The sequence below is a fragment of the Vipera berus genome (assembly GCF_964194415.1).
Source record: "Vipera berus genome assembly, chromosome: 8".
Lineage (NCBI taxonomy): Eukaryota > Metazoa > Chordata > Lepidosauria > Squamata > Viperidae > Vipera > Vipera berus.
In genome coordinates this window covers 22,424,723-22,496,811 of record NC_138211.1, presented here as the reverse complement: position 1 = coordinate 22,496,811, position 72,089 = coordinate 22,424,723, and the positions used below count along the sequence as shown (strand labels likewise).

The window sequence follows — 72,089 nt, the reverse complement described above, 5'->3', positions numbered from 1 at the left end:
GCTGGCTGGCTGGCTTCCTTCAACAGTATGAACTTTCTCTAAGTAGATCAACTACACTGTTGCAGTTTGCCCAAAAGCGGCCACAGAACAAGTGGGGCAGGTTCCCCCCCTCATCTGCCCATCTTCTTCTCTTTCACTCCAGAGCCAGACTTTGTAGCTCTGCCCACAGCCACCAAAGCAGCAGGTGGAGCACCAAGGCTCGGGGAGGGAGGGTGCTGAAGTGGGTGGGCATCCTGCCGTCAGCACCCAATCCGGCTGCCCCTTCCCGGTGGAGCTGGAGAGCTTGCCACACCACCGCCAGATGCCCTCGCTTCCCCCAGGAATTGCATTTCTTTCCTTACCTGACTCACAGTCCTGTGCCGTTTCTCCTTCACGATCCTCCACCGCAGCATGCAGGGAAACAAGTTTGGGTAGGTGGTGGGGGAAGGTCAATCAATTCCAACTTCTCATGGAAAAAAACCCTCGCAAACTTGGAATTGATTGATTGACCTTTTTTTCCCCCACTGCTTCACCACCCTCCCTCCCCGAGCCTCCAGCGCTCCACGAGTCACTTTGGTCAGTCTAGCCGCCTCCACCTTGGCACCCTTCCTGCCCAACACGACTGCCCCAGGGCTGCAGGGGCTGGCTTGGCACAGGAAGGGCAGGCGCCCCGCCCGCCCACACCCATTCCGTACCTGGTCTGCCACCACACTCGCCGCCGCGTTGCTTCTCCACCCCATGCACAGGCCCTGCCCCACTCCCTTGTGCTGGCAGCCTCCTGTACCAGCGAAAAGTAAGCCCTCCCTGAAAGTAAATCCTAGTGCTTACTTTGGAGCCCAAAAGAAAATAAGACTGGGTCTTACTTTCGGGGAAACACAGCTTATTTGTAGCAGAACTGCAGGATATCAGATACTAACTAAAAAAAAATCAAGTTTGTATGTGCAAAGCTTTTGGTTCATTTTAGCTAGCAGTGTCAGAGAAGAAAAAGGATTCTCATAAGAAGCAGGAGAGATAAACAGAAATAAACTGGGTTCCACCATTGGCTATCTTGAAATTATGTTGTCCTGTGACACACTATTGCAGACTGCCCTCTCACTGAGGGCTTCTGACTGCTTCAGCTCCACTGAGAATTAGCTGAGACTTCCTGTTTAGAGGGCCAAATTTCCATGGGGATAGCCTCAGTAGCAAGTAGTGGATTCCATGCATTAAAATTTAAATTGGAAGCCATTAAATTGGTTATGTGCCTTAAGTTGATGCCAACTCTTAGTGACCACTTAGCTAGATTTTCTCCAAGCAGCAACCTCTTGGTCTTCCAGCGAGGTGCCCATTGCTTACTTTGAGTCCGTCCACCTTAACTGTTGATCGCCCTCTTTTTTCTTTCACCTTTTCACGCCTTGAAAATTGTTGGGCAGAAGCTTTTGAACAAAGCTGAGTTGAGGGAGAGGACAGTCAGTTGAGAAAGTCGAGAGGAAAAACAAGTCTAGCAGCAGGCTTCTCATGGTTAGCAGGGCTCCAAAAGTGGAGCTTGGTATATTGAAATTATAAATGGAAATAACATTGGATAAGTGTATATTGCTAAGTACATTGATTTGTGCTTTAAATTGTAAGCCGCCCTGAGTCTTCGGAGAAGGGCGGGATATAAATGGGATTAAATAAATAAATATTATGAGGGTGTCTCAGGAGATGAATGAGTAATGGCCTTGCTTCTTTCTATGTATGTCTTACAGACTTCCTGGATGACTTGTGCATCTTGCTGGTGGAGTGGCAGCCATTTTCCCTTTGACGGAGCGAAGATAAGAATAAAACTGGATAAATATATTATTAGGGCTGATCAGGAGATGAAGGAGTAATGGTCTTGCTTCTTTCTATGCGTGTTTTACAAAGTAGTTGTGCACTCAGCTGGCTGAGTTGCAGTGATTTGAAGATGGACCGAGCCAAACAGCCAACACATTGTCCAAGGTGAGAGTTTTCTGTCCATAATAACATAATAATAGCAATGTCACCACAAGGCACCCCCTCCCCCCGAAGGCACTGAAAAAGTATGTCAGTCCAAAATCTCCCCCTTTACCAAAAGGCCCGGGATGAGTGTAATGACGGGGCAATGCTCAAGGCTGTCCTGTCTTGTGTTCGGATTCAGCAGTGGACCCTAAAGTATTTGAAGGGAGAGGCAAAAGGAAAATTATTTTTACTGAAGAGCTTCCAGCCAAAAAGTACAAAAGAAGCTGGATGCAAATCGCCTCATTTGCAAGAGGAAATGCAGAACACAGAATATGAGAAAAGTCAGATGGGTCTTTAGGAAGAGGAGGAGTGACTTAAGGAGAATCAACTCTTTTCATTGAGTTTCCTTATTGGTTTTAAATATGCTCTTTTTGCAGCTGTATCAGCTCTGCAGCTGGGAAGTAGTGGGAGGGAATAAGACAGCTGTACCATGGCTATCTATTAAACATGTTGGGACTGATCCAGAGATGAATGAATAATGATCTTGCTTCTTCATATGTATGTCTTACAGTTGACATTCATTCCTGTTGCCGTCCGCTGGCCCAGTGGCACCCATTCGCAAAGTGACCAGCCGACCTTTTTGGCAAGGGGAGTATTTCCAGGCCATAATAACCACTAGCAGATCACTAGCAGGTGATCTCAAGGAAGGTTGAAAAGGGAGCCTATTTAAATCCCTTCATCAGAGATATGCGACCTGAGTTCTCACCAAATGCTAAAGCTTTAACACAAAAGAGGGGTAAAGTGTTTTATACTTATCTAGTTATTTGTTTATTATGAGGGCATCGTGGGAGATGAAGGACTAATGGCCTTGCTTCTTTCTGTGTTGTAAATGAATTGTACCTCCTGCTGGCTGAGTGGCAGTTATTTTCCCTTCAAGACACCGAAGGTAAGAATTAACACTGGATAATAATAATATTAGGGCTGTGTCCAGAGATAAATGGCTAATGGCCTTTCTTCTTTCTATTGTTTCTTACAGAGGACATAAGCAAATTGTCTACTCAGCTGTCAGGATGTCACCCCTTTAATAATGGATGTAGCTCATCTTTTTTTGAAGGTGAGTGTTTTCCAGCAAAAAACCCATCAATATATTATGAATGACTGCTGGCCTTGTTTCTTTTGTCTTTCAGCTGAATGAACTGTGCCACTGGTTGGCTGAGTGACGGCCATTTTATCTTGGATGGTGCCAAACACCATCTGTCTAAGGTAAGTTCCAGACATTTTGTTTCATGATCAGCCTTTAATATGCCACTTCTCAAGCTGTACCACGTATCTGGGTAGCTGGGGAGGGAGGGTGTGTGTGTCAGGAAATAAGAAAGCCATGCCATGGCTGTTTATTAAACATGTTAGGGGTAATCCAGAGATGATTGAATAATGATCTTGCTTCTTCATATGTATGTTTTACAGATGACACGAATTCCTTATGCCATCTGCTGGTCCAGTGGCACCCATTTGAAAACTGACCAGCCAACCTTTTTGGCAAGGGGAGTGTTTCCAGGCCATAATAACTAGAAAGTGGTGGGTGAAGATGCTGCCTGCTAGGGTGGTTCCTGATGCTTCATGAGAGAACCTGGAGATCCGGGAGCCCATTTTCAGTCTGGAGAAAATCCTGGATCCTGTGTAGCTTTCAAGGTACCCAAGTTCCATGAGTCTGCAGAGGAACAGGTCTCAGGACTGCAAGAAATATCCTGTTGAAGCCAAATGGACACTAAATACAAGCATCGGAAGACCACTATTATTTATTTACCAATTAGATAGATTTGATGTTATCGAAATGGCTAATTTATATTATTTTGTACAAGTAAAAAGTTAAGGTTTGAAGTTTATTTATTTATTTATTTTATTTTATTTTAATCCCATTTATATCCCGCCCTTCTCCGAAGACTCAGGGCGGCTTACAAGCTTAGCAGTTGATATTCTATTGCACCAAAGGAAGTCAGACGTTAGTGCCTTTTTTTCTTTTTTTCTCCCTTACATCATTTCTCTACTCCCTTTTCCCTTCCCCATCTTTTCTGCTATTTACTTTGTATTTTGATTGTATTGTATATCATAAACTAATAAAACTTTGTAAACCCAAAAAGAAGAGACTAGACAGTCACTTCTTTGAAATGGTATAGACCAGGGCCTCTTACCTGAGCAGGGGGTTGGACTAGAAGACCTCGAAGGTCCCTTCCAGCTCTATTCTGAATTTGAATTTGACTTTAATATCCAGAATTTAAATGGGCTACACACATACAGGTGTTTAAGAAAATCCCAGTTGCCACATGCTGATGCTAATGGATTTGATAAAGAAATGCATCTATTTGCATTTTTTTATGAATTATAATTTCATACACAGACCTTAGTATAAGTGTCCTGTTGTAGATAAGTTAAAAGTTCTTATTAATTCTTATTATATTCTTAGAAATTGGAGTGACAGTGCTTTCATCTTTGCTGTTTTTTATCCATTTCTGCTCTGAATGGAATATCAGTTCTTAAAAGTACTGAACTGATAAATGATTTTGTTTATAAGTGTTCCAGTTCAGTATTACTTATAAGAAAATGGTGGTGTGTTTTTGTTCCTGTTTCTATCAATCTTATATGATGTTTACATCATATAAATTCTCAATATATTCCTTCTTTTTCTTTTCAGTCATAGAATAACATCTTTAAAAAATAAAAAGGAGTTATATATATATATATATTTAGGGGGAAAAATTATTACTGATAATAAACCACCATGTCCTATATTATACTCCTTCCCTCCCTCCCTTCCTTCCTTTTTTCCACTCTGTTATAGCTGCTTTCAGCCATTAGAGGAGGCCAAAGATTAAGAAACAATGGAAATAAATAGCAGTTTCTTTTAAGTTTGTTTCCTAAAATGGACTGGATGAGGAATCTCATTGATTCTCTTCTCTTGCCACAAAAATAGCAGAGCAATGAAGCAGAATAACATCTTTAAAAAATAAAAAGGAGTTATATATATATATATATATATATTTAGGGGGAAAAATTATTACTGATAATAAACCACCATGTCCTATATTATACTCCTTCCCTCCCTCCCTTCCTTCCTTTTTTCCACTCTGTTATAGCTGCTTTCAGCCATTAGAGGAGGCCAAAGATTAAGAAACAATGGAAATAAATAGCAGTTTCTTTTAAGTTTGGTTCCTAAAATGGACTGGATGAGGAATCTCATTGATTCTCTTCTCTTGCCACAAAAATAGCAGAGCAATGAAGCAGAAACACAACTAACCTTTCCCAACGTTTCATCAAAACACAGTGAGGAATCCTTGAGGAACAACTCTTTTAAAAAAAATATTGGCAAATGGGGCTGTTTGCAACTGGGCTAGCTTGATGATTGCAACAGCTCTTTGTGGTGGAGATTATTGGCAGATTTCAAAGTTTTGTCAACTCATCAAAAGCTGATCAAAAAATGAGGTAGGTAGTGATGAGAAAAAAGACTCAAACAACAATCAGGAGATGCAGGAAACATACCCACGGACAGGCATAAGGGACTTAAATGCTTATATACAAATGCTCAAAGCATGGGGAACAAACAGGGCAAACTAGAAACAATGGTACACAAGGGAGGGTATGACATAGTTGGCATTACAGAAACCTGATGGGATGAAACCCATGACGAATGGACTGATGGATGGATACAAATTGTTCAAAAGAAATAGATCTACAAAAAGAGGAGGAGGAGTTGCACTATACGTAAGAGAACACTACATATCTACAGAAATGCATGTGATCAAAGACAAAAACCTTCCAGAATGTATATGGGTCAATATAAAAGGGGGGAAAAGTAACATTGCCATAGGTGTATATTAGAGGCCACTCAAGCAATCAAAGGAAATAGATGAACTCTTTGCCAACCAGTTAACAAACATATGTAGGAAGCACACCACAGTAGTAATGGGAGATTTCAACTACCCAGATATTAACTGGGAGACAAACTGCAGTGAGCGGGAGATCAAACAGATGCTTAACCAACCTAGTCGACAACTTTATCATCCAAAAGGTAGAGGAGGGAACTAGAAGTAAAGCTATACTGGATCTAATTCTTACTAATAAAGAAGAAGTGATAGAGGGGATCAATATAATGCAAACACAAGCAGTAGAAAATAATCCAACCAGTTTCTTAAACTTTAAAAGAGCCAACTTTAACAAACTCTGAGAGAATCTAGGAAAGATTCCATGGACGAAAATCCTAAAGGGGAAAACAACTCAAGAAGCATGGGAAACTCTGAAAAATGTGATCATAAAAGCCCAGTCCAGCACAATACCGCTGAAAAAGAAAAACAAGAAATTCAAGAAGAAACCAGCAAACTGAAAGACAAAATGGATAAGTACAAAAAATGGAAAGAGGCACACATAACTAAGGCTGATTATCAGCAGACAGCCAGAACATGCAAAGAAGAAGTCAGGAAAGCAAAAGCTCAGAATGAACGAAGATTTGCAACAGAAATCAAGGACAATAAAAAAAAGTTTCTTTCAACATATTAATAAGAAAATAGTCAAGGAAAGAGAAGATGGCAAGGAAATTACAAGCAACAGGGAGAAAGAAGAGCTGCTTAACTCATTCTTTGCATCAGTCTTCACACAAAAAAGAAATTATAACCCACATTCCAAAAAAGCTATTGCAAAAGACAAACTAGAAACTAATATTAAAATAAGCAAGAAAATGGTAAGAGAACACCTATCCTACCTTGACAAATATAAATCACCAGGACCCGACAGATTATATCTTAGAGTTCTGAAGGAGCTGGCAGATGCTATCTCAGAACCCATTACACCATATCTTTCATAAATCCTGGAGCACCAGGGAAGTACCCGAGGATTGGAAAAGGGCTGATGTGGTTTCCATTTTCAAGAAAGGAAATAAAAACAGACCTAGGAAACTACAGACCAATCAGTCTAACATAAATACCTGGGAAGATCCTGGAAAAGATAATAATAAAAACAGATCTGCGAACAACTAGAAGCAAACAAAGTTATAACTAGCAGCCAGCACTGGTTTGTTAAAAACAGATCATGCCAAACCAATCTTATTTCATTCTTTGACTAAATTAATAGGCCAGTAAAATGGTGTGGACATAGTATACTTAGATTTCAGTAAGGCATTTAATAAAGTGGACCACAACCTTCTTGGTAAGCTAAAAAAATGTGGAATAGACAATATCATCACCAGATGGGTCTGTAGCTGGCTGACAAACCATACTCAACAAGTTGTCCTTAATGATATTACATCCACATGGAGAGAAGAAAGCAGTGGAGTACCACAAGGCTCTTTCTTAGGCCCAGTACTCTTTTAATATTTTTACTAATGACTTAGATGAAGGAATAGAAGGGGAACTCATCAAATTTGCAGATGACATCAAACTGGCAGGAATAACCAGCATTCCAGGATCCAAAAAGATCTTGAACAATGGGCCCTATCCAACAAAATGAATTTTAATGTGAGGAAAAACAAAGTTTTACATTTAGGCAGGAAAAATGAAAGGTACGGATTTGGTGAGACCTGGCTTAAAAACAGCAACTATGAGAGGGACCTTGGAGTCCTAGTGGATGATCACTTGACTATGAGCCAGCAGTGTGCAGCAGCAGCCAAAAAATCTAATACAGTCCTGGGTTGTATAAACAGAGACATAGAATCAAGATCGCACAACGTATTAATACCACTTTGTAAAACCCTATTAAGACCACACCTGGAATACTGCAACCAATTTTAGTAACCATACTACAAAAAAGATGTTGAGAATTTGGAAAAATTTCAGAGAAGAGCAACTAAAATGATCAAAGGCCTGGAGAATAAAACATATGAAGAATGGCTGCAGGACTTGGGTTTGGCTAGTCTAAAGAAAAGAAGAAACAGGGGTGACATGATAGCAGTGTTCCAGTTTTTTTTTTAATTAATTCCATTTATATCCCGCCCTTCTCCGAAGACTCAGGGCGGCTTACAAGCTTAGCAGTAGCCTTCATTCTATGTATATGCCTGCTTATTAGGGCTTTCACACACACACACCCCCAAGCGGCATTATTACAAAGTCAGCTTAATTGCCCCCAACAATCTGGGTCCTCATTTTACCTACCTCGGAAGGATGGAAGGCTGAGTCAACCTTGAGCCTGGTGGGACTCGAACCTGCACTAATTGCAGGCAGCTGGTGTTACTTAAGGAGGCATTAGCCCACTGCTCCACCAACTGGTTTGAGGGGCTGCCACAAAGAAGAGGGGGTCATGTTATTCTGCAAAGCACCTGAGGGCAGGACAAGAAACAATGGTTGGAAACTGACCAAAGAGATAAGCAACTTGGAATTAAGGAGAAACTTCCTGACAGTGAGGACAATCAACCAGTGGAACAGAAGTTGCCTCCAGAAATCATGGTTGCTCCATCACTGGAGGTTTTTAAGAAGAGGCTGGACAGTCACTTGTCTGAGATGGTATAGATTCTCCTACTTGAGCAGGGGGGGTGAAGACCTCCAAGGTTTGTTCCAACTCTTTTCTATTCTAATTTTAGCACCTCTCTTTTTTCTGTCTACCTTTAAAGAAAAGATTCTGCACCAGATGTTGGATGTTTCTGTGCAAGAGTGCAGGAATATGGAATGTGCTGATATAGAAGTGACTGTGAGGACACATCCCCCCCCCCGATTCTTAAATATTGGCCTCCAGAGACTATGGCAGAGGGCCAGTAGCGGTTAAGGCACTGGGCTAGAAACCAGGAGATTGTCAGGCTTGTCCCAACTTGGATGTTTAGGAAAGAAAGACCCTTGACTCCATTTCTTTGAAGTGAAAGGTTCTTTTACCAAAGTCAAGTGGTTACACCGTAAGCAAAGCTGGATCTGAATATTCCTGTGCAATTTCCCCCTTTCTCTGGCCCTCCGCCCTTGACCAATCCATCAGTCTCCAATAGCATTCGCCTTTGATCTTTTTGGAACAGCTTTCAGGTTTGGTGCCTCTTTGGTGTAGTTTTGCATTCCATTCTCAGGCTCCCTCCTTGATTGGCCGGTTTATTCCAGATCAAGACCTCTGGTTCCTGTCATCCTGTTTGTAATGTATTGGGCTTTGTTCTACTGAGTGTATCATGTGGGTTTGAATGCTGGATGGTTGCTTAAGCAGGGAAGCTGGCTAATGGCTCCCAGCTCCTCAGACAACCCGTCTCCAGCGCCGCCATTGGCTGCCTCTAGGGCGGCAATAGGTTGCTTTAAACCTATTGGTCGCCACCTAGAGGCCAGGGTATAAATAGCTGCATTCGCAGCCCTGTTCCCCAGTTCGGTTCCTGCAAGCCAATAAAGAATGTTCCTGACTGAACTCGCCTCGTTTCTTCGCTCAAGCAATGAACCCAGTACACAACATTGTTGTTCCCCCCCCCGCTTTTGCTGTCTGTTCCCATTCCTTACTTCCCCAATTTCCTCCCCCTGAAGATGGCAGGCCTGACGTTGATGGTGAGTTCTAGTCTCGCCTTTGGCATGAAGCCAGTTGGGTGACCTTGGATCTTCCCTCTCTCTCAGCCCTAAGAAGCCGGCGATGGCAAACTACTTCCAAAATCTTACCAACTGCAGGGACTTGTCCAGGCAGTTGCCAGGAGTCAAAAACTGACTTGAAGGCACCTACACACACACACACACACACACACACACACATAGAAAAACTCAGGAGCTTCAGATGTATCCAAGTGGGCGATATCACCAAGACAGACAATCACTTGCATACAAGTCTTCTGATGCATAAGAACTTAACCGGCAAATTTCTGCTGGCTTTCAGAAAGGTTGGTGTCTCACCCACATTTCTTGTTTAGCTGCAGCAACATCTGGTTTCCGTTCCTAGGATGTGGTTGATGCATATTGCATAAGCGGAAGCTGAGATCGGAATCATGCAACCAGAGTATTCCCTGGGATAACCCACGGATGTTAAAGCTGGACTTTGAAGAAGCCCAAGAGGGAGAGTATTGACACCTTTGAACAGACTCCTGAGAAGATATCAGCATGGGGGACAGTCGAGAAAACAAACGGATGGATCATTGAATAAATCAACCCAGAGTTCTCCATCGAGGCCCAGATGGTCAGGCTCACATTATCCTACTTTGGATGCCTTGTGTGAAGACCCAGCTCTCTGGAGAAGGCTCTGATGCTGGGAAAGATGGAAGGAAAGAGAAGAAGAGGATGATGAGCAGCAAGGTAAATTAACTCAATTTCAGTGGCAATGAATGGAAGACCTAAAGGACCAGATGAGGGACAGATGTCTTCGAGAAGATCTATGTGATGATTGAGAGTCATGTGCTTCTTGATGAGAGATCATTAATTGCTTCAGCGACCAAAGAACATCCAACCTGGAGCCCTAATTTAGAAACAACAACATTCTAATTAAGATGTATTTTTAGGGTTACACTTCCAACAATGTGAGCATATGTTTTGGGTAAAATTGCCTGCCTGTTTTGATTTCACTCTTTAACGTATGACATTTAATTCTTTCAATATATGGAAATAGGGTTAAGAACAAAAGATTTTTTAGAAGAGTGTGAGCTTTTTATTGAGTGCTTGAGGTGAATAATTTATTTGATTTAGCCACTAATTTTTTAGGAGGAAAACTGTCAGGGCCCACTTCAAAAACTCATCCTAAGAAAGCAAAACTTGTGAAAGCAGTTTCTTCCAAAAGGAACTTTTATTAGGAGAAGCTGATAGCAGGCATAATAGACAGGATCTGAGGGTTTCCAGCTCAGATCAATAGGTTAAAAGTGTTCCAAGCAAACCCCACGCCAAAGTTCATCCAGTTAGTTTGAATGGGCCAATCCCCAGGTGTTAAGTCCATTGTGGGAAAGAGCAGATAAGGCCAGACTGTCTCAGAATTGCAGCGATGTTTTGTCGGCTCTTCACACCTTCCCTTACTGCCGACCATAGAGGAGTGGACTTTAAAGGTTTCCGACCTGGCAGAGATGGCGAAGATTTCGGCCTATTTGAAAGATCATTCGCAAGAACGCTATATTATGGAATGGAGAAAATGGATTGATTTTATCCAGAACAAGTATAGGGTTAAGAAGTTTTATGTAGCATTTGAATAAGTCTTCTTTCGTTGTTTTTTTCTTTTGTTATCTTAGTTTTTTTTTATACATACTCAATATTATTATTATTTGTTTCATCTTATATAAGCCAGAGAGTGATGGATTTTAGAGTTTATAATTGTTAGCATATGTTTGTTTATGATTGCTTTTTATATATATACCTTGTATTTAGCTCTGGGAAGTCGGGGGGGGGGAGGGGGGGAGGGGGGGAGGTAGGGAGGGGGGAGGAGGGAGGGGGAAGGGGGGATTCTTAAAGGAAAACTGTATTTTAAAACTCTTCAATAAAAAAATAAAATAAAAAAAGCAGAGATAAACCAGTTGCCAGAGGCGCATTCCTTTCTTCTCTCTCCCCCCACCTCCCGCTTCTAGCTGACATCAAGGGGAAAGATAGTTCACAGAGGAAGTATGCAGAAACAGCGTAACAGTGTAACAGTGTAGCGATAGAGGAAAACAAAGCAATAGCCTGCAGTGCTCCAGGAGCATGGGAGAACCCAGAAGTATAGAAAGAGTAGAGTTACAATTAAAGGTAGAAAAGAGTCCCCTTAGAATATGGGTTCTGACATAAACACCATTATAGGTTCTGACAGATGTCCAGAAAAATGCTGTTATTAATTTATTCATGGAAATCCGTAAGTTATTCTATTTTTCGTTTCCAATCCTAAACCAGTTTTACACTGAGTACAAGAGGAGTAGTGCCACCTTGAATCAGCTATTGTTAGTTAAACCTAGTCTGGAAACTCTTAAAACTGACTTTTTTAGTCTTAGCTCCAAGGGCTGCTGGCCCAGGGTCCCACGTGGCTCCTAAGTCTTCCTGGGGAGTAAAAACGGACAGAACCATAAAATTCCATTCCATCTTGAAGTAGGAAAGGTGAAAGCTGTAGAGTGAATAAGTAGGCCTACAGATGTTAAAAAATAGGGAAGAGGAAGGGAGGGAGGGAGGAAGGAAGGAAGGACAGAAGAAAAGAAGAAAGGAAGGACAGAATGAAGGATGGAGGGAAGGAAGGAAGGAAGGAAGGAAGGAAGGAAGGAAGGAAGGAAGGAAGGAAGGAAGGATGGATGCATCTGTTTGGCAGTTTTCTTTAGACATGCCATTCCCTATTTCCTCCATGTCCTCTTTGTACAGTTTGGGGAGAGAAATGAATTGTAGTGCACAACCAGAGAGTATCAATTTGGCATTTGGCGAGACGTATGGAAGCCCCGGAGACTGGCACCCCAACCCTTTTTCCTCCATGGCCCCAGCACTGCTGGGGGTGAGATGAGAGATGCGAGCCGGCTCAACTCATCTCTACCACCACAGGCCGAAACCAACATCTGGATGCCTCTCCTTTCTCCGTCTGACCAGCCTCTTTTCTTTTCCAACCCAGTCAGCTGCTGCTGTCTTCAGAAAAACCCACCACAAGTGGGAACCAACCCCCCCCCAAGAATAAAGCGCAGCAGAGGGGCAGAGAAACAAATTGGGGATAACCCCTTGAAGGGCTCCTGGAGGAAAAACTCGGCTTCACGCTTTTCTCCCTTCCACCCAGTGCAGTGGCCCCACCCTGCCCCATCCCACGAGCTGGAAAGCAGCATGAAGGGCCTTGTCATCAGGAGGCATCAAACCTGTCCGGCTGGTTTTTGTGTCTTCCACCCCCCCCCCCACTCCCCACACACACACACACCTTCCCCACACTTCTTTGGAAGTGGAAGTGGTTCGGCAGGAGGTAGACTTGCTTAGCTGAAGGTGGAGAAGCACCCATCAGAAGTGGTCCTAAGTGCTCTTCTTCTGGCTGTCTTCTCCTGGGCCAGCTAGACTTGGGACCTGGAAGAAGATCTACAGGGCTAGAAAAGGTGGCTCCTCTGGTTGGCCGGAAGGAAGAAAAGGCCTTGCGGTCCCCAGGGTCCTCTCTTGCTAGAGTATCTGGGGACAAGGCCCACGTGTGAAACAAAGCTAGTCTTGGATCCTGCTGGAGTCTGGAATGGGACATGTGGTCCTTGTCCTCCTGGCCTTTGCCTTTGCCCACCGAGATTCGGTCCACTCCCAGCAGTGCTCTGCAGGAGGAAACCCTCTCTTGACCCTCCAGTTTGCCAATGTGGGTGCTGATCAGCACATTCCTGCTCAACACCAAGCTCCAGGACCTCTGGATCCCCTCTATCACCTTGTCCACAATTACCTGGATGTGGTCCAACAGAACCCTTTCCCCACAGGTAAGTCACTCTTCTTCGTGTTGACAAGTCTGGTGCGAGTGCTCTGAATTGGGGGGAAAATGAACATGGTTGTGTGCTCTCAGGAGCAGTTTAACGAGCAGAATTGGGTCAGTGAAGCATTTCATGGCAGGAGATAAGCATTTGCCACCTGCTAGAAATTGGGGATTGCAGATCTAAAAGGCACAAGATCACTGTTCCTTCGCTGCTGGGGAGGTGACAGGGGCCGGAGTGCAGAGAAGAGCGACCAAAGTGATCAGGGCTCTGCAGACCAAATCTTACGATGAGTGCTTAAGGGAACTAGGTATGCCCAGCCTATGGAAGAGAAGGACTAGGGGGGACTCGATGGCTGTCTTCCAGTACTTGAGGGGCTGCCACAGAGAAGAGGGGGTTGACTTATTCTCCAGAGCACCTGAGGGCAGGAGAAGAAGCAGTGGGTGGAAGCTCATTAAAGACAGCTCCCACCTGGAAGTAAGGAGAGATTTCCTGGCAGTGAGGACAATTAATCATTGGAACGGCTTCCTTCCAGAAATTGTGGGTGCTTCACCACTGGAGGTTTTCACGAAGAGATTGGACAGCAATTTGACTGGAATGGTAAAGGGTCTCCTGCCTTAGGTGGGGGTTGTTGGACTAGAAGACCTCCAAAGTCCCTTCCATGATTCTAATAATGTATCCGCAAAGCTTTTGAGAAGCAATTTCTGTGGGCACCTTTTTGATTAATTCCAGTTCATTAACCAATTCCTCCCATGCCTTGGAGAAGAGCATTCTAGACCTATCTCTTCTCCAACTGGTTTTTACATTGCATTATCTTGCTAACTTATAATTTACCAACTAAGCCACATATTCCTGAGTTCATCTGTTGTGCTGAGCTAAAATCTTATACATCACATTAAGACTTGGTGCAATGTGTGAATTCAACCTGAGAATTCTTTATCGGGGTTGTTTCCAAGATTTCCCTCCAAACCCCCAAACTGATATTTGTATTCCCTCAAAATACAAGCATACTGTAGACTTTCATTAGGGGATTCCCCCCCCCCCTAGGATTCAGTGGGAAGGCTTTAACTCATTTAAATGTAGTTAAACTGCCTTCGATCCTACTTCCTAGTGCTTATTAACCAACTTTCACTCCTTGGTTTTGAGACAGGACAGAGTTATGTGTGCAATTATATTCAAGTATATATTACAAATTAATATTGCAAGTACAGTATTTAATGATATATATTTTTTGTCATATGTAAGCTAGCCGTTTCTAATGATAGACTTGGCAAGATAGAAACATGTTATTTAATGAAACATTTTAGAATATTTAAAAATAACATTATGTTCCCAAACAATTTGGGAAATATGTTATACTTGCACATCTAAAAGTTTTGCAACATTTTGTTATGAGGACAGAGCATAAGTTGTTAAATAATTCAGTTTGATATTTTTTTTTGAAGAATTGCGGGAAAGAAAAGTTGTACCTGTATTGTACATTAATATCCATATTATACAAAAACAAATTAGCTAATTACTGTATTTCATTCTCTTTCAATATACCCAACAATATGGGACTGAGGGACCTTGAAAATGGATAGCTCGGAAGCACCACCATAATAAATGATCTAAGGTATTCATTTAACAGGGGTTTTCACTGGCTTTTCAGGATAAAATAAAACCTAGCCAAAGATGCTTTTAAATGCAAATAATTGGCATATGAAAGCAATGAAGTGGGCATGGGTAATCTTTAGAAACTAGAAGGTGTGCCAATCACTGCAATGATGCCACATTGAGGGGTCAAGATTTCTGGGCTCTTCCTAAAGCAATGCTGGTCTCTTACCCCAAGTTTCCAGGGGTGCTGCTATGGTACCCCCACTCTGCCTCATAACTTCTGGAAGGCTTTCTGCAGCCGGAGGAGACCCCAGAAGTGAACTGACCCTGGGATGAGCTGAAGGCAGTCCTTGCTCTCCCTCCACGAGGCAAACAGCATTGCCTCCACAGAGGAAACACCCCTGGAGGTGAAGGAGAGCAACCTATGAGTAAGGTCTCAGTTGGAGGGACCTCTGAGCTCCTCAAAGACGGTAATCTGAGGAGCTGGGCAAGCCGCTCAGGTTGCCCAGCTGTGATAAGTATCTTAGGTAATTAACTGGCAATAATTGCCTTCTGTCACTCCGTCTGATCCTGCTCATTTCCTTATTGCAGCCTTACTTAAGAGTAGAACTTGCACAAGGGCTCCCTGGAGGCTGGGGAGAAGCCCAGCAGCTTACCCCAAACTCCATTGCCTCTTCCACTCACAGTTACAAGAGAAGAGGGTCCTCTCTTTGCTTTTAAAATAGTCTTGTCCCAAAAGAGGGAGCTATCAAGTTTGCTCTTGGGGACTCCTTGGAGATCGCCCTCGCCTTCCTACCACCAAGCTAATCCTTGCCTCCCCTCTCAAACAGGAAACGGAGGAGGAAACATTCACACCGAGATTCTGTGTCAAGTGTGCTTTAATGAAGGGATGGGGAACTGCTGGGGTGGTGGTGGGGGGGTTGGATGCTATTTTTTGGGGGGGTGGGAGGGCAGGACTGCAAGGGACAGGAGAGTAAGGCAAAAGGGATGGGTTTGTATCCTAGATATGGACTGTGTTGTGTACTGGGCTTCTTGCAAGCAGGAGGCGAGACGAGAGAGTTCAAACAGGAACATTGCTTTATTGGATAACAGGAACTGAACTGAAAACCAAGGCTTCTACGCAGCTACTTATACAGCTGGCCACTAGGTGGCAGCCAATAGGTTTGAAGGAACCTATTCCCGCCCCAGAGCCAACCAATGGTCGTCCTGGAGACTGCATGTCTGGGCCACCTGTGACCGTTACACAGACTCCCTGACTAAGCAATCTCAAGCAGCATTCAAAGACACATGGAAACAGTTCAAGTAAAGAGGCCCAATACATTACAGACTGGACCCACTCACACTGGAGTAGAAAATATGAAGATGGCAGCTGCACCTATGCAACCAAATCCCTGACCCTTCATTGTTGCAAATGCCATTGCTACAGAGCAGTAGTTCTCAATCTCAGCATCTTTAAGATGCATAGGCTTCAATTCCCAGAATTCCCCAGCCAGAAAGCTGACTGAGGAATTTAGGGAGTCCTTAGACCTGAAAGCTGCTGAAGTTTGAGAAAGGCTGCTGTAGAGTCATAGATATGAGATGGCAGCCAGGTGAATCATTTAATTAGAAAAAAAACCATAGTACAGTACATTCATTGTGATGCACATAAAAATGGGAGGGCTTCAGCTGCGTAGTGCAGATGTCACATTGGCTTGTTGTTCACCTCTCTGTCTATTGTGGATGCTTTGCCAATTGTTTTTTTTATTAAAAAGTTTTGCAATACATTTTATCTTTAACAAAACAACCCCTCCCCTCCCCCATCCCCCCTTCCCAGCCCAACCCAACCCTCCCCCCTCCCCTTCCCCCCTCCCCGACTTCCCAGAGCTAAATACAAGGTATAAAAGTAAAAAACAATCATAAACTACCATATGCTAACAACAATAAACTATTAAGTCTATCGCACTTTAGCTCTATAAAATGACTACAAGCAATATAAACACATCAATACTTATTCAAATGCTAAATGAAACTTTTTAGTCCCATACTTATTCTGGATGTAATCAATCCATTTTTTCCATTCCAAGATATATCGTTGTTGCGAATGGTCTTTCAAATACGCCGAGATCTTTGCCATTTCCGCCAGGTTAGAAACTTTTAAAGTTCATTCCTCTATAGTCGGCATGCTTTGCCAATTGTTGTGGGGGGAGGACAATGTCATCACCTGCCCCTGTCCAGAGAACCTGAGATGTAATCTCAACAGGTGCAGCGGGCTTGCGCGCAAACATAAAAATGGATAGGGCTTGTATACTGCTCAAAAAATAAATAAAGGGAACACTTAAACAACACAATGTACTGTATTTAATAGTAGGATGTCTTATCTTGTGTTCCCTTTATTTTTTTGAGCAGTATATTTCACGCTGTGGTCACCATCTTGATTTTGTTTGACCGCCTCTCTCCAGACACAAGCAGAGACTCTACCATTCAGCATGGAAATGAACCTCTAGGATCCTTTGCCACATGGAAGCTTTCTTTTTCATTGGATTTCTTTTCTTGTTTGAAAAGTTACTTGAAAAGAGAGCCAAATAAACACCAAAGGAGATCTCCAGAGGCGTGTCGGGACTGGTTGCTCACCCTTCCCTGCTCGTTCTTTCCTCTCCACCTGGAAACCTCTGCAAATATTTAACGCCATCTCTGGTGCCGAAAAGAGAGCATTACTGCACTAGGAGGCAGAGTTACATTCTGACTTTTGCGGCTCCTGGGCACTTCTGTGACCATGGGGCCTCCTTTCCTAAAAATAATAGCATTAAAAGTTATATTTGATAGGATTTTCAATGCAGTGTTTGTATTTTGCAAAGACAAGGAAAGAGGGAATAGGACAATAAACAGCAGATTATATGTACTATGCTGCAACAGTGATCAGTTGTGGCCGATTCCTTATGATTCCTGTTACATATCCTCAAAGTTACTACATTTTAGAATGTAGGCTGCACTTTACAGATTACAAATAAGATCACACGTTGGATGTTCAGATTTTGTATATTTCCTGCCTTTTTCCTGTAATAAAAAGGCATGGTAATAAAATGAAGACTTTTCAAAAGGCATGGAAATAAGGATTCCTTAAATCTATATACTACTACAAATCTGTTTGAGTCTGCTTGATTCAGCGACTGGTAAAATTGGCAGGTAAAATTGATTGAAAGTAGGCACTCAAATGGGCTAACTTTTTTTTATAAGTGTTTTATTCATTTTCTATTATTACAAGTCATAAGCGCTTAGTAAACAATGTGATGTCCGGGTCCATTTGTTATTCAATATTGCATCTTAACTTCTTCAATATAAATCTCTTCAATACTACACAATTCAGTGCTTTTTTCCTGATCCTCTCTTCTTCCCATAGTGTTTTCATTTTCCCAACACTAAGCAAATGCAGTTTTTATTACTATTAATACATACAAAATTAAATACACACATCCTCACCATATTTTTCTAGTGTTATACAAATAACAATAGTATCACTTTATAACCTCTTTTCTGACCAATTTATACTTCAGTTGTATTTTCAATTAAAGTCTCCTTATTAAATTAATATCCTGTTTTTCGAGCTCTTATTTAAATTTAAATTCCCATCAGTATTCAACATATCTTTGTCAGCAATGATTTTCTCAAAATTGGTTACATTTGTGTAGCTAAAAATTTCATTTATACAAGCCATTCTAATATTTTCATATTTCCCATATCAAAAAAGAGGTGCTATCCTAATTATACATTGTATCGTTCTTATTGTAAAAATATATTTATATCTAAGGGTTATCTATTCTTTTAACCATATTCAAACAGATATTTGATCATATAATGCCCCATCTGGTAAGCCAGATCTTCTGCTTTTTGAGTCTAACTCTAGCTTTCTTCCTTTGCCGAATAGCTTTCCAGGCCAAGGTAATTAAATTGCCAAAGAATTCTTCCTCTGTTTTTGTGGATATTGCTTGGAATGGGGAAAACAATTTAAGTAGGGTATTTTTGAGGGGGAATTCTGCCCATTTATATTCACTAAACAAGTCTCACTTTCCTTCTCCTTCAGCTTCTCTTTTCACTTTTTGTCTTCCAATTTCTGGCATTTCCCTTAACAGCTCTATAATCTGTTTTTTTTTTAGAATCTTCCTTTTCCTCAGGTATATTTTGAAGACCTTAAGGGAGAGGGTGCCTTTTCCCTTTCCATTATTGTAACTAAGTCTTGCAGATTTTTATTGGTCTGTGCCAATTTATGTTTCCCTTTTTTATGTCTTCATCTTTGGATCAATTTCCTCTGATTCATCTTCTGTTTGTTCATTCTTTGTGGTCATTTTCTGGGAACTTTCTAGTTGTAAGTTTAAATTAGAGATTTGCTCATTTATGTTATCTAAATTGTTTTTAATCTCATCATAGGTTCTTCTTGCATCTTCTTTATATGAAACAATTGTCTCCTGAACTAATTGTAGCATAGAATACATTTCCTTCTGAAAAATATTTGCTTTTTCTTGAAGCGTCATTCCTGCAGATCCCTGATAAACCTGGCTAGGGGCTTCATATGGGAGTATTGGGTATGTTTTCCTACCACTTTTGGCTAGATATGAAGCATCCATCCCCCCCCCAGATATTCTGTCAAAATTGTTGTGATCCCCAAGTATTAGTCTTGTCTAATACCACCAATTGTAATGTCAATAGAACAAAGTCTCATCTAGTTCTTCTGGTCTTTATATACAGCCTTTATAATCCAATAGGTTCCAGGATATAAGTCCACCACTAAAAGCAAAGTTTTATTAACAGTCCTTCTCCTCAGGCATCCAAAAGATGTCAGTCAGCCAAAGTTTGCAATCTAAAATGTTCAAAGTGTTCAAAATATTCAACCACCCTAAGAACAATCCAAAAGACTCCCCTAGACAAACTTAGCCAGAAGTCAAATTTTTCTTTCTCTCCAAATAGTTCTTAAGATTAAAAGTTAGAGCTCAGTAGATGTTTATAGTCCAAGAAGGTCAGCAAGTTTCAAAACAATTATAGCTCTCATACTGTAGTAAGTATGCCAAAGTATTTTTTTCTGTTGCCAGCTGTTCTCTGTTGAGCTAAGAGTCACCTAACAACAAAGAAGCTAGGTTGTTATGGCTTCTTGCCAAGTCTGCATCAGTCATTGCAGCTGTAGTGCTATACTCGAATCCAACACTAGATGTCAATCAATATCCATTTTCTGACTCTTAAAATAGAAGGTTGATTTCTTCTATTTTACCCCAATATTCTTTCAAAGAGAAAATCTTAACAATTTTCTCAGTTCTCAAATTTTTCAAAACTATAGCTTTATATTAATTTCATTTCAGTATTATATATTTCTGTACCCCATAATAAAAATTAAAATGCCACTTCCATTCCTCTGGAAGGGTGGGGCTGCAATCCCCTTCCTTCTCACGTTTGAAGATTTTTAGCTTCTTGGGAGCCTCGTCCAGTTTCAAACACACTGTTTACGATCTGCTAATTAGTGCTTCTTTCTTCAGTTGTCAGTAGCTGGAGGCTGGCCACAGAGGTGCAGCCAGTCTTTCCCCTGCTAGTTTGGAGGGCTTTCCTCAGATCAAATGGAGCTACCACTCTCTCTCTGTGATCAACGAGGGGCCCCTCCTTCTTCATCGCCTCTCCGGGGCAACTTTAGGCCCTTTCAGGCCCCCAGCAGGGCGAGATTGGGCGCAGAAAGCAGAGCCCTGTCTTTCTGCGTCCATATCACTATGAGACCAAACTGGGCTAACTTAAAGAACTCCAGGACCGCTGACTTTAGGGTGAATGAAATATGGGAATATTTGTCTGCTTCAGGAACATCATGCCTTCAGATTACATTTCCCTGCAACCCACAATGCAAGGGAAGATGGGAAAGCCATATCCCCATCCTTTCCTGCCTCCCTTTGGCCCCAGCACCCAATCACCTGGTAGCAAGGCCCACCACATGAATAGCGATTGGCTGCTTTGGAATCAAGACTGAAATTTGAAATTTCATAATGGTGGTGTACTGTGAGGGAAAGACAAGAGAGTGATTTGGATGTTGGCTTCCCACCATCAAACAGAACCATCTAGTACCGGTAATTTATCTACAGCAATTGGGACAAGAATCTTGGTCATCTTGAGCTAAGTGGTCATTAAGCAAGACATCTACGGGACTGCTTTGCCCAGTGACCACAATCCTGGCACTTTCAGTTGCAGTCGTTAAGTGATTGCATGGGTCTTTAAGTGAGCAGAGGTGCAGGCCCAGAGAGGCAGAGAGAAAAAGATTTTAGCTCTGTGCAGAAAAGATCGCAAATGGTGCTCATCTGATCACAGGGCATTTAACAACCAGCCATAAGTGGGAACAGGCTGCCAAGCATTCAGATCATGATCACATGATGGCAGCTGTGTGTGGGGGGGGGGAGGGGAGTGTAGGTGTGTGTGGCAGCACATTGTTTTACAACATCAACAAGTGTGTTTTAAAAGCCGGAAAGCACCCTTTCCAAGGCCATAATAATTCTGAATGGATGTTGAATGATTGGTTGTAAGATGAGGACTATCTGTACTGCTCCATCTATTGTGACAATAGTGTTTTTAATTCTTGTGTTTAGAATCATAGAATGCTAGGGTTGGAAGGGACCTTGGAGGTCCTCTAGTCCAACCCCCTGTTCAAGGCAGGAATCCTTATACAATCCCAGGCAACTGTTTGTCCAGTCTGTTTTTGAAAACCTTCAGTTATGGAGCACCCACAACTCCAGGAGGCAAGCTGTTCTGCTGATTAATTGCTCTGCCAGAAAATTCCTTCTTAGTTCTAGGTTGGAAGTCTCTTTAATGATCTTCCACCAATACTTTTTTGTTCTGCCCTCAGGTGTTTTGGAGAATAGGTTGATGCCTCCTCTCTATGGCAGCCCCTTAAGTACTGGATGTCTGCTAATGAGTCCCTTGTATTCTTTCTCTTTGATCGGCTAAACCACGGGTCGGCAACTCTGGGCTCTGAAGCCGCATGTGGCTCTTTCAGCCTCCTCCTTCTCTCAGTTTGCAGAGAGAGAGAGAGAATGAGAGAGAGAGAGAGAGGCACTTGCACTTCCCTCTCTCTCTCTCTCTCTCTCTCTCTCTCTCTCTCTCTCTCTCTCTCTCTCTCTCTCTCTCTCTCTCTCTGTAACTCACGCTGTTCTCCGAGAAGCTAACAAGCTTATTGGGTGGGAGAGAGAACTCATGCACAGTAGCCTTTATTTCTTTTTAATTAAACTCTTCAATCAATTTTTCCCCCCTTGTGTGTGTGCGCATGCACACACATGTTTTGCGGCTCCCAGTGTTTTCTTTTCTCTGGGAAATGGGTCCAAGTCACTTTTTGAGTGTTTAAGGTTGCCGACCCCTGGGCTAGGCATACAGACCATCCTCAACCATTCATCAAATGATTTAGCCTCCCGAGCTCTTATCATCTTTGTTTCTCTTCACTGTGCACTTTCTAGGGTCTCAGGATCTTTTTTGGATCGTGGTGACTAGAAAATAAAAAAGATCCTGAGACCCTAGCAAGTGCACAGTGAAGAGAAACAAAGATGATAAGAACTATGGAGGCTAAATCATATGATGAAACCTAAGGAGGGACCCAGCTCCTGGCTGTCGGAATCATGGAATCCTAGGGCTGCAAGGGACACTAGAGGTCTTCTAGTCAACCCCCCTGCTCAAGGCAGGAGTTCTTATACCATCCCATCAAAATCTTTGTCCAGTCTTTTCTTGAAGATCTCCATTGAAGGAACACCCACAACTCTGGGAGATAAGCTGTTTCATCGGTTAATTGCTCTCACTGTCAGGAAATTTCTCCATAGTTCTTTAATATTTCTGCAAAAAAATAAAAATAAAATTGTTTTATTCCACAGAGCTGTTGAAGGATGTCCTGAATGAGCCACCAACTGCTTCAACTTCTCAGGTGAAAAAGTGAGATGTTTCTTCAGGGCTCTGTGTTGGCTGTCACAACTCAGCATCTACAACAATCCTCCCTCGTCTCTCAAAGTGCTGGGTTGCAATTCCCAAAATCCCTGGACAGATGTTTAGAAATTCTGCAAGATAAATGCTCAGCACATCTGGGAATCTCCCTATTTGACTGAGAATTTTATTTGTAGAAAATGTCTTGTTCTTGAGTGCTAGGAAACATATGAATGGGAAATACCTGACAGTATTGATATTGGGTAAGGATTTCGCATTAGTAATGGGTGCACTGGGTAAGCGACAGGAAAAGATTTTGAGGAAAGCGGAATGATTTTTTCTTTAGATTTTTAGATTTATATTTAGATTTTTTTAAAGATTTTTTTTATACAAGATAGTGAACATATCTAATACTTCTTTCTCCTCCTCTTTTTCCCAACTAACAACCCTGTGAGTTGGGTTGAGCTGAGAACTGACCTAAAGTCATCCAGCTGACTTTAAGGCCTAAGGCAGGACTAGAACTCACGGTCTCCTGGTCATTGGCCCAAAGTCACCCAGCTGGCTTTCAAGCCCAAAGTGGGACTTGAACTCATGGTCTCCCAGTTTTCAATCTTAACTACTTAACTTAACTACTACACCAAACCGGCTATTACATTTAAATTAGATAAAGAGATCTTCTGATCATAGTGGTGACTTTAGCCAAGGCTGCTTTTGTTCCTTGGAAGAAGTCATCAGAGAAGGTCTCCGTCTCCTCCTTTCTTGGGCACCAAGGCCTGGAATCAACCCTCAATTCTATTTAATTCTATTTAATACGTTAACAAAATGCAAAGCATCCATGCCTCCTTTTTCTCTATTCAACCCCTTCACGATGGACTGTTTGCAATGAACAAAAGATGGGATGTGATTTTTAGATCCACAGTATTTAATGGGACAGAATGGGGAGAAGAGCAAGATAAATCAGTCTCTGAAGATGATTTGTTTTCATTTCCCTTGCTCCTTAGATTCTTCGATACCAGGCAGGATATGTTGTTTGTGTTGCAATTGCAATTCTCTACTTTGTGATGGTACCCCTGATCGGACTGGGCCTTTGCTGCTTCCAGAAAAACCGGCACTGCGGTGGACGGATCAAGGCCTATCGCCGCTCTCTGCTCTGCCAGCGGAATCTTCTCATGATCTGCCTGCTCCTCACCACTCTCCTCATCCTGTGAGTGAAGGGCTGAGCCAGATCCTTGATGGCGTTTTGTTGTCCCCAAACAGATGCGGGGGCCGGGAAGGACAGGAAGGTGAACCAGTACATGAATCCGACAAAGATGCTGAAGCTGTAAATTCAATGCTAAGAAATGCTGTTCTGAATACAGCGGAGCCAAGCAAAATAGCCATCATGGTCTCAAACCTGGCAACTTTCAGACATGTGGACTTCAGCTCCAAGAATTCCTTAGCCAGCATAAGTAACTCATGCCGGCAAACATACCTAGTACTCCTTTTTCTTCCTATTTTCCCCTCCCAATTTTATTTCTATTTTCCTACCTAGAATAGTCCCACATGGAGATAAATTTAACAAATAAATAAATAACAAATAAACAACAAATCTGTGGGCTGAGAGAGAGAGTAACCAATCCAGGCAATGTTCATGGCTAAGGCAGGACTAAAACTCACTGTCTCCTGCTTTCTAGACCAGCATCTCAATCTTATACTGAAGTTGTAGTCCACATGTCTAAAAGTCATCAAATTTGAGAAACCAGATCTGAGAGGGATCTAAAGGGCAGTGGTTAGAATGCAGTATTGCAGGCTAAATTCTGCTGACTGCCGGGAGTTTGATTCAGCCTTCCATCCTTCTGAGGTCAGTAAAATGAAGACCCAGATTGTTGGGGGCAAGAGGCTTACTCTGTAAGCTGCTTAGAGAGGGCTGTAAACCACTGTGAAGCCGTATATAAGTCTAAGTGCTAGTGCTGTTGCCAGGGCTTTTTTTCTCATAGAACGCTCAGAACGGAGTTCCGGCACCTCTTTTGGATGGAACCTTGTAGGGTAGGCAAGGCGGGTTGTATGACATGTGTGAGTTCCGGCACCTTTTTCTTTTACAAAAAAAGCACTGGCTGTTGCTATCTAGGTGTCCTTAGTGGATAACCACTTAAGTATGAGCCTTTTTGTACCTGCCGAAAAAGCCAATGCAGCCCTAGGCTGCATCAACAGAGAGATAGAAACAAGATCATGTGATGTGTTAATCTTGATAGTTAGGCCACATTTGGAAAACTCTGTTCAGTTTTGGTCTCCACAATAGAAAAAAAAATGCTGAGACCCTAGAAAGAGTGCAGAGAAGAGCAACAAAAATGATCAGGGGTCTGGAGGCTGAAACATATGAGGAACGGTTGCTGGAATTGGGCATGTCTAGTCTAATGAAGAGAAGGACGAGGGATGACATGATAGCAGTTCCAATATTTCAGGGGCTGCCACAAAGAAGAAGGGGACAACCTATTTTCCTGAAGGCAATGAATGGAAACTAATCAAGGAGAGAAGCAACCTAGAACTAAGGAGAAATTTCCTGACAGTTAGAACTGTTAATCAGTGGAACAGCTTGTCTTCCAGAGTTGTGGGTGAGCCATCACTGGAGGTTTTCAGAAATAGACAAGACCAATGGTCCTCAACCTATGGTCCACAGATCCCCGGGGGGCCCATGATGTTGTCACAGGGAGGTCTGTGAAGGCTTGAAGAAATATTATGATTTAAATCTTGATTTATGTCTTGTGGGTCCATGGCCACAAAAGGTATTTAAAGGGGTCTGTGGTGAAGAAAAGGTTGAGAACTACTGGACTAGACAACTATTTGTCCATGATGGAATGAGGCCTCCTGTCTTGGGCAGGAGCTTGGACTAGAAGACCTCCAAGGTCCCCTCCAGCCCTAGAATGCTTTGACTCTAAGCAATGGTGGATGTATTCAACCTAGTCATGGTCACAGGATCCCAACTTGGACTTACAGCTCCAGAGTCCTTAAGCTTCAAATTGGCAGCCTATCAGTTCTCACTCTTTGCAACTTTGCTTGATGGCAACCTCTGTCTTTAGGGGCTGCAGGTCAAAGACTGGAGCTACAGAGTTTCAAAGACTAAACCGGGTTTGGTCTGATCTGAATCGAAGTTCAGATTTTCCTTTTTTGGAACTTTCAGGTGTAGGTGTTATGGCCTTCTGAAGACCAAGAGTGCCATGTAAGCACGTGTCTATCACCTGCTTAAGAAACCAAGATGGTTTAAAAATACCCCCTACCCCAAAAGCAAAATATGTACATATGTTAAAAATACAGTATGGATAACGATGCCAATTGCGCACCCCTGTCCTAGAGCATCTCTGATAGATGGCCAACCGGCCTCTGTTTATAGACCTGTGACTCTGGGCCCGTGGTTTAATGGCTGCACCAGTTTCCAGGCAAGAGAATTTAGAGGAGTACCTAGTCTTGATTTTCTTCTCCTAAGTAAAACCAGTCCTCTATTTTCTGCAATGTCTGTGCCATTTTCCATCAGGGGGTGCGTTATCTGTGCTTTTGCTGCCAACCAGAAGGTAAAAGAGGAAGTGGACCCTGGTGCCCGCGATGCACTCAACACCCTGAGGACATTGAGGAACCATCTGAACGGGATTCCTCAAGTGAGTTGACTCTGAAAAAACCCAGAGGAGCAATCTGTTCAAAGACATAGCACATCATTTCCACTTCGTTCTAAATATTTCGGCATGAGGCAATTCAGGGCTTTGGCGCTGTGTTCATTCCACGTGGTTGAGCAGGTGAAATTTGACTGGAAGGCATGAGGTTGGGGAAAGGGCCACGGAGTGAGGCCAGCAGGAACATTTTTTTTAATCTGGAGTGAAAAAAGGACACTATTTGGGAAGGAGAAACCATGGAAGCCCATGCTAATTGAGAGGATGTTTGAAAAGAATGTTTTTACCCATTACTAAATTGTAATGGAAGTATTAAATTTTAGTTGGGCTTTATAAAGTTATCTTTAGAATATGGATGGTCAACACCAGTTGTAAAAAAAAAATCTACAAGTGGTCATTAAAATTGTGCATTTCTAGTTTGGCTCCAATATTTAACCTGGAAACAGAGGCTTTGCCAGGAATGAGCTTTGGTGGAGCAGTGGGCTAATGCCTCCTTAAGTAACACCAGCTGCCTGCAATTAGTGCAGGTTCGCATCCCACCAGGCTGAAGGTTGACTCAGTTTTCCATCCTTCTGAGGTAGGTAAAATGAGGACCCAAATTGTTGGGGGCAATTAAGCTGACTTTGTAATAATGCCGTTTGGGGTGTGTGTGAAAGCCCTAATAAGCAGGCATATACATAGAATGAAGGCTACTGCTAAGCTTGTAAGCCGCCCTGACTCTTCGGAGAAGGGCGGGATATAAATGGAATTAAAAAAATAAATAAAAAAAAATTCAAGATGTCAGCTCTAGTGTGCAGCGCAATGTGACTCTGGGTTTGTAAAAAAGAGGTGCAGCTTCAGTTGTGTACAGGTAGTCCTTGACCTGCAACCACAACTGAGCCCCAAATTTCTGTTGCTTAAGCGAGACAGTTGTTGAGTTTTGACCCATTTTGTGACCTTTCTTGCAACAATTGTTAAGTGAATCACTGCAGTTGTTAACTTAGTAACACGGTTCTTGAGTGAATCTGACTTCCCCGTCGACTTTGCTTGCTTCAATGTTCATAAGTGTGAAAAACAGTCATAAATCATATTTTTCAGTGCTGTTGTACCTTTGTAAAAAGGTAAAGGTAAAGGTTCCCCCGCACTTGTAGAGTAGTTGCATCTGACATTTTGACTTTTTTGACTCAGCCCCATATGCTTTGCTGATGACACCAATTGATTCAGGTTGGTTAAATTAGGAAAGAGTAAAAGTTATCTAAAATATTCTCTGGAATCAGGAGTCTGTACTAACTGAAGCATGTTTTGCATGTAAAGTCAATCATTCTGATCCCATATAGAGGAAGTCTTTGAATTATGACCACAATTGAGCCGAAAAGTTCTGTTACTAAGCAAGACAGTTATTAAATGAATTTTGCCCCATTTGACGAGCTTTCTTGCCAGAGTGATTAAGTGAATCACTACAGTTGTTAATTTAGTAACCCGGTTGTTAAGTTGTTGACTTTGCTTGTCAGCAGGTCCCAAAAGACAATCACATGACCCTGGGACACTGCAGCCGTCATAAATAAGAACCAGTTGCCAAGCATCCAATTTTGATCAGGTGCCTGGGTGATGCTGCAACGGTTGTGTGAAAGCTGGGCCTAAGTCACTTTTTCAGTGCCGTTGTAACTTCAGATGGTCACTAAATGGATGGTTGTAAGTCGAGGTCTACCTGTATGCTGTACCTGATGGAAAACCATTAGGAATTGTGAAATTATTGACCAGGTGTGATGTCACTTTGCAAAAAGGAAGATCCAGGAAAGGACTCAGTGGCTATTCACATCAGGCAACTGCCAGCCCTCCAGGCAAACCATCCCAGTGCTGAAAGGATGGGGGTGGGGTGGGGGTGGGGCAACTCCTGTGGCCAAAAAAAGTCAAGATGGTGGCTTTTCTCATCGCATAAAAAAACTGGCAGAGCTTTGACAGCCACTGCAAATTTGATGGCCAGGCGTTTCTGATATCTTTGAGAAAACCCATTTCTCGATCATTCTAAGTTTGGGGACCCAGAAGGGAAGCTTTTTTGTGCTACAGAGCTTCAGTGCTGTGTCTGAGCATTTCCCTCAGCACTTATTCCCAGCGTCACACCGTCACCATGGCAACACCTTCGCTTGGCCCTGTTTTCCAGGCTGCAAACCCCTGGCAGCTGCAAAGCAGGGCGGGCTGGGGGGGGGTCAGAACTGAGCCTCATTATGCCGACAGCCCTTTCATTTTCTGCTGCAAGAGTTTTGTTGCACAAAGGGAGGCTTTGAGAGGGGGAGAATGGGGCGTTCTCTTCCTCAAAGTCAGGATATGCTGCCTCTGGGGGAGGAAACAGGGCCAACCTCACAGGCCCTACAGCTCCCATTCTATCTCCCAGTCCCCCATGTGAAAATAACTGGGGTGGCAAGGCTGCAGAAGGGGGGGCATGTTTTTCAACCTTGGCAACTTCAAGATGTGTGGAGTTCAACTCCCAGAATTCTCCAGCCAGTACAGGTAGTCCTTGATTTACGACCACAATTGAGCCCAAAATTTCAGTCGTTAAGTGAGACATTTGTTAAGTGCATTTTGCCCCATTTTACAACCTTTCCTGCCACAGTTTTTCACTGAACCACTACAGGTATTAATTAAGTGAATCTGGCTTCCCCATTGACTTTATTTATTTATTTATTTATTTATTTATTTATTTATTTATTTATTTATTTATTTGATTTATATACAGCCTTTCTCCTGAAGGACTCAGGGCGGTGTACAGGGCAATAAAATAAGAATACATTAGTTAAATAATTTTAAAACCCAAATCCATCAGGCCAGGCCGGCTCGTTCGAATAGATAAGTTTTTAGATCACGCCGAAAGGAGCGAAGGTCGGGGGCCATCCAGAGTTCAGCTGGTAAGCGGTTCCAAAGGATTGGAGCACCCACCGAGAATGCTCTCCCCCTGGGGGTCACCAGCCGACATTCTCTGACCGGTGGTACCCTGAGGAGGCCCTCTCTCTGGGAACGTACAGGACGGAGGGACGTTGACGCCGGCAGTAGGTGCTCCCGTAGGTAATCCGGACCCATGCCATGTAGGGCTTTGTATGTCATCACCAGCACCTTGAATTTCACTCGGAAGGCAACTGGAAGCCAGTGCAGCTCACGGAGCAGAGGTGTAATATGGGAGTATTGGGAGACCCCCAAAAGAACTCGTGCAGCTGCACTCTGTACCAGCTGAAGCTTCCGAGTGGTTCTCAAGGGCAGCCCCATGTAAAGAGTATTGCAGTAGTCTAGACGAGAGGTCACAAGTGCATGGGTGACTGTACGCAAGGCATCCAGGTCCAGATAGGGTCGCAACTGGCGCACCAGACGAACCTGGGCGAAGGCCCCTCTAGTCACTTTGCTTGTCAGGCGGTTGAAAAAGATGATCACATGACCCCAGGGCACTGCAACCGTCATAAATAGGAATCAATTGCCAAACGGCTGAATTCTGATCACGTGACCGTGCGGATGCTGCAATGGTCGCAAGTCCGAAAAATGGTCATAAGTCACTTTTTCCAGTCCTGTTGTAACTTTGAACGGTCCCTAAACGAATGGTTGCAAGTTGAGGACTACCTGTATGTTTTTGAGACCAAGATCCAAAATTAGCTAACAGCCTTGCTGTAGGTTAAATATCCAAGTCTGAAATCTTTACACAAATCTTCCAGTTTTGGGGAACATCAGGCCAAGTTGTGTTTTGCAAAAAGCCAAAACAAAAAGCCTCAGTGTTGAGTCACTGGGCTGGGGTCGATCCCAGCCCGTCTGCTTTTCCTTTGGCTCCTGACAATTGGTTTTCCTCTCCTTCTGCCACAGGGACTTCGGCTGACAGTGGAACAGTTTAGAGTCCCCCAAAGGCAAATTCTCGGTGACCTGAACAGTAAGTCCCCTTCTCTTCTGCTGCAGATTCTCCGTGAGAGATTTTGCACCAATTCAGCCTTTGTGCTTTTAGGTCAGTTGCATAAACATACAACATGTGCAGTGCAACCCCATCTGCTTTTGTCAACAAAAGTTCAGGTGCTTTCCAAAAGACAACGGATTATTTTTGGCCTTGAGTGAATACTTCGGGGTTAAATGGGAAGGATGGTGGATGAGTGCGATGTGAATAACTGCAGTTCATTCCTTTCCAACTATCCAATTTTATTAAAAGGCAGAAGCTTTTGTGAGCTGCAGCTGATGCATCTCACTTTGTCATGAAGTGAAAAAGAAAACGCCTAGTTAAAAAAAAAAGTGAAAAAACTCCTAGAAGGAATGCAGAATAGAGCAACAAAGAAGATTAGGGATCTGGAGACTAAATTGTACAATGAACAGTTAAGAGAACTAGGTATGTCTAGTTCAGGGGTAGGCAACCTCAGCTCTTTTATGACTCATGGACTTCAACTCCCAGAATTCCTCAGCCAGCATTCTGGGAGTTGAAGTCCATGAGTCATAAAAGAGCCGAGGTTGCCTACCCCTGGTCTAGCTTAACAAAGAGAAGGATTGGGGGGGGGATATATGATTATTATCTTCTAATTGTACTTGAGGGACTGTGACAAAGAAGAACGGATTAACCTATTCTCCAAAGTACTGGAAGGCAGGACAAAAAGCAATGGGTGGAAGCACGTCAGAGATCCAATCTGGAACTAAGGAGAAATATCATGACAATTAGAACGATGAATCGATTGAACGGCTTGCCTCCCAGAGTTGTGGCTGGTCCATCACTGAAGGTTTTGAAGTAAAGACTGGACATCCATTTGTCCAGGAGGGAATAAGGACTTTTGCCTTGGGCAGGAGGTTAAACTAGAAGACCTCCAAGATCTCTTCCAGCCCTGTGATTCTACGATTCTAAGCTTCTGCCTTAAATGCTTTAGGTTGTTGGAAAAGGTTCTAGCGTTTCTTTCTGATGTTTTGCTACCATAGCCAGCTAACATGGCTCTCCTCCTCCAATGTACATCATCGAAACTAGAATAGATGCCTTTTCTCAGAATATTTTTCCAGCTCTACTTGTATCTGCCTAAAGGTGTCTTTAAAAATGAAAGACTGCTTAACTAAATGCACTATATCTGTCATCGCATACAATACACACACACACATGCATTGGAATTGTTTAGATGGAATATCAAGCTTCTCTTGGTAGGACAGCTGATCAGATTCCCAGGCTTAAAAAATAAAGCAGGAGCTTATTACTTTCCCAGGACTGGCAGGATTTTATCTCTTTTATAAATGATCAAATTAATGTCCATCACAATGTAGGGAAATTTTAAAAGGCCTGCTATAATAGCTTTAAAGTAATAGCTGTTGTATGCAATGTGAAGCAATAACAATGCCATAACAATAGACAGTTGTGTAATTTCAAGCAATATCTGTAACAGCTAGAAATCTGTGCTTAAAACGATTCAAAACGATGTTCACTATGTAGTGTCTAATTCAGCAGCTGCATGATACAATTGGAGATGAGTTAGGGGTACGCAGCTCCTGTCCCAAAGGGGTGATGGGTGGGAGATGCATTTTGGTGGAGCAGTGGGCTAATGCCTCCTTAAGTAACAACACCAGCTGCCTGCAATTAGTGCAGGTTCGAGTCCCACCAGGCTCAAGGTTGACTCAGCCTTGAGGACCCAGATTGTTGGGGGCAATAAGCTGACTTTGTAATAATGCCGCTTGGGTGTGTGTGTGTGAAAGCCCTAATAAGCAGGCATAATACATAGAATGAAGGCTACTGCTAAGCTTGTAAGCCGCCCTGAGTCTTCAGAGAAGGGCGGGATATAAATGGAATTAAAATAAATAAATAAAATAAATTTTCCGTCCTGGGGATTTCACCGGAGCTGGTATTGTGCCTTGCAGATATTAGCTGGAACATCGGCAGCACCATCCACTTTCTGCTCAAGGAAATGGTGTATTCTGCTATGGCTGCCGTTAAGGGCAGAGTGCAAGGTAAGAAATCTTTCCTTCTGCTTTTGGTTTTTTTCTTCTTTTCTTTTTCTTAATGCATCACAGTCTTCTGTGATAACTATAATGGGCAGAAGAAATAACCTTGAGGAACAAGAAAGAGAATCACAACAGTAGATAAGGGAAATCTGAGTCCTGGATAGAAATGTAATTTGAGAAAGTAACTCAGAGTTTACTCCCCCTTGTTCTCACAAATAAGAAGTGAGGTAATTATGTTAATAATAATAATCAATAGAAGTGGAATTAATCTTCATGATTTTTAGATTGGTCTCTCCTGGGGGGGTTGATAGCAACGTAGGTTCGTCACGCAAGGGTAGGCAATCTTGGCTCTTTTATGACTTGTGGACTTCAACTCCCAGAATTCCTGAGCCAGCACGGCTTAGCATGGAAACCTCTCCCTTTCCCCTCAGCATGGCTGGCTCAGGAATTCTGGGGGTTGAAGTCCACAAGTCATAAAGGAGCCCTAGTTCCCCCATGCTGGCTCAGGAATTGTGGGAGTTGAAGTCCACAAGTCATAAAAGGGCCAAGTTTAAAGACCCCTGGTTTAGTGTATAGGCCAGGGGTAGGCAACCTTGGCTCTTTTATGACTCGTGGACTTCAACTCGCAGAATTCCTGAGCCAGCAAGGCTCAGCATGGAAACCTCTCGCTTTCCCCTCAGCATGGTTGGCTCAGGAATTCTGGGAGTTGAAGTCCACGAGTCATAAAAGAGCCGAGGTTGCCTACCCCTGCAATGCCTCTTACTGGAATGGGATGAACAGGTCCTTAGTGTGGAATTCTGGGAGTTGTAGTTCGACATACCTGGTGAGAATCAGACCAGGGAAAGCAGGTCTGGGTTGGCCACACCAGGGTTCACACGTGGCAGCTCTTCCTGCTACCCTATTTGATAGGGACACATCCCAATTTGCATGGTTAACAGTGGAATATTTTCAGGAGAGACAATTAAAGGGCCTGAGCAACCTCTAATGGGAAAATATTGCAACATCTTGGATACCTCCTGGAGTGAAGGTGGATAAAAGGAGACATTATGTAGATACATAAAATAGGCGCAGAGAGCACTTTCTCTTCTGTCTCATTTGCAACTTGGGGGCATTCATTAAAACACTAAAGAGAGATTCCAGACAGATAAATGAAAGGACAGCTCAGAGTTAAGCTAGGGATTTTGCTACCCTCAGATGTGACGATAGCCTGGGGTGGCCTTGGCAGTAGCTATTAGTCTGGATCAGGGCTGCATATTACCTACTAAATCAAAGGACCGTGCAAGGCCTGCCAGCTGTCAGGAGGGCAAGATTTTGCCTTTCACCTGCTGTTCCCCGCCTGTCAGCTTCTTTTAACGCATTCTCTTGGGTGCCCTGGGCCAGAGAGATCCAAAAGGGAGCAAAAATGTCAAAGTGGCAGCTGTAGCCGTGCCATTAAAGCTCAGCCCTTCTTGAGTTCCTTTGATGCAGACACCATGAGCAGCGCCACTGTTTCTCCGTGCATTTCATAAACCTTGTATAATGGCCATAATTCCAGCTCATGGTAGCAAATCCCACAGTGAGCTAAAAACAGCAGAGCTTTAAGAAGGAAAAACTAGTGCAGGTAGTCCTTGATTTACAGCAATTCATTTACTGACTGTTCGAAGTTACAATGGCACTGAAAGAAAGGCACTTATGACCGTTTTTCAAATGACCACTGCAGCATCCCCGGGGTCATGTGATGAAAATTCAGATGCTTGGCAACTGGCTACTATTTATGACGGCTGCAGTGTCCCAGGGTCTTGTGATGACCTTTTGCGACCTTCTGACAAGCAATGTCACCGGGGAAGCCAGATTTAATTAACAACTATGTTACTAATTTAACAACTTCAATGATTCACTTAACAACTGTGGCAAGAAAGGTCGTTAAATGGGGCAAAACCCGCTTAACAACTGTCTTGCTTAGAAGCAGAACATCTGGGCTCGCCTGTGGTTATAGTTAGTTTGCTAGCACGGAACGTGTTACGGCTTTGCACAAAAACATGGATGACCTTTCTCTTTAAGACCTAGAGAACTCCCTGCACCACTTACGCACGATCCACAGGATTGTCCAGGCCCTGATCCAGGCCCAGGATGAGCTGGCATCAGCGCTGAAGGACCAGAAAGACAGTCTGACTTCTCTCCTGGAAGAGCCACGTTGCACGTACTGCATGGGGGCCCTCAGCAGAGCTCAAAATTTGAAGTTGGGGGCTGACTTCCAAAATGTAAGCCAATCCAGATCCTGACTGCACCTGAGTGGAAACGCCGCATCAATCCAAATCTTCCTTGGAAAAATTAACCGGTTAAGAAACACGCTTCTGCTATGAAATGGGCCTTGTTGTACTGTACAACAAGGTATAAATCGGTTAGCATAAATCTTCGAGCTCGTGCCTCCCGAATCTGTGGAAGCTCCAGGAAACTTTAAGGGGATGAGATTTTTATGTTTGAATTGCAAAGAGTGGTCTGATGCCATGCAAGTTGGCATCGGCACTCTCCATGCTGCTAGACCCAAATCCTGGACTCTTATTCCTTTTCCTTTGACTCCACTCTGCATCAAGCACAAAGGTTTCCTTATCGGTGTTCCCTTTTGAGCAGTACAATTTCTTCCTTCCCATTGTTTTCCACATAAAAAAGGATAGAAGACGTCTGATAGGGCTAACAGCAGCATATCTTCAATAAAGTCCATATTTCCATCCTTGATAGAGCCTCAGATAAGAGCTCCCCTCCTACAATTCTCAATTGTAGAACACATCTGGCAAAACTAAGAAACAAACAATTAGACAAGGTGGTGGGTGATTTTTTTTTAAAAAAAATCTGTGTTAAGGAAAACACAGGTCTCCAGTTAAAACTAGGCAATGCATTGTGGATATGGATGAAAGTACATGGCTGTTAACCCCTTTCCATCTTTTGAAATCCATTTAGTATGTGTCTCCGTATGGATTAAATAACTGCTGGGTGTGGCTAAGTAGAGAATTACCATATCTGAGCTGCAAACCTCCAGGTGACCACTAGATGACAGTAAAGAGAGTCAGAAAACCTGACTTATGAAAAGTACTGCACCAGCTATGGCAACTCTAGGTTTAACAGAGCCTGATTTATGCAGCTACATTTATCATTTAAAAAGAAACTTGAACGCTTTCTTGCTAAGCTGTATCTCTACAACCATAGTTGTAATCATGAATGAAGCTCTGAATACAAAATAAAAGTGTTGGAAGGGAACTTGGAGGTCACCTAGTCCAACCCCCTGTTCAAGCAGGAGACCCTATAGCAGGGGTAGGCAACCTCGGCTCTTTTATGACTCATGGACTTCAACTCCCAGAATTCCTGAGCCAGCTTGGCTGGCTCAGGAATTCTGGGAGTTGAAGTCCATGAGTCATAAAAGAGCCGAGGTTGCCTACCCCTGCCCTATAGCATTTTAGACAAGTGGCTGTCCAGTCTTTTCTTAAAAACCTCCAGTGAAGAAACACCCACAATTTCTAAAGTTCCACCGTTTAATTGTTCTCACTGTTAGAACACTTCTCCTTAGTTCTAGATTGCTTCTCTCCTTGATTAGTTTCCATCCATTGCTTCTTGTCCTGCCTTCAGGTGCTTTGGAGAATAGCTCGACTCCCTCTTCTTTATGGCAGCCCCTCAAATATTGGAATGCTCTTATCATGTCACCCCTAGTCCTTCTTTTCATTAAACTAGACTTACCCAATTCCTGCAACCATTCTTCATATGTTTTGGTCTTCAAGCGAAGTCTCATCTTAGTCGCTCTTCTCTGCACTCTTTCCAGAGTCTCAACATCTTTTTTATAACGTGGTGACCAAAACTGGATGCAGTATTTCAAGTGTGGTCTTACCAAGGCTTTATAAAGCGGTACAAATACTTCATGTGATTTTGATTTTATGCCTCTGTTTATACAACCAAGGATTGCATTGGCATTTTTGACTGCTGTCGCATATTGCTGGCTCATATTTAAACCAGATTTAAGCTCTGATTGCGTTCCATGCCAATGCTGTTTAATATATTGTCACTTTGATTTTGGATTCCAAGGATTAATCTTTTACAAATCATTTCTTTCTTCAGGTGCCTTCTGTTGAAAATGTTTTGAAAAATTTGCATGGGCTGCCTCAGACAAATTTCTCTGAAATGGTTCACAAAGTAAGTGAAGAAGGATACTTGAAGGGATCTCCTTTTAGCAAAACACGTATTTGTCTCCAATTTCATTGTTAAAAATATGATTTTTATGTTTCTAGGCCAATAGCAGTTTCAATGCAATTCCACAGTTTACGGTAATGAAAATGGATAAAGTTGTTCAAGGTAAGTGAAGTTTTTCCAGGAAAACATGAGCTGGATTCACACAATGGCATCCAGAGGATATCAAAAAAAGTCAAGTTGGTGGCCAGGAACACACAATTTGAATTATTATTATAACTATTTGTTAAATTTTGCTTCCTACCTTGCCTTGGGGCTACTGTAGGTGGCTTACAATAATAAAAAGGAAGAAAATGAAAGGAGTGTAAACAGAACAGAAATAAATAATAAAACAATAAAATAAACGAAAAGGAACACAATGAGAATAATGCATCAGTATGAACCCCCTCCCTTTTCTTCCGTACATTGCACTGCATGTAAAAAAGGCAGGGTTGTTTTTTGTAGTTGGGTTGTTCACCTGATATTTCTAATGTGAACAGAGGCAGCCAGAGAATCCTCATTTAGCAACCACAACTGGGACCAGCAATTCGATTGTTAAGCGATCGCAAACTAAAATTGCAACTGTGCCAACAGTCTTCCTTTATTTTTCCCTTTGTTTTATAGACCTGCAAAGGTCATAAATGCAAAGATTGGTTGCAAAATTACTTTTTCATCACTGCCATAACTGTGAACAGTCACTAAACCAAGCAGTTGTTAAACAAGGATTACCTATTCTATTACATCTGATGGAGTACTAATTTTACTAATCCAGGTGAAATGTTAATATACTTTATATTGCCAGTCCAGGTATGATATGCCATACAATAAATAAATAATTATAATGGAGCACCATTTGGGCCAGACAATTAGATTAGGAACCAGGATTGGGACCAACATCTGATTTCTGTGCTGGAGCCCACACAAAGCCAGCATAGTGGGATAACCAGTGGAGGTCCATATCCCAGTCCACCCTCACCTACAAAAATCCACCTAGTGACTTGGGGCCAGGCTTAATTTTCCAGCCTAACAATCTCATGGGATTATGGTCCGGGATTCAAAACCGAAGGAATGGAGCGCTGTGTATGTTGCCTTGAGCTTCTGGAGAAAGGATTGGAGAAATATCTAGCTCATAAGTAAATCAGATAGAAAGACTCAACAATGTTCCATCATAGCTGCAAGTGCTCGGTGGATACTCTGGCGATCATGATTTCGCTGTGCAAATGATGTAAAATCTTCATTGGATATGTTTTGGCATGAGGACCATGAGGACACTTGCATGGTGGATGTCGTTGATGGTAGCCCTTCGCTTTCCTTGCAGAGCTGAAGAAGGACATGGAGAAAGCTGCCCAAAAGGTCCAGTTTGTTGCAGATGACTTCCCCATCTCTGATCAGACCCGTCCCATGGATGATGCCTTGGCGAAGGCAGAGAATATTAGCCGCCCTTTCCTGAAGGAGGTGAAGCATTTTGAGAGATACAGGTAAAACAGAGAGGTGGGCAGAGCAGATACTTGGCAAATATTTATCAGGTAGCCTGCTAAGAAACCCTCCATGCCTAACATTTGAGGGGACCTCTACTGAATGGAGTGGTAATATAATATGGACAGAGCTACAGCACACATTTGACCAGCCTGGACAAAGAACTTCCTTTTCCTCTGGTATTGGAGGAAAGGAGGAGATTTTAGGAGGGCTCATTGTTTTTAAGGCATACACTCTGCAAATCTGGACAGCACACTAAAAAGCAGAGACGTCACCCTGCCAGCCAAAGTGCGTATAGTCAAGGCTATGGTCTTCCCATTTGCAATGTATGGCAGTGAAAGCTGGACCATAAGAAAGGTTGAGCGCCAAAGAATTGAGGCCCTTGAACTATGGTGCTGGAGAAGACTCCTTGGACTGCAAGGCGATCAAACCGGTCAGTCCTAGAGGAGATCAACCCTGACTGCTCTTTAGAAGGCCAGATCCTGAAGTTGAAACTCAAATCCTTTGGCCACCTAATGAGAAGGAAGGACTCACTGGAGAAGAGCTTAATGCTGGGAAAGATTGAGGGCAAGAGAAGAAGGGGACGACAGAGAATGAGGTGGCTGGATGGAGTCACTGAAGCAGTAGGTGTGAGCTTAAATGGACTCCAGAAGATGATAGAGGACAGGAAGGCCTGGAGGAACGTTGTCCATGGGGTCGCGATGGGTCGGGCATGACTTCGCAGCTTAACAACAACAACAAATAAATAAATTATCAGACCAGGACTTTGGGCACTGCAAAAATGGTGTTGGAGTATCAGGCTGGTCATCCCTGACCTAGGAGGAGACCCAAGATTGAGAAAGTCATTGAAAGAACTTGTAGGAGGACCCACTGCTGATGCAGAGTTTGTCCATGAAAACTTTTCATTGGCTACAACAGTTCCAAATACTTTTATATATGCACAAATATTTTGATTGATTTATTATATGCCATCAAGTAGTTTTTGACTCCTAGCAACCCCATAGGCAGATTTTCTGTCCCTAACCTGACCTTTCAGGTCTTTCAACATTGTACCAATTGCCAATATAACTGAGTAGAAAGGTTAGCTTTGGGTAGCCAGAAGGAGGAGGGCAGGAGAGTCAAAAGAGTGAAGATGGTGGCTTCAACTGTGGGCCACAGATGCCATCTAGAGGTTTTTTTTTACACAAACACAATGGATGCCATGTCTGTAAAACACCCCTTGCCCTTCTCCACCCAATTTAAACATTTCTAATTGAACTGAAATAGTATACCACGTTTCTGGTGGATAAGTTAAGAACTGACTTAGAGCCTCAAGTTGTCTCCTTCTGATTCCCCACACCTTTTTTGTCTTTGCCAGGTGGGTTGCAGGTATAATAGCATGCACAATTATCCTACTGATTGTCTTCTGTAATGTTCTGGGCCTTTCCTTTGGCACTTACGGATTGGTTGTGCGAGAGGATCCCAGTGACTATGAGAGCCGGGCTGAAGCTGGAGCCAAATTTCTCATCACGTAAGAACTCTTGGATGTCATCTCTATCAATAAAGGAGCAAAATAAGGAGGGCAGAATGTGGCTATTTCTGGGTACCTGCATCTAAGCAGAGATGTCAAATGCTTCCCTGTGGTCAACCTGGCTTCCAGGTTCTTTGCAAGGAGCAGCAATGTAGCTGGGAAAACAGGGTGGCAACTTTTGTCCCCTCCCTGACACGTGTTTGTCCATCTGATTACAGGGGTGTCATTTTCAGCTTCCTCTTCTCCTGGATTCTGATTCTCTTGGTTGCTGGCACCTTTCTGATTGGGGGAAACATCCAAACGTTGGTGTGCAAACCTTGGGCCAATGAAGAGATTTACAGAGTGAGTTCATTTGCCTAAAAATGAGCAAGCGTGCTTAGGGGTTGTTGATGAAAAGGCCTTATTTTAATGGAGCCTTGCTGTTGTTCATGTTGTTCATTGATGTTGAGACTCTGGAAAGAGTGTAGAAAAGAACAACCAAGATGATTAGGGGCTGGAGGCTAAAACATACGAAGAATGGTTGCAGGAATTGGGTTTGTCTAGTAGTCTACAGAAAAGAAGGACTAAGGGTGACATTTATTTATTTATAATGAGACTTGTATGCCGCCCTATCTCCCGAAGAACTCAGGGCGACTAACAACAGTAAAATACAATAAATACAAATATTAAAAAAGAATTAAATTATGTCAAAGTCCCACTAAAACCAATAAAAACATTTAAAATCATAATTAAAACCCCATTATCATCAGTCCAGGTTGGCCTGTTGGAAAAGATATGTCTTAAGGTCACGACAAAAGGACCGAAGGTCTGGGGCCATCTGGAGCTCCTGGGGGAGCTGATTCCACAAAGTAGGTGCCCCAACAGAGAAAGCCCTCCCCCTGGGGGTTGCCAGCCGACATTGTCTGGCCGACGGCACCCTGAGGAGGCCCTCTCTGTGCGAGCGCACAGGGCGATAGGAAATCGTTCCTGGCAGCAGACGGTCCTGCAAATATCCCGGGCCTAAGCCATGATAGCAGTGTCCCTATATTTGAGGGGCTGTCACAAAGAAGAGGGGGTCAACCTGTTTTCCAAAGCACTGGAAGGCAAGACAAGAAACTAATCAAGGAGGGAAGCATCCCAGAACCAAGGATAAATTTCCTAGCTGTGAGGACAATTAATCAGTGTTGTGGGTGGTGCAACACAGGAGGCTTTTAAGAAGATACTGGACATCCATTTATCGGGAATAGTATAGGGCCATGGTGGCAAACCTATGGCACGCATGCCACAGGTGGCACGCAGAACCCTCTCTGTGGGTACACGCACCATCCCCAGTCCTAGGCCTCCAGTTGGGTTATATAAAACTTTTTTGGTTTAGGCCTCCGCCGCCGTGTGCAAAAAAAAAAAGTTCGATCAATCAAATTTCAACTTCTCTCAGGAAAAAAAAAAGATCTCGCAAAGTTGGAATTGATTCATTGGACTTTTTAGTCCCACCCAGTCTGCCGTTACCACCGCAGCCACGCCCACCCAATGGGCCACGCCCACCCAATGTGCCACGCCCACCTGGCACCCAACAATACATAAGTGGGTTTGGGGTTGCAGTTTGGGCACTCAGTCTCTAAAAGGTTCGCCATCACTGGTATAGGGTCTTCTGCTTGAGCAGGGGGTTGGACTAGAAGACCTCCAAAGTCCCTTCCTACTCTATTATTCTGTTCTGGGTAGAACAGAAACATCAGCTAATATCCAGTCTGAACTCTAAGACAGCCAATATGGTATAGTGGTTACAGTGTCCCTTCCAACTCAGATTCTATGGCTTGTCCTACAGTTTTGATTTATTGACCATGACTTCTCTGAGTCATGGAAAATTCCAGACTTCTTCTCATCTGGGAAGGCAAATCCACTCCTTCTACATTTCCACAAGGTGGGATGCATGTGAAGATTTGCCTGCTGATGGGAACATATGTCCCTTGTTTTAAACACACTCCTTTAGAGGTAGTCCTCAACTTACAACAGTTCGACAGGACCCAGATTGTGGGGAGCAAGATGCTGACTCTGTAAACTGCTTACGGAGGGCTGTAAAGCACCGTGAAGCCAGATATAAGTCTTAAGTGCTGCTGCTATTTAGGGACTGCTCAAAATTACAATGGCAGTGAAAAAAGGGGCTTATGACCGTTTTTCACACTTATGACCATTGCAGCTTCCCCATGGTCACATGATCAAAATTCAGACACTTGGCAGGTAGTTCATATTTATGACGGTCACAGCGTCCTGGGGTCATGTGATCAGCTTTTGTAAACCTGAGAAGCAAAGTCCATGGGGAAGCCAGATTCACTTAACAACGGTGTTACTAACTTAACAACTACAATGATTCACTTAGCAGCTGTGGAAAGAAAGGTCATAAAATGGGGCAAAACTCACTTAACAAATGTCTCATTAGCAACAGAAATTTTGGGCTAAATTGTGGTTATAAGTTGAGGACTGCCTGTATTTTAAAAAACCAAGATTGATTTCACTTTTCATCTTGGTTTTTGCTCTTGAATTTTCCTTTGTAAAGCAAAGTTATAAACAATTAAACTTGACAACTTTAAGATGTGTGGACTTCAACTCCCAGAATTTCCCAGTTAGCTAGAATCCACACATCTTAAAGTTGCCAAGTTTGAAGACGGCCAAATTATTAATTTTTTGTGTGTGAAACTCTTTCAGGTTTGCTTCTTTTTCAGCTTTGCCTTTAATTTATTTCTGAGGAAAATATAGTCGCTGTACTTTAGGAGCTGCTGGCTCTTTTCCTCCCTTCACTGTCAATAGATGAACCATGTTGGTGAATTAATTAAGCCTCTTTGGAGAACCATTAATGCTTGTTCTTCATTAAGATAGAAAGTCACCGTCACTGCACACTGCCTTGTGATCACCTGCATTTAGAAACAGGCAGCTGCAGAGTGATGTAGGCAAGCTCAACTTATTCATTAAAAACATATTTCTTTGTTAGAATTTATTATTTATTAAATTTCTTTGCTGCTTATCGTTCACCCTTTTTAATGTAAAATAGTAAAATGGAAATACTCAAGATTAAGAAAAAAAAACAGGTAACTTCCAGAACTGCCCAACCCATGAGGAAACAGTTAGTAACTTTTTTTTTTAAAAAAAGGAAATATAAAATTGGATTTAATACTGCACCTTTGGATTTAATGGAACTCTGATAAAGTCTGTAAACTGAGATTCATGAACACTATTCATGATATATAGTAATTTATACAGAGACATAAAGGGACCAGAGAGTAAAGATTTAATTAGTCCACACAAACAAGTCTTTTAGAATAATTTTAATGTTTTTTACTATGGAATAATTTTAAATGTTTGTTTTCTTTACAGTCTGTTTTTATTCCATGCTTCCACAGTCAAATTAGTAAAATGGGTGGCTATATACAGTAAATGTGATGAATGAATGAATGAATGAATGAATGAATGAATATGCAATACTTCCTCCTGCAGCTTTTTACACAACAACCTTGTGAGGTTGGCTGGGTTGAGAGAGCCGAAGTGGCTCAAAGTCCCCCAGAGAGTTTCCAAAGCTGAGGAGGGCTTTAATCTGCCCCCACTCCTAATCCAGCATCTGTTTACGACAGATATTGGATTATATTGGATTATTCTTTCATCTTGTCCAGCTGTGATCCACACAAGTTCAAAACTTGGAAAAATTGGTGTCAAAATTGTTGTGCTTGGGAGAATCAGTCAACAAGTGTGTGCAGGCAACTCCCCCCTTTTCTGTGTCACACACCCTCTTGCACACAAACAGATATTGTGAACATGAATTTTGTCAGCTGCATGTGTTACCTTACTTTCTGGATGAATGCAGTGCTGAAAGCCTGCACCCTTCTTTTAAAGAAATTCCAGGGAAAGATAAAATAGAAAGAGTACAGATAGTCCTCAACTTATGGCCACAACTGAATCACAGTTAAGTTAGTAACACGGTTCTTAAGTGAATCGGGTTTCTGTCATTGATTTTGTTTATCAGAAGGCCACAAGATGTGATCACACAACTCCAGGACACCGCAATCATCATAGGTATATACCAGTTGCCAAGTGTCCAAATTTTTGATCATGTGACTATGGGGATGCTGCAATGGTCATAGGTGTGAAAAACAGTCATAAGTCACTTTTTCCAGTGCCATTGTAACTTTGGTCTCTTAACAAACTGTTGTAAGTTAAGAACTACCTGTACATATTTTGGAGGTGAGGTTAATTTTAAGAAGTGGGGTGACCAGGGTGTAGCCAACCAAGCCCTCTTGCAATGAAGGCATCAGAGAGAGGTGGAGATGGGTCTTTTGTTATGAAGAGTTGTTAGGTGTGGGTCTTATGTCGCAAGTGTCTCAGTATTGACAGTTGACAGAGGAATCAATGCACTATTTCTGGACTTTCTTCATAAAAGAGAACAAATGAAATTTTGACATTGGGTTTTGACAATTAAGTGGATTATTGCTGCAGGAATAATATTACTTGCTATTTGGTATAAGTAAAAAGTTGACACTATAACTTTATTAGGTACCTTACTGCATCAAAAAAAGTAGGAAGTCACTACTTTTTCTGTCTTTCCCCCCCTCTTCCCTCACTTTATTCTCTATCTCTTTTCCTTCTCTCTTTCCCCTTTGCCTTTATTTCTGTCTCTATTTTATATTGGAAAAAAGAAATTTAATAAAAAAGATAGAGGAGTCAATGCAATGACAAACAGTAGCAGTGATGGTTCCACTCCTGATATTAACCTCTCCCAATTTATCACCGCTGACCAGCAACTGTGTCTTCCACTGTGCCATTGATCTTCTTCTTCTTCATCATCTCTCTCCACAATGTGAAGTCACAGCTGCCAGTTCGTTAGGTATACCTCCATAGGTATTGAGTTCCTCCGAGAACATACCATGTTGTAATGCATCAGCATAGTAGATATGTGGACGCATGCAGTGTGGCCTTTTGCAACTGAGAGATGGAAATGTTGTCAATGCACAGAAAATAATGCACAATTATTTCTATTGTTCAGTTCATCGACACCCCTGGCAACCTTCCGCCTTCCATGAATGTCTCTCAATACCTTGGCTTAAAGCAGAATCTCAACCTCACGTCTGCATATCAGTGAGTACCCCACCTTTTCTGAGGGCATCCTTTTGCTAGAGAGTTGGGCTGGCTGGCTCCCTCCAGGCCATCACCTCAAGAGGATGGCCAACACCTTGAGCCAGCCATAGGATGACAGAGGGCACAAGAACAGAGTTGAAAGGGACCTTGGAGGTCTTCTCGTCCAACCCTTTGCCCAAGCAGGAAACCCTCTACCATTTCACGAAGTGGCTGTCCAGTCTGTTCTTAAAAGACTCCAGGGAAGGAGCACCCACAGCTTCTGGAGGCAAGCCATCGGTGAATTGTTCTCAGTGTTAAGAAATTTCTCCTTAGTTCTAGGTTGCTTCTCCCTTTGGTTTGTTCCCATCTGTTGCTTCTTGTCCTGGGCTCGGGTGCTTTGGGGAATAGGTTGACCTCCTCTTCTCTGTGACAGCCCCTCAAGTATTGGAAGACTGCTTTCACGCCATCCCTAATCCTAGTACAGGGGTAGGCAACCTTGGCTCTTTTATGACTCGTGGACTTCAATTCCCAGAATTCCTGAGCCAGCATGGGGGAACTATGGCCCCCTCATGACTCGTGGACTTCAACTCCCAGAATTCCTGAGTCAGCATGGGGGAACTATGGCCCCCTCATGACTCGTGGACTTCAACTCCCAGAATTCCTGAGCCAGCATGGGGGTACTATGGCCCCCTCATGACTCGTGGACTTCAACTCCCAGAATTCCTGAGCCTGCATGCCTCAGCTTGGAAACCTCTCCCTTTTCCCTCAACATGGCTGGCTCAGGAATTCTGGGAGTTGAAGTCCACGAGTCATAAAAGAACCAAGGTTGCCTACCCCTGGCCTAGTACAAGATAGCCAAACAGGCAAAGGAGGACAAGGACCATTGGAAAGGAGGAGAAGGGAGGGAAAGAGGGAGGCAGGGTTTCACTTTATGGGCACCTGTGACAAAAATTACAGTGAAAAACAGCAAAAAATGTACTTAGGGCTAAATGGATAGAAGTTACTTTTCCAAGCATCTGGAAAAGCTGGCTTTTTAATACAAGCTGGTTAGTAGGCAAAGACCTGTAGAATGGAACCCATTAAGATCGGGTCAATTTCAGACAGCAGCTGAGGGTGATGATCAGCTAATCAAAATCACAGAGCAGAGCCTGTTAACTTGAAACTAGCCTGTTTTAGGGACACCCTGTAATGCAGAGAAAAGCCGCTCAGGAAGATATACTAAAAGAAGTCAGTCAATATTTGACTTTTTAAAAAATATATATTTATTATGGCTCTATCCATTAAAGACAAAGGGAAGCAAGGAAGGAAGGAAGGAAGGAAGGAAGGAAGGAAGGAAGGAAGGAAGGAAGGAAGGAAGGAAGGAAGGACAAAAAATTTAAAAAACATATGACTGACTTTTGACTTTGTTTTCTTAAAAACTGGAGGTTTTTAAGAGACTAGACAGCCACTTGTCTAGAATGGTAATGGGTCGCCTTCTTGAGCAGTGGGTTGACTAGAACAGAGGTCCCCAACCTTCTGGGCACCAGGGACCGGTGCCATGGAGAAAGGTTTTTCCGCGGACTGGAAGGGGTGTGGTTTTGTGTGCTGCCTGCATCCTGAGGATGGAGCTTTGCTTGTTTGTGCAGCCCACTTGTTGGCATGCTGCGGACTGGTGCCGGTCCACGGATTGGGGGTTGGGGACCCCTGGACTAGAAGACTTCCAAGGTCCCTTCCAACTCTGTTATTCTCTTCTATTTAATATACTACAGGTAGTCCTCACCTTATGACCATAATTGAGCCCAAAATTTATGTTGCTAAGTGAGAAATTTGTTAAGTGAATTTTGTGATTTTTCTCGTCACATTTGCTAAATGAATCACTGTAGTTGTTAAATTAGTAACACCATCATTAAATGAGTCTGGCTTCCTCCTTGACTCTGCTTGCCAGAAGGTCACAAAAGGAGATTACATGACCCTGGACACTGCAACTGTCATTACAGGCTAGTTGCCAAGCGTCCGAATGTAAATCACCCGACTGTGGGGATGCTGCACCAGCCACAAGTGTGAAAAATGGTTGTAAGTCACTTTTTTCCAGTGCTGTTGTAACTTCAAACAGTCACTCAACGAACTGCTATAAGTCGAGGACTACCCGTATTACAATCTTTTGTCCCAACAATACTTGGTTTTAAAGCTCTGCTGCCGAAGCCAAAAAGGAAGGCGGGTCCTTCGTTGCCCACGGTCTGGTAATCCTCACCTGGCGAAGCCAAAAGATAGGAAGGAAGGAGGCTGGGAGTTGTGAGTCAACACTATCTAGACATCTTGCATAAAGCAGGCAGTGGGAGATTGCAAGTCGGGGGTTGGCTTAATTTCTTTCTGTCTCCTTTCAGGCAGTGCAAGAATGGTGCAGGCCTCTGGGAAGTTTTGCAACTGAAGGAACAGTACAGCCTCAGCGAGCATCTCAGTGTTGCCAAGGTAACAAGCCTCTGGCGCATCCTTGCTTGCCCCCTTTTGCAACGCAAAGCTCTCGATTCCCCCGGGAACCTTCAGGAGGATCCTAGGAGATCAAAGCTCACCATCAGGGTCAGCCCTACTTCAGCCCTTGGCTTCCAGAGGATCTCAAGATCTTCCTGTCAATGTGGGAAGAAAACGGCTGAATTCTGCCTCCTGGTCTCTCAAAACAGGCAATACATAGCTTCCTCCGTTGAGTCCGCTGAAAATAGAGTCAGAGAATCTGTTTTGCAATATCGGCTGGGATGGAGCTTGAATTTAGGCAACATTTCTCCTCACAATATTTAAATATACTCAGTGGGGTGGGGAGAACATTGGCCTAACTACCTTTTTTTTGTAAACTCCAAAAGCTCACAACCTTATTTATGGGGACTTTTGCACTCTTAAAGAATGTTGGTCACATTTCCTTGGAGAAATCATTCAAACTTTATTATTGGAGAATTGCCCATGATTAATTTGCTCTCCCCACAAAAAAAGGGGGGGGAAAGGGAATTTAAATAGAACTTTTTCCTGTTCTGTGCACATGCTTTCAGGACCAGTGAGGCTCGTGTTCTGAATCACAGGTACATAGCATCAGATTATACAGTGTTTTTCTTTATAAAACGTAAACTTTTAAAAAACTTTGGCCCGAGACATAATTTTATGTGGCTGAAAGACCGTCTGTGGGACAAGGGTAGGCAACCTTGGCTCTTTTATGACTCATGGAATTCTGGGAGTTGAAGTCCATGAGTCATAAAAGAGCCAAGGTTGCCTACCCCTGGTCTGGGAGATGCAGTTCTACCCTTTCAAAGTTTGTTTTTGAGGCAGAATTGTCCACAGAAGGGGGTCAGAAAAGTCAAGATGGCAGCCACAACTGTGCAATCTAAGCCCTGCCCTTTTTCAATGGGCTTAAAATGGGATGGAGCCTTAATCCTTGATTGCGGTCACCATTTTGACTTTTTTGACCACTTTCCTAGAGACACTCCAGATTGGAGAAGATAAGAGGCATCTATTCCCTTTGTTATTTTTTTCCTCCCCAGAGAAAAAAATAAATTCAAAAAGCAGTAAAAACACATCAGAGTGCTATTTCAAGCAGGAAAATGCATGGAAGGAAATGATTTAATAGCCTGTCCGATCATTTTCCAGCCACATTTTCGGCCTATGGAAGCCTGAAGGCCAAGTGAGAATGGAGGTGTGTGTGTGTCCCAGCACTGGCTGAAAATTGGGCAGCTAATAAATTCAGAAAAATGAATACATTCGTTTAGTTAAAATAAATTAAACTTAATTAAAATTTAAATTAAATAATCACCCTAAAACTTGCCGTTGTAAAAGCGGTCTTTGTTTCCTCCCAGTACACCAGAGAGTTTCAGGAACGTCTCCGTGACATCAACCTCCACTTTGAAGATATTGTTTTCTTAAATGCAAAGGGAAGGCAGGACTTGGAGACCTTCAGAAAGAGCCAGGTGGACTTGATCAACTATGCTGACTTCACAGCAGAGGTGAGTCTATAATTGGGGGAAAGAGAGAGATGTCCTGCACTATGCGCCTATGGAGATTCTCGATCATCCAGGCCATGGCTGTCCCAAAGGTGGATGGATGGATGGATGGATGGATGGAGCACCACCTCCTAAAGTTGGTCACAATTAGCAGGATATAATCCGCAGGGACACCTTATTGCCGTAATGGCGAACCTATGGCACGCGTGCCACAGGTGACACGCAGAGCCCTCTCTGTGGGCATGCGTGCCATTGCCCCAGTCCTAGGCCTTCAGCTGGGTTTTATAAAACCTTTTCACTTTAGGCCTTTGCCACCATGTGCAAAAAAAAAGGTTCAATCAATCAATCAATCAATTTCAACTTCTCGTGGGAAAAAAAAAAGATCTTGCAAAGTGGGAATTGATTGTTTAGTCCCACACAGTCTGCCATTACCACCGCAGGCACACCCACCCAATTGGCCACACCTACCCAATTGGCCACATGCACCCAATGGGCCACGCCCACGCGGCACCCACCGATACATAAGTGGGTTTTGGGTTGCAGTTTGGGCACTTGGTCTCTAAAAGGTTCGCCATCACTGCCTTATAGTAACAGAAAGCTCCTCTCCCATCCCCCACCTTTGCCTTCCAGAGAACTAGGGAGGGTCCCATCTGAGACACTTTCGACACCTCCATTCCTTCTGTGGACTGAGATTCCTTCTGTCTGACTGTTGTCTCAACTACCGGTACTTATTTCCTCCTCCCAAGGATATTCTCACAGCCCATTAAATGGCTAATTATTTCTCTTGCAGATGCGCAACCCTGTAGTGAGGACCAATGTTGAAGGATTGGCAGTAGATCTTGAAAGGTTGAGTAACGTTCAGGTGGGGAAACCAGAAGAGATGGGTGGCCATGTATAGGGAGGGAAGCAAGTCACCAGAGTCTTTCTCAAATTCCCATCCTCGCTTCCCAGCCAACCCAGAGATGTTGATGTTTCCTGCAGAGCGACAGAACTCTGGCAGAACAATTGGTGGAGGAAGCCCTGAAGCTCAGAAGAATCCAGAACCAGATGGTCCTCCCAATAGAGACCCTTGTGGTAAGCCTTCAGAGAAGCACACCAAGGAACCTCAATTTGAAATTCAGCAAGACGCTTCCTAGCTTTTCATGATTCATGGAAATCTTTTGAACATGGTACAGGAAGCTTCTCCAACATAATTCCCTCTAGATGGGGCCCATTCTGGTTAGGAATTCTGGAAGGTGCAGTCTGAACAGGGGGCTCAAGAAACATTCTTAACCAGCTCAGTTAAAGACCTAGTGGCCTCATTCATATACTGTGCTAAGAACAAGTGTTTCTCAATTGCTTTGTCAGAACTGCCATCCTTTGCTCACTATGCTTCACTAGATGCCAGTCTGCCACATGCCATGGGGGAGGGAGCTGTGGGGAGATGGGGGGAACCAAAAGTGATCTTCATGCCACCCAGAGGCATACCAAGGCCATGGATCTGGGAATGGGATGCAACACCTGTCCATCTATCCAACCACTGCAAGGACAGTTACCAAAACATCTTCAAATGTGAGTGGAGAATGGGGAGGTAACGGGGTGGGTGGGGTGTGAAAAGGAGAAGGGAAAGTTAACGAGGGAATCTTCGTGCACAAACTTTTAGATCTGGTTTTGCTCCTGTAACCACTTGACTGTTAGTAAAAGTAACCTTTTCACTACAAATGAAGTCAAGAGTGTTTCTTTTCTAAAAAGGGCCAAGTTGGGCCAGGACTGACAGGCTTTATGTGGGGAGCAAAATACTTCCCTTTCATCATCCGAATGATAAGTTCATGACTATGGAAAGTCACTCTCAAAGCAAATTTTGTGGCATTTCATTGGCATCTATTGTGCAAACTCCTTTATCCAGAAGTGCCTCAACAGAAAGAGCAAGCAATCTATTCAGAGATTTTAAATTATGGCCTATAAATTTAATTTTAGGTAAAGTGAAGCTAGTGCTTCTAGTTCTATTTGAATGGAAGAGGAAGCATGTGATTAATATTTCATGAGACCAAATTAATTTGTTTTATTTCATTTTATATATAGGCACAACTGAAAGAAAGTCTCCAGTTTTTAGCAACCATGTCACCGAGCTTTCAGGTATTGTTGTTATACGTGAAATAATTTCAGGGGTGCAATATCTATCTATCTATCTATCTATCTATCTATCTATCTATCTATCTATCTATCTATCTATCTATCTATCTATCTATCTATCTATCCATCCATCCATCCATCCATCCATCCATCCATCCATCCATCCATCCATCCATCCATCCATCCATCCATCCATCTATCTATCTATCTATCTATCTATCTATCTATCTATCTATCTATCTATCTATCTATCTATCTATCTATCTCTATCTATATCCATCCATCCATCCATCCATCCATCCATCCCATCTTCCACTTTTCCTTAAATCACATCTGTACATTTGATGCTAGAACATTAGATGTGCTTGAGTTTTAAAATAATATATTGTCTTTCTTTTTTTACTTCTACACCGTTATTTTACCTGGGATTCTTATTGGTAGAAGAAAAATGGTGATACCTCCTTGGAGTTTGAATTTTAATTTTTGGATGTAGATTGGCAAGAAAATCCACTCTTAACTTTGTTGCCCACCACAATGGAGATTGTGTAGGGGGGAAAATGTGCCTCTGCTTCCACCGGGGATGACTGTCCTTCAGTTTGGCCTTTTCAGTGGTTGGGGGAGCTGATTCTTTTGATAAATTACTGATGGTAACCTCAAGATATTTACTCAGAAACCAAGAGGAATTGTTGGCCAAATTGTTAGCTTCCTAGGCACATGCCTCAGCATGCATACTTCAAACGTGCCCCTTTTATGACTTGTGAACTTCAACTCCCAGAATTCCTCAGCCAAACAGGCACCCCTGCTTTAAACTTTTATAATCTGTAGTTTCACTCTACAATTAAACTCTTGTTGAGAGTTTGATTGATCCAGCTTCTTCTTAAAAGTTTTCTGAGATGGAACTCTCTACAACCAAGCTGTTGTTCAGATATGGCTATTAGAAATATATATATATATATATATTTACGTTTAATGTGGCAATTTCTATTATTTCTAGCTCTGGTTCTCATTTCTGTATTCCTGGAAAACCATTCCTGAACATCTTTCCTAGGGCATCATTTTATGTGTCTAAATACTGGCCTCATGTCTCTCTTCCATCCGCTGTTCTCTAGATTGAACTTGCCCAGTTCCTTCAACCTATCCTGTCATGGCAGGTCCTCAAGTCTCTTCCTCCTCTTTGTCACTCTTCTCTGGGCCTGCCCGAACCTGTCCTAAATTATGGCCAGCATTTCTGGTGTAATTTCATTGCCGTAGTTACAGGGGTAGGCAACCTTGGCTCTTTTATGACTCGTGGACTTCAACTCCTAGAATTCCTGAGCCAGCATGGCTCAGCTTGGAAACTGTCCCTTTTCCCTCAGCGTGGCTGGCTCAGGAATTCTGGGAGTTGAAGTCCACCAGTCATAAAAGAGCCAAGGTTGCCTACCCCTGGTGTAGAAGGTTACACAAACCCATACTGGTAGTCCTGAACTTACAACAGTTCATTTAGTGACTTTGTGAAGTTATAATGGCACTGGAAAAAGTGACTTATGACTGTTTTTCACACTTATGACCATTGCAGCATTCCCCCCAGGGCAGTGGCGGGATTCAAATATGTGAACCACTGGTTCTCTGTGTGGAGAAGTCTGCTTCCGGAAGTCCATTCTGGGCCTGGGCAACAAAAAATTAGCTCCCGGTTCTGCCGAAGTGGTGCAAACCGGCTTGAATCCCACCACTGCCCCAGAGTCACATGATCAAAATTTGGGTACTTGGCAACTGGTTCATACTTATGACGGTTGCAGTGTCCCGGGTCATGTGATCCCCTTTTGCGACCTCCTGACAAGCAAAGTCAATGGGGAAGCCAGATTCACTTAAGAACCATATTACTAACAACTGCAGCGATTCACTTAACAATGGTGGCAAGAAAGGTCGTAAAATGGGGCAAAATTCAATTAACAGCAGTCTCGCTTAACAACAGAAATTTTGGGCTCAATTGCGGTCGTAAGTCGAGGACTACCTGTACAGTGCTTCTGCACTAGCCCTTCTACAGCTATCTCATCTATGAAAATTCTGTTTTCTGCATCAAACGTGGACCAGACGTCCTGTTTAGCCCAATGCAAAATCTGCATTTAAGAAGAGACGTTGCTTTCATTCTGCTCTGGAGACTGAACTAATCATGGAAGGATATTTCACCTCTCATCTATTATGGGGTAATAAATGCAGATTCCAGCAGAAACGTCTTGCACAATTAAAGATTAAGCAGATAGCTTTCTTTTGTGGGCTGGGGAAGGAACCAGCTGGGCCATAATTACAGACAAATGGAAAACACCTTGTTATCAAACAGAGGAACCGGTTACTCCTTTCCATAAATGTAAAACACCTTATGCATTTTCTACACAGAACATTTCCATTTGAACAATGGAAGGCGACTGATTGTGCATGCAAAAAATAAATTAAATAAGCACACGCATTAATGTTCTGGTTGGCAACACACACTCGTGGGCACCTGGGCACACATAGCAAGCCCAGATGCTGTCTATGGCGTGCTACAATAGATTCTTATAATTTTGTGCTAAGTGCCTAAAATGCTGGTTTGGCTGCTGTGTCCTTCTGCAGATAACTGATTGTGACCATGGCATCAACTTGGGCAGTCATATTGATCAACACCAGCTTTTCCTCAGTGAGTTGAATTTCCATAAGGCCGTGATTTTGAGAGATGGTCCAACATATCTGGAAGATCCCACCTCTGATGAATGAAGGCAGATATATGTGTTCCAGGAAAATGTTGCAGGATCCAGTCTGGGTCAGTCAACAGCCCATCCTCAGAGAACTTCTCTCTCACCAGAATGTGAGAGATATCCATGGAGAGAGAGAGAGGTTCCCCTGAGGATGGGCTCCAGCAAAGCTTGGAAGACTAAGCCTCTGTTCCCAGTGACTGACCCAGATTGGATCCCACCTCTGCCCCATCGTGCCCTCTTTCTCTAGAGGAAGCGTTGGAGGACGATCAGCCAAAGGGTTCCTGGCAACTTGGCTTCTTATCTTTGCTGAGTTGAGTGTGGGGAAAGATTCAGCAGCATCACATCTGCCACTGGGAACTTGCGTTCACAATGTTTGTGTAGATATGCGTGAAACTTGCATATGCTGCAATTTGTTTTTCTCCAAGTCTACTTAAGAGGTTTTGGGTCAGTGTCTAAGTTTCCTTGACTGATCTCAAAATGAAAGGCTGAATAAGAGCTGGTTAGTACAGGCAATCCTTGACTTATGATCACAATTGAGATAATACAGTACATGTATTGTGTTGTACTGAATAATTGTTTATTAGTAGATTTAATGTGAAAGATTGAGGGCAAGAGAAGAAGGGGACAACAGAGAATGAGGTGGCTGGATGGAGTCCCTGAAGCAGTAGGCGTGAGCTTAAAGGGACTCCAGAAGATGGTAGAGGACAGGAAGGCCTGGAGGAACGTTGTCCATGGGGTCACGATGGATCGGACATGACTTCACAACTAACAACAACAAGATTTAATGTAGTTCAATAGACAGCGAGCTGGGTCTAGTGGTTCAAACAGCAGGTTAGAAACCAAGAGATTGTGAGTTGCGGTCCTGCCTAAGGCACAAAGCCAATGGGGTGACTTTGGGCCAGTCCCTCTCTCTCAGCCCCAGGAACAAGATGAAGGCAGATGCTCTTGCCAAGGAACTGCAGGGATTAGTCCACACAATCACTAGGAGTCAAGACTGATTCGAAAGCACAAAAAAATTAAGTAAATAAAAATAATAAAATATCTACAGTAATATAATTACTTCCTTGTACTTTCCTCCTTCCTTCTCCTTCTTAGAATAACAGAGTTGGAAAGAACCTTGGAGGTCGTCTAGTCCAACCCTCTGCTCAAGTAGAAGACCCTACGTAGACTATTTCAGACAAGTAGCTGTCCAGTCTCTTCTTAAGATCTTCCAGTGATGGAGCAGCCACAACTTCTGGAGATAAACTGTTCCACTGATTAATTGTTCTCACTGTCAGGAAATTTCTCCTTAGTTCTAAGTTGGTTCTCTCCTTGACTACTTTCCATCCATTGCTTCTTGTCCTGCCTTCAGGTGCTTTGGAGAATAGGTTGACCCCCCTCTTCTTTGTTGCAGCCCCTCAAATATTGGAAAACTGCTATCATGTCACCCCTAGTCCTTTTCATTAAACTAGACATATCCAGTTCCTGCAACCGTTCTTCATATGTTTTAGTCCCATAATCATACTTGTTGCTCATTCTTTCTAGAATATCATCACCTTTTTATATGGTGGCAACCAAAACTGGATGCAGTAGTCTAAGTGTGGGCCTATCAAGCCATTATAAAGTGGTATTAACACTAAATGAGATCTTGATTCTATTCCTCTGTTAATGCAACCTAGGATTGTGTTGGTTTTTTGGCAGCTGCAGCACACGGCTGGCTCATAGTTAAGTGCTTGTCCACTAGGACTCCGAGATCCCTCTCACAGTTGCTGTTTTTGAGCCAGGTATCACCTATTCTAGACCTGTGCATTTGGTTATTCTTGCCTAAATGTAGAACCTTGCTTTTTTCACCAATGAATTTCATTTTGTTAGATAGTGCCCAATGTTGAAGTCTGTCAAGATCCTTCTGTATCTTAAGCCTGTCTTCTGGAGTGTTGGCTATTTCTGCCAGCTTGTAGTCGTCTGCAAATTTTATGAGTTTCTCATCTATTTTCTCATCCAAATCATTGTTGAAGATGTTCTAGAATCCTGGGCCTAAAACAGAGCCACTGTATACTTCTCTCCATGTAGGTGCAGTTCCACTAAATATTACATGTTGAGTGCGGTTAGTCAGCCTCCTCCTTCTCTTCCTCCTCCTCCCTCCTCCTCCTCCTCCTCCTCCTCCTCCCCCCCTCCTCCTCCTCCTCCTCCTCCACCACCTTCTGCTCCTCTTCCTCCTTTCTTAACCTTCTAGTGGTGTCTTCCAGCCCTGCAGTAGATGGCAGAGTGGAGGAGTTCAGTGCAAACTTGCCATATTCAGAGGTCCTTATATCCTTGATTGCAGCAGGAGCTCTCCTGGCTCCCCTCATGGGTAAATAACTTTCTTTTTCTTCCTGCCTCTCCCCAGGCTCAATTCAACAATACCGAGTCCCAGATCACCTTTGTGGAGGCCATTCTGCCCTTACAGACCCAGAAGATCCTCAGACAGGTGAGCTAGAAGAAAGCAGGTAAACTCTAAAGGTTGTTCCCAAGAGTGTGGCTATTTGAGGAGTAATGGCACAGCATCAGATTCCCCCTGTTGCTCTTGAAATACTCTACTAGACTTGTCTTCCTCTGTCATAATTGTGGAGGAGCCTTTCCCAAGCTGATGTCCTCCAGATATGCTAGGAGTGCAAATCCTATATATGCCAACACATCTGGAGGGCAGCAACTTGAAGGCATCTGTTTTAGAGAATACACACACACACACACACACACACACACACACACACACACACACACACAAACTGGACCATGCATCTATAATTGCATATGTCAATTCACCGGATTATGCAAGATGCTGGATACATCGAGAGGTGCATATTAATAATAAAATAGAGGGAAAGCCTGTTCATGAACAATTTTGGGCCACCCAGCGGCCCATCGTGGCAAAGAGAATTATGGCTGAGCTAGGCATTATTTCTGATCCAACTTTGGGTTTCCTCTGTTGCCCTTCATCCCTTCCCACAAAACTCGTCCTCTGAAACAGGATATTCAAGGAAGGTGGGGCTGGGAAGAACAAAGCAGGGCGGAGATGCAAAGGGAAGGAGTGGCATTCATGAACACCCTGGGAAGGTGGCAGGTCAAAAGAGCTAAATTTCTTTTACTAAGTCAGTCTAGAAAAAGAAATGGCAAAAATCATAGAATCAACGGGCTGGAAGGGACTTTGGAGGTCTTCTAGTCCAACCCCCTGCTCGAGCAGGAGATCCCGTACCATTCTGGACAAACAGTCATCCAATCTTTTCTTGAAGACCTCCAGCGATGGAACACTCACAACTCTGAGAAGCAAGCTGTTCCATTGATTAATCGTTCTCACGGCTTCCCCCAAATCCCTATAGTTTCCATCCTTCAACCATTCCATCCCTATTGGTAAGAATTAAGTCCACTATAGCTGTCCCTCTGGTTCCCACCTCCACCTTTTGTATGACAAAGTTGTCAGCTAGGCACATCCGGAAACTGCCTGATCTCCCACGCGCTGCAGAGTTTAGTATTACTGCATTTTAGCATTATTGTTTAGTATTGTTCAGTTTAGTATTATTACACTTTTCTTTGCCCAAACTCTAACAAAGTTACTCTTATGCTGGTCACACAGTTGTGTAGCAAGATATGAACGGAGGGCAGTCTAATGGTAGACCTGCTGCAATCACTTTATTTCAAAGTGTTCAAATTCATATCTCTCACTCAACAATGACAAACAGGGGAATTCTGGGAATTGAAGTCCATACATCTTAAAATTGCTGGGGTTGAGAAAATGCTGTCTAAAGAATTGTAATAAGGGTCTTCTCTCTGTGTTTTTGTTATTTTGTTTTTATGGCACATTTTTCTGCTTTGTACTGTTTTATTATTGTCTTTTTTTGTTTTTGTTTTCTTTCCTGGGAGTAAAGTAAAAGTTTTATTGAAGAAATAAGGATCTTTCTTGAAGTCCATCAGCTGCTCAGTAGAGGTTTCCTGTTGGAAAATGCAGGACGTTGTATGATCTGCCCACAGCTGTTCTAAATTCATGAACTGATTAACTGGATACTGATTAGAAGTTGGATCCCCCAGAACTAAAATTTGCTTGCTGGATCTTGATGCTTTTGTTGTCCACACCTTGAACTGGGCACTGTCGTCCTATAAAAGGAGACAGATGACCCAGATCTAAAATATGGCTATTCATAGGACCATCGATAATAGACTGCTGCTAGTTGGTCTATCTGCAGAAAAAAAACATTTGCATATTTTTGTTGATGGGAATTGTCCTTGGTTTAGAAAATGTTTTATCAAGGGGGGGGGGAGAAATGGGCTTCTCTGACAAATTCTTTTACAAACTCTGCTTTCAACTCAATTTTCCTTTTGCTTCAGGAGTTGGACTGCTTTGTAAGGAAAGAGTTGGGATACATCTCCCAGTACCTGAACTGGATGAGGACTACGGTGAGGACTGGCTCCCCTCACAGTACTCAGGTGCCCCTGGGTCAGCAGATCCTGATGTCGCTCAGAGTGATGGTGACCTCTGGGTGGGCAGACCTAGTTGGCTGATGATGGCAGTTGATTACACACAAGTTTCCATGTTATTTGCTTGGACAAAGTATGTATGTGATTGGCCATTGTTTTCTTCTGAGAGGTTATTGGACTTCCCAGTGTAAATTCCCCTCCTGACTTCCTGCCTCTCATCCAGATACTAAATTGGCTCAGCCATGCTTCGGTTAGCCAGGGTAGCCTGGGTGATGCCTGCTTGCTGGGCATAATTTCATGCCATGTGGGACAAAATGTCATAGGCAGGTGAACATAAAAGAGAGTGAAGATGCTGGGATATTAGGCTTATAAGATGCTGGGAAGAAGCAGGGGTCAATGTTTGGATCATTCAGGCTGTGGGGGTTCTTGGAGGTTTGCAAACGGGGGTACCCATAGCAAGACTAAACCCAGGCATCAGGGAATAGGGGAGAGGTGTTGGAGAAAGAACGAAAAGATCCATAGTTGACCCCATCCATCTTCTGAAACATGGAAACCAACTAAACCTCTTCTTTTTTAAATTCTTCCATGTACACCTATGGTGGCCCGCTCACCATGTTACTCTCAGAAGGAAGCGGGGGCTTAAAAAAACATCAAAAGCGGATGCATTGTGCCAGAGGCAACTCACATGTACACTCTAAAAGAGGCTCATGTGTACCTCAAGGCTCAGGAGAAAGCCAGCTGTTCAAGACCCTTCGGAAGGCCAGCAGAGTGTCAGGAAGCTGTTCCTTGGGAAGGCGCAGTGACAGAGAAGGCATGCCTCCAGCCCTTGTCAGAAGACCCTGCTTAAACTGATGGGTCTGGAAGATACCAACTTTGCCTGACCTTGTTGGGTGGGCAGAACTCATTGGGGGACCAATAATGGTCTAGCTCTAGCAAATATCCTATCCCAACTTCTTCATTAATGATGTGTAGCATCCCCAGAAATGCCTGTCACTCCAGACTTCATCTCCACCCTTGACAGTTGCCTTGTGACTATCATCATTAGGTTAGAAGCCCATCTGCATCTACAGCAACACTCACTAAGGGGAAGGGTGTGTTGTATGCCCCAGACTTGATTCCACCAAAGACAAAGCCCTTAGACTCCAAGTTGACAGAGAACAGCAATAAAACAAATACCTCAAGATTTATCTGAACAAAATACCAGCCATCCTAGATTTCTCTTCCAAAATGCCAGCATTTTTTGCAATCAATTGATCAGCCATTGAATCATGTCAAGGGGCTAAGGCGGTGTTTCCAAAGCAATTTCCAAGTGTGTAGACTTCAAATCCCAGAACTGCACACCCAGCATGACTATTGATGAGAATTCTGGGGTTTGGAGTCCACACTCTTGGACGTTGCCAAAGTTCCTAAGTTGCTAAAGTGTTTGAGCCTTGCTGAAGAGACCTTGATGGAACATTGTGGCTCCAGACTCTGAGCAAAGTCGATGTGCAAATCAGCAATTACAAAAAATATTCTGTTGTTTTGTTCCAGCTGACTGAGGATGTTGCTTCCTGCCAGCCTTTTTCCACTGCTCTGGACAATGGCTTGGTGATCTTGTGCAATCGCATCGTGGATCCTTGGGTAAAACTTTCTGCCATCTAGCAAAACCCTTCAACCTTCTTTCCTGGCCCGTTTAGTGACCATTAGAAGTCACAATGGCACTGAAATAAATGACCTTTTTCACACTTATGACCATTGCAGCATCCCCACAGTCATGTGATCAAAATTCGCACGCATGACAACTGCCTCGTATTTATGATGGTGTCCATAAGTCACGCCATCACCACTTGTGACCTTCTGGCAAGCAAAGTCAATGGGGAAGCCATATTCATTTAACAACTGTGTTATAACTTAAAACTGCAGTGGTTCACTTAACAACTGTGGCAAGAAAAGGTCATAAAATGGGCCAAAACTCACTTAACAACTGTCTTGCTTAGCAACAGAAATTCTGAGCTCAATTGTGTTCATAAGTTGAGGATTACCAGTATATTCCCAGCCTGATTTTTAAGATATGTTTTTTTAAAAAATCTCAGCACTTCTTTAGACATCTCTGAGGAGTAAACACCATAAGAGGAGGAGAACCATTTTGTTTTGGGAGAGTCAAACTCTGAAACAGTCTGGTTGTGTTTTTTCAGACTTGCACCTTTTATTAAAAAGCTTCAGTTAAATCTGTGCCCTGCTTTCGATGAGTGGACTTTAGCTCACAAAACCTTGTGCCTTGTGCCAGCATGAGAACCTGCTACCAGACTTCTCAGCAGTGATGTCCACAGTAGGTCCAGATGGTCTAGCCCAGGGGTAGGCCACCTTGGCTCTTTTATGACTCGTGGACTTCAACTCCCAGAATTCCTGAGCCAGCCATGCTGAGGGGAAAGGGAGAGGTTTCCAAGCTGAGCCATGCTGGCTCAGGAATTCTGGGAGTTGAAGCCCACGAGTCATAAAAGAGCCAAGGTTGCCTACCCCTGGTCTAGATGGTGGCATTCTCAAAACACTTTGGCGAGTTCCAATTGGCTGGTCACAGGGCGAGGGTCATGGTGGGGAGGGCTGGGATGAGGGGAAACCTTTGTGTATCTTTTGAGTGTGTGAAACCCAGAGCTCGCCTGATTTTACTGCAGGCAACATCCTTTTAGTAAAAGGACCTTTCGCTCCTATCAAATGAAATCGAGGGTCTTTCTTTCCCAATGGATCAGACTGGGGCAGGTCTGACAGCCACAACGGTGTGAACAAAGCTCCCCCTGTTTTAATGTGCATCACGATCCTCTCACTTCACATAAATCCCTTCTCAAAATCCAACTTGTCTGTTTGATTCACTTTTTTCCCCAAGAAAGGCTCATGTCTGCGTAGGTATAAGGTGAAAGATAGCATCTTCCAGTCAAGGGCAATGCCTGGTGACTTCATGGATAGATCTGTGAAATTCTCCTGGCAAACCCATTAGAAAAGGTCGCCACAACCTCCGTGTGAGGACCAGGCCGAGAAGGGTGGATGAACACATTTGCAACTTTTCCATTCAGGGAAAACAAGGTCATCCCCCTTTATCAAATTTAGAGACTTACTGAGGATTTTTACTTTGACCTATAGGTAGTCCTCAACTTACAACCATTTGTTTAGTGACCATTGAAAGTTACAAGGACACTGATAAAAGTGACTTATGACTATTTTTTACACATACAACCATTGCAGCCTCCATATGGTAACATGATCAAAATTCAGGCACTTGGCAACTGGCCTGTATTAGTGACAGTCGCTGTTTCTGGTGTGTGTGTGTTTGTGTGTGTGTGTGTGTGTGTGTGTGTGTGTGTGTGTGTGATATGTGATCACTATTAGTAACCTTTCCAGCAGGCTTCCGATGAGCAAACTCAATGGGGAAGCTAGATTCGCTGAATGACCAATGATTCCTTTAACAACAGTAACGATTCAGGTAACTGTGCAAAAAAGCTCACAAAATGAGGCACAACTCACTTGCCTCGCTTAACCATAGAAAGTTTGGACTCAGTTCTTGTCATAAGTCAAGGACTGCCTGTGCTAGGATGCTCCAAAACCCTGGACCAGTCAGTCAGAACTGAAGAAGCTTCTTGGATGAGAAACCAAACATTTACAAATAAAAAACAAGAAGGAAGTCCAGTCGCCTTTTGGAAGAACCCCATTTGGGATAACCGTCAGCTGGATGATTGAGGCTCTCCACAGACATTTGGGGTCCCTTGTCTTCTTGGCATCAAGGCAAGGAGGACATGCAGCCTTGTGAGAACCAGGAATGCAGGTGCAGGATAGCTTGCAGATCTTCATGTCAGAGCAAGCCTCAGCTTGCCTGCCTTGCTGCCCACCCAGAGGAGGGGTGGGTGGGCCACTGGGTGGAAAAGCCTTGGGGAGGACCAAAAACCACCATCCTCCTCCTCCTCCTCCATGTGGTCTCTTTCCACATTCTTCCTGGAGTGAACAAAGGAACCTCTTGCTTTGCAACAAGTCCACTTTCCCACACCTCAAACCAGACAACCCTGGGGGACAACCCCAAGCCAGATGAACCATATTAAGTTGGATAGAACAATCAATGCCTTGTATCCATGTACGCCTGGCCCTTGACTTATAACCATTCATTTAGGGAGCATCCGGAATTGTAACGGTACTGAAGTGTTGAGTTTTGCTCCATTTTATGACCTTCCTTGCCACAGTTGTTAAGTAAACCACTGCAGTTGTTCAGTAACAGTAACTTCAGTGCCGTTGTAATTTCTAGTCGTCACTCAAACAAATGGTTGTAAGCCAAGGACTACCTTTTGGTTATTTAATCAATGAAAATTTGAAAACTTTAACCTAATTCAGGGGTCTTCAAACTTGGCCCTTTTATGACTTGTGGACTTCAACTCCCAGAATTCCTCAGCCAGCGTCATAAAAGGGCCAAGTTTGAAGACCCCTGACCTAATTCTATCTACTTTGTGCTTTATTTTTTCATTGTTTGACTCTTTCTTCCTTTCGTTTTCTTAAAAATGTTTAATCAAAACAGAGTTAAATGGGATGGGTGGGTGGATAGTGCTGCCATGGCCCCTACCTTGACTTTGGGGACCCCTGAAGTCCCCTTCGGACTATATACCAGAGATAGAGGATTGGCCCTCAATGCCAGGGGAAAGAACCCCACCCTTATACTTTTCCTTTGTTGATGTGTGCCTTTCCTTTCTTCCAGAATGCCTTTTGGTTCAGCCTGGGAGGGTGTGCCTTCTTCCTTCTTTTTGGTATGTTTTTCGCCCTCAAGATGATGAAGCATTTTCGACCAATTCGGCACAAATTAGTGTAAGTGGCATTACTGTAAAAGAGGGGATGCAGATGGTTCTTCACGTTATTGTCGTTGCTGTTATTATACTTTGTCTCACAGTCCAGACTGGATTTGGCCTTTTATTCACCTATCGAATCCTCCCCAAGGACCTGGGATAGGCAGACGTGGAGGTTTGATGGGGTTAAAGGTACAGCATTGTTGCAGGATGGAAGCTGTTCTGCGTAAAGCTGCCTTCTGCAATTGACTGAGGGTGATTTCGTCAATGCCGAGGGTGTTCAGGTGGTGCTCCAGTTCTTTGGGATTGCATACAAGGCACCTATCACTACTGATACCTCCTTTGTTTTCTTTTACCACGGTTGTTCTCATTCTATTTACAGGCCTCTGTATTTCGTGATTTTCTCCAGTTCTTTCCCTTCTATTCTGTTGTCTCCAGGTACTGCCACGTCCACTGTCCAAACAATTTTTTTTGTCTTTCTTATCAGCAGTTGTTAAATCTGCAGTGTTAGGTGCCTGCCTGTTTGAATTCTAAAGTCTCAGAGACTGTAGCATTTTTATTTTCTATTACTTTGTCTATTTTGTGGTCCCACCAGTTCTTCTTGCTTGCAGGCAAATGCTATTTCTTGCAGGTATTATTATTATTATTATTACTAATATGGACTCTTTTTCTAGACTACCCTTCATTCCTAGATCAGCATCAACTTATCAGGGAAGAGCATACAATGGGGAAAAACCCCCACAAAAGCTGCAGCAATAAAAGCTGTATTTTTTTTTTAAAAAAAAACCAAGCCTAGCTCTGGCCAACATACAGTTATCTGAACAGCTTAGTGGGGCTTCATTGCTTTCAAAACGGCTGCCAAAATGCCTTAACTTTCTCTCTTGCAAAATTCTGCCCACTCAAAAAGATTGGGAAGACCAGGACCTTTCTCTGTCATCTTTGGGGACCACCAAATTGAGTCTCCTCAGAGGTAGGAGCCCCCTTCCTAGGAACAGCTGACCTCCTATTATTAGGCTAAACTCCCACCCTGTTGAGCTTCAGGACTGGAGAAAACCTGGCATTGCCCATTTTTTAACTATCAGGTTCCAGAGTCTGAAAAAAAATAAAATTGAGCCCCCCCCGACACTGTCTTACTCTGTATTAGTTTTGGGTAGTTCCTTTTTCATTCCTGTAAGCCACCCGGCGTCATGCAGTTGAGATGGGAGGTGATATAAATCAAGCTAATGAATAAAGAAGGCACCCAGACTCACCTTATCAGGGAGTTAGGGGGCATATCAGTTTAATAAATGAATTAAAAATAAGTACCCCAGTCATTCTTCTAGCCTTGGACCACTTCCCGCTCAGTGGGGTCGACGGGACGCGGTCAAAAAAGCCAAGGGAACAACCACAATGCTGCCACTGAAGCTTTGCTGACTTTTGATAGGCATGATAACATCCACGTGCCAGGCGTGGTGGCACTGTTGTGGCTGCCATTTTGGCTTTTTCAACCACAGCGTGCGGACAGCCCTGTTTCCTAAGAAAATAATAGAATTTGCTTTCTCTTCTGCTGTGTTTAGTTCTACTGGATCAGACGAAACGTTTCCCTTCCACATCCCACGAGTCACGTCTCTGCGACTATAAGACCTCCGCCACCCCCATCCCCCGCCGCCCCAGGATGACCACCTGCTGAGGGGACTGATGGTTGCTACTCGCCGGAGGCGCTCTTTGCTCAGTCTTTCCAAAAATATCCTTCTCCCAGAACTGCAGAAGTGTCAGCGCGCTGAGGAGAGGACTGTTTCCAAGAGAGCTTTGCCAACCTTCAACTCCTGATGGCCCTTGCTGAAATTGGAAAAAAAAGTTTCTGGTTAACGATGCTCCAAATACATGTTGAGTTTGAAGTTTGAATGGCCCCAAAATTTGTAAAAAAAAACAAACCTGGGTATTGGGACTTAAATGCTACTCATCTCCCAGCGCCATTATGTGTTTTTTAAAAAATTGATATAGGCAGTCCTTGACTTACAACCGCATTTGAGCCCAAAATTTCTGTTGTTAAGTGAGACATTTGTTAAGTGAATTTTGCCCCATTTTATGACCTTTCTTGCTGCAGTTGTTAAGTGAATCACTGCAGCTGATAACTTAGTAACTCAGTTATTAAGGGAATCTGGCTTCCCCCTTGACTTTGCTTGTCAGAAGGTCGCAAAAGGGGATCACACAATCCCGGGATGCTGCAACGGTCATAAGTATGAACCAGTTGCCAAGTGTCTGAATTTTGATCACATGACCATGGGGATGCTGCAATGGTCATAAGTGTGAAAAACAGTTATAAGTCACTTTTTCAGTGCTGTCGTAACTTTGAATGGTCGCTAAATGAACTGTTGTAAGTCAAGGACTACTTGTATTGTATTTCTGTCATTTTATGTGACTACGATTGCTCTGGTATTGGCTGTGTTTGTTTTGTCCACCCTTCAGGTAATCTCGAAGCGGTTTATACATTCATAAATAACAAGTAAATAAGTCCAGTCCTTAATTGGGAAAATGGAATTGAGAATTCAAGCCTAAGTACAAGTGAATGCAAACGATTAAAAAGGGGGGTATTAGTAGGTATCTAATCATAAGAATTAAAAACACCAAATCGATTAAAACATTATTGGAAAACCCCCAACCGTGGGATAACACATTGCACATCAAAACCTGGGGGCACTTTGGTTCGAGCTGTGGCTGCCAATGTGACTTTTTTGACCATGCTTGGCAGACCCTCCTCCTTGGAGGGAATCCCGCATTTTCCCTCTCTGGTGTCCCGAATCGCAGGGACAAAGAGGATCCCAGCTTTTCTGCAGAGGTCCAGCATTGAGTTTCAACAGTTTCCAAGTGGGCTGGATCGTAGTGTCAAGAGGGTGCTCATAATCATGCCATCAAAATCTCATATGTACTGTGTACGCAAGACATGCAAAAAAAAAGGGTGGGGCTTTGATTGCACGCCTGCGGCTACCATCTTAACCTTTTTGACCCAATTTGAGGACCCCCCATCTTCCAGACAGAAGGAGTATTTGATGGGGAAGCCTGCTTCTCTTTTAGATCATGATTGGTGTTCCAGGGACCCTCACATCAGTTGCTCAACACGGTTTCAACACCTCTTCTATCAAGAGGTGGCACAGGTGTTAGAATGCAACATTGCAGGCTGACTCTGCCAACTGCCGGGAGTTCGATTCTCACCAGCTCAGGGTTGACTCAGCCTTCCATTCTTCTGAGGTTGGGAAAATGAGGATGTAGATTGTTGGGGTCAATAGGCCGACTCTCTGAACTGCGTAGAGAAGGGTGTAAGGCGCTGTGAAGCGGTGTATAAGTCTAAGTTCCATCATTTTGGGAAAAGCTTTGCATACAGTCAGGGCTCTCCTCCGTCATTATAGCCACTGTTCACTCTGTTGCTGATTTTGAACGTTTGTGTAAAGTTCCTGGAACCCCCTCACTCGCAGGAGAGTGAGTAAAATTGTGGATGCTGACAATTTTGATCCAGTTCTTCCTGGTTTGGGTGCACTCCTGAGTAAATCCAGGTTTTATGTGGCAGGATTAGAAAGATCAACAGGACAGGGGAGGCATCTCAAATTACTAAAAGCTCTTTCTGCACCTAGCAGACATTTTCTTTTAAGGGGTGAAGTGTCACCAAAGGTTTTCCAAGTTGTAATTGCCCAAATCAGGAAGAGTCATCAGTGACATCCAACTTGTTCTGTTTAGCTGAAAGCAGTTTGAGACTTTAGGGATGTGATTTATTTCTGAAACTCCGAGTGGAAGAACCAGAGCTAATCTTGTTATTGCAGGGAACAAGATTTCTCTCTGCCATGACCTCACTCCTTGCAGGAGAGGAATTAGATAAATTTCCTCTAAGTGCAAGCACATAACCTATCATTCCCAGACTGGCACCCAAATTGAAAATAGAACAGTCATTTAAAATTTGCAGCCCTCCAAATATTGCAATGCGCTCTCTCAATAATATATTTTTAAAAGTGTATTGGGGAAAGTGTGTATATTCACAGTTCTGATGTGTTAAGAGTGATTGCAATATGGAAAATAATTTGCAAAAACAATGTACGTTAAGTGGTCTTGCAGAGAAATAAACATATATTTGAAGAAATATATATATATCAAACTGGAGAGAGGGTGGGGGCAAAAAGAACTGGATATGTTTGCAAAAATTAAAAAAATGAGATAAAATGAGCTACTTGGACTGTGCTTAGAGGCCCCCCTAAGCCTCTAAATGGATGGAGAACACGGCGGGCGTCTCTTGCCAAGGACGGCCAGGCGTCCCTGCAGAAAACCATGGGCTACAGTTAGTCCTCGACTTACAACCATTCTTTTAGTGACCATTCAGAGTTTACAACGGCCCTGAAAAAAGTGACTTGCGGCCATTTTTCATATGATCGTTGAAGCCTCCGCGTGGTCACATGATCAAAATTTGGACGCAAGGCAACTGGTGTGTCTTTATGGCATCCTTGGGGTCTTGCGGTCACCATTTGTGACTTTTCCAGCCGGCTTTCCCCAAGCAAAGTCAACGGGGGAAGTCAAATTCTCTTAATGACCTCATGATTCACTTAACTGCAGTGATTCGCTTAACAGTTGTGGCAAAGGAGGTCATAAAACGGGGCAAAGCTCACTTAGCAGCTGCCTTGCTTAGCAACAAACATTTTGAGCACTGCAGGGTGCAGGGATGGGTGTGAGTAGAGGAGCTTAGGAAAATGGAGGTGGCAGGGGAAAGAGGAGACCCCCCCCTCATTGGTCTCTGCTCATTTTCTTCCCAGGAAAAGTCACGATGGCGATTAGAACTGACTCAAGTGGGGAAAGTATTAGGAGGAAGCTGCAAACGGCAAGTTCCATGCATCATATTAAACCATGGCTTGATTTGACTATGGTTTGGGGCCTTGGTGGAGCAGTGGGCTAATGCCTCCTTAAGTAACACCAGCTGCCTGCAATTAGTGCAGGTTCGAGTCCCACCAGGCTCAAGGTTGACTCAGCCTTCCATCCCTCTGAGGTAGGTAAAATGAGGACCCAGATAATAAGCTGACTTTGTAAAAATGCCGCTGGGGGGGGGGGGGCGAAAGCCCTAATAAGCAGGCATATACATAGAATGAAGGCTATTGCTAAGCACATTGGTTTGTGCTTCTTAGATTGTAAGCCGCCCTGAGTCTTCAGAGAAGGGCAGGATATAAATGGGATTTAAAAAAAATAAATCTCAAAATTTTTGCAGGGCCCCCAGGCCACAAGCTATAAACTAACATGTGGACATTATAATGGGAAGATCTTCCCCAAGAGCCAAAATCAAACCAGCCAGTTGGACATAGCTTAAGAGTTCAGTCACGTCACAGGCTTATGGCCACTTTTGCAAGGTAGCGTCTGGCAACAGGAAGAGCATCTTCTGGAACATGGTAGCCAACCCAAGGTGCCTGAATCTTTGGGCCAAAAGCAAGGACAGATCTCCCCCTTCAGGTTATCCCATCGACAGCATGAGTCACCCATCCTTTTGAGGGGCCAAGAATACTTAATGTCCTCAATTCTCTTGTTGTGATTCAGGGTCAGCCTGTGGGTTCGGCAGTTGGGTCGGATGACTCAGATGAGGGGGAGGAGGGGGGTGTTGAAGAACTTGCTGATGATGGCTTTGAGGCTCCGCAGAGCCCCCAGCCAGGCCCCTCCCACCTGGTGGAGACCCAGTTGTGTGAGCCTGACAGCGTGGATGAAGATGACCCACAGCTGGCCCTGTTCAAGGATGCCCGACGCAGGAGGCAGTCAAGTAGGAGTAAACAGAGGAAGGCAATGGGGCTTCTCGGAAGGAGGGAGAGAGAAGCCACGCCCTGAACTCTTTATAAAGGACTTGTGTGGGGAGAGCTGGTTTGCTGAAAGCAACCGCTCAGATAGTGTTTCAAAGCTCCGGTATCTTGGTTCGTGTCTTGTTTGTTTTTGTAATAAATTTGGCAGACGTATTCCAGCCTCTTGCCGTCTGTAAAGGGGTTGCCTTTTCTGCAAGGCCGGTAGCAGGCTGGTACAGAACATCTCTCCAGACCAACAGTGAAGAGAACCTTCACTTTTCCAGGGGGATATCAAAAGGGCTCTCCTACCTTCCACCCTCAAGTCATGCAGCAGCACTTCGGTTAGGAAGTTTCTCCTTAATTCCAGGTTGCTTTTCTCCTTCATTAGTTTCCATCCATTGTTTCTCGTCCTTCCCTCTGGTGCTCTGGTGAACAACCTGGCTGCCTCTGCCTTGCGGCAGCCCCTCAAATCCTGGAATACTGCTATCGTGTCTCCCCTATTTCTTCTTGTCTTTAGACTGGCCAAACCCAAGTCCTGCAGCCATTCTTCCTATGTTTTAGTCTCCAGGCCTTGGATCATCTTAGTTGCTCTTCTCTGAACTTTTTCCAAACTCTCAACATCTTTTTTTGTGATATGGTGACCAAAATTGGCTGTTTTGAGTTTGTCAAGATCTTTTTGGATCCTGAGTTTGTCTTCTGGGGTGTTGGCTACTCCTGCCAGTTTGGTGTCATCTGCAAATTTGATGAGTTCCCCTTCAGTTCCCTAATCTATGTCATTTATGAAGATATTGAAGAGTCCTGGGCCTAAGACGGAACCTTGTGGCACCCCACTGCTAACCTCTCTCCATGTGGATGTAGTGCCGCTGAGGACTACTCGTTGAGTTCGGTTTGTCAGCCAGCTACTGATCCATCTGGTGGTGATGTTGTCTATTCCACCTTTTTCTAGCTTACCAACTAGTAGGTTGTGGTCTACTTCGTCAAATGCCTTACTGAAATCTAAGTATACTACATCCACAGCATTTCGCTGGTCTGCTAGTTTAGTCACTTTGATTCTAGTTGTTCGCAGATCTGTTTTTTGATTATCTTTTCTAGGATCTTCCCAGGTATTGATGTTAAACTGATTGATCTGTAGTTTCCTGGGTCCGTTTTTTCCCCCTTTCTTGAAGATGGGGACCACATCAGCACCTTTCCAGTCCTCAGGTATTTCCCCGGTGTTCCAGGATTTTTTAAAGATATGGTGCAGCGGTTCTGAGATAACATCTGCCAGCTCTTTCAAAACTCTGGGATGCAATCTGTCGGGTCCCGGTGATTTATACTCATCAAGGTCAGATAGGTGTTCTCTTACCATTTTCTTGCTTATTTTAATTTTTGTTTCTATTTTGCCTTTTGCAGTGGTTTTTTTGGTATGTTGGGCTATAGTTTCTTTTTGTGTGAAGACTGATGCAAAGTATGAGTTAAGCAGCTCTGCTTTCTCCCTCCTGCCTTTTCCTTGACATCTTCTCTCTTTAGTGGACCTACGGTTTCCTTGACTATTTTCTTGTTGTTAATATGTTGGAAGAAACTATTTTTTATTATCCTTGATTTCTGTTGCGAGTCTTTTTTTCTTTCTGAGCCTTTGCTTTCCTGACTTCATCTTTGCATGTTCTGGCTGTCTGCTGATAATCAGCCTTAGTTATGTGCTCCTCTTTCCATTTTTTTGTATTTGTCCTTTTTGTCTTTCAGTTTGTTAGAGAGATCTTTGTGCAGCCATGCTGGTTTCTGTTTGGATTTCTTGTTTTTCTTTCTCAATGCTATTGTGCTGGTATGGGTTTTTATGACAGTGCTTTTTAGGGTTTCCCACGCTTCTTGGGTTGTTTTCCCCTTTAGGATATTCATCCATGGAATCTTTCCTAGGTTCTTTCTGAGTTTGTTAAAGTCAGCTCTTGTGAAGTTTAAGACACTGGTTGGATTGTTTTCTATTGCTAGTGTTTGCATTATATTAAATTCCAGTATGACGTGGTCACTTTCACCCAAGGTTCCAGCAATTTCAATTCCCTCTATCACTTCTTCTCTATTTGTAAGGATTAAGTCCAGTATAGCTTTACTTCTAGTTCCCTCCTCCACCTTTTGGATGATAAAGTCGTCGACTAGGTTGATTAGGAATCTGTTCGATCTTCTGCTCGCTGCTGAGTTTGTCTCCCAGCTGATATCTGGGTAGTTGAAGTCTCCCATTACTAATGTGGTACGCTTCCTACATACATTTGTTAACTGGTTGGCAAAGAGTTCATCTATTTCTTCTGATTGTTTGGGTGGCCTGTAATATATACCCATGACAATGTCACCTTTTTTCTCTTTTATATTGACCCATATACATTCTGGAGAGATTTTATCTTTGATCACGTGCATTTCTGTAGATATGTAATGTTCTCTTACATATAGTGCAACTCCCGCTCCTCTTTTTGTAGACCTGTTTCTTTTGAACAATTTGTATCCATCAGTCCATTCCAGTCATGAGTTTCGTCCCACCAGGTTTCTGTAATGCCAACTATGTCATACCCTCCCTTGTGTACTTTTGCTTCTAGTTCGCCCTGTTTGTTCCCCAAGCTTTGAGCATTTGTATGTAAGCATTTAAGTCCCTTATGCCTGTTCGTGGGTATGTTTCCTGCATCTCCTGATTGTTGTTTGAGTTTTTCTTTTTTCTCATCACTCCCTACCTCATTGTTTGGTTTGTTTTCTTGGGATTTGTGATTGGTTTTGGGTTCTAGAGATGCTAGAGATTGGTCACCCTCCCCCCTCAGTTTTAGTTTAAAGCCCTCTCCGAGTTAGGTGCCACCTATTCGAAAGTGGTGGATTTGCTTTTTTCTGCAGGAGTTTACTTTTCTTACTATCCAAGCACATTTTGTTGGGTAGTGCCCAACATTTTCCCTACAATTTTGTTTTTAACCTGTTTTATTCACCAGTTCTGTTTGGTCTTCTATTTAAAGCCTTCATGTGCATCTTCAGGTTTGGTCATAAAACCTGCCCTTGCAGCAAATTCTTTTACTTTTCCTATTAATGTTTTAATTCCCTTTGAAGACTCTTCCAAAACCGTCAGCAAGTTATCTGCAAAAGCCCTTAACTTGTAAGTTTATTTTTAGATCTTTACTGCCACAATCTTCTCATCTTGTCTCACATCTCAGAATTTCAAGAACCCAAATAAACAGGAGAGGAGACAGTGGCATCCTTACCTTATTTCTTTTTATGTCTCATGGAAATTTTTTCTCAGATCAATTATTTGTGTTTTCTGTGAAGTGTAAATCGATCTCACCCTTTTTTTTATAAATATCTTCCAAATTAATATCTTCCAAAATCTTGAACAGGAAAGCCCAGTTTGATTGTCAAGGGCTTCTCTGCATCTAAGAGAATCAGTGTGGCTTGTTTTTCATTATGCTGCTCTAAATATTCCAAAATATCCAATCATTTCTAACACTGTCTTTTAACTGGCTTTTAGGTAAAAATCTACATTAATCCTCATGAATAAATTCTAACCAAATTATGTTCAGTCTATCAGCTGGTACCATGGTGAAAAATTTGTCCCTCTTTAGGTGTTAATGGCCATACTGGCTTCTTTCCAGCGTCTTTCCTCCCCGTGGGGTAGAGTTTCTCATGTTTTATAAAGATTATAAAAAGTTCGTCCTCAAAACATTTATAATGGGAAGCCGGTACAGGTAGTCCTCTACTAACAAGCGTTCATTTAACAACCACTCGGAATTACAAGAGCACTGCACACAGTGTCTTATGACAGGTCCTCACACTTACAAATGTTGTAGCATCCCCAAGGTCACACGATCAAAATGTGGGCGCTTGGCAAC

The 72,089-nt window shown here is 43.2% G+C and overlaps 1 protein-coding gene across 1 annotated transcript; it reads left to right on the top strand.

The window, feature by feature from the left end:
- Window positions 1–12,969: 12,969 nt before the first annotated feature.
- Window positions 12,970–64,433, top strand: PROM2 (prominin 2; the record flags this gene model as incomplete). Its single annotated transcript, XM_081333445.1, has 23 exons — window positions 12,970–13,198; window positions 22,639–22,688; window positions 23,686–23,888; window positions 26,193–26,313; window positions 30,142–30,205; window positions 32,146–32,235; window positions 34,270–34,469; window positions 36,313–36,387; window positions 36,483–36,546; window positions 37,739–37,898; window positions 39,254–39,406; window positions 39,625–39,748; window positions 44,412–44,503; window positions 46,846–46,930; window positions 48,298–48,444; window positions 49,232–49,303; window positions 49,423–49,515; window positions 50,503–50,556; window positions 55,630–55,710; window positions 57,603–57,671; window positions 59,223–59,312; window positions 62,401–62,507; window positions 64,042–64,433. 23 exons carry the CDS (start codon window positions 12,970–12,972, stop codon window positions 64,103–64,105), a joined length of 2,487 nt encoding a protein of 828 aa, XP_081189571.1. The 3' UTR covers window positions 64,106–64,433.
- Window positions 64,434–72,089: the final 7,656 nt, after the last annotated feature.